The sequence below is a fragment of the Ahaetulla prasina genome, chromosome 1 (genome assembly GCF_028640845.1).
Source record: "Ahaetulla prasina isolate Xishuangbanna chromosome 1, ASM2864084v1, whole genome shotgun sequence".
Classification (NCBI taxonomy): Eukaryota; Metazoa; Chordata; class Lepidosauria; order Squamata; family Colubridae; genus Ahaetulla; species Ahaetulla prasina.
In genome coordinates this window covers 111,223,257-111,295,345 of record NC_080539.1, presented here as the reverse complement: position 1 = coordinate 111,295,345, position 72,089 = coordinate 111,223,257, and positions in this window count along the sequence as shown.

Here is a 72,089-nt window from a genome sequence, read left to right as displayed (position 1 = left end):
TAGTGCTCTCTAATCTTGGTGATTAGCTTGCAGATGTTTCGTTACACAATTAGGTGACATTGTCAGAGCAAGCAAATGTAGCATTGCTGCCTATTAATACATAATAGCTTGCTCTATTAATTTTGATGCAGAATGGATTGATTATTGATCCTTGATTATTGTTTTCTGTCTGATTGTTCGCCTGGTGTTGATCCCTACTTATCTGAGTATTCTAGTCTTTTTGTTTCCATCTAGTTTTTTTTATTGTCACCTTTGAATACTGTGTACATGTGGCTTATCTCTATCATGATTGATTTTCCTGAATGCAATTCTTCTAGGAATTCCCTAAAATTTTGGCTTTGACTTGGTCTAAAAAGCTAATAATTTTCTAGTTGAAACTATGGTTGAATCTGTCCATGTGTGGTGAATTTAAGGAGTTTTCATCATGTCTTCTTACTACTAGTTGGTGTTCATGGAGGTGCTCTGCTAGTCTCCTACCAATCTGCCCTCCATAGTGATTGTTACAACCCATGGAGAAGACTCCTGCTTTTTCTTCTTGAGCTATTGGGTCTTTTGGTTGGCTTAAGATGTTCTGGGTGACTTTACTTCTTTATATTATTGTGATGTTATAATATTTTGAAGAATGGGGAGTGCAGAGTTTCACCCATGTGCATAAATTGGATCTGGCCTGACCCATTTATCCAATCCTGTTTGTAAAGGATAGTTTTTTCTTTCACATTCAAAGCCAATGCTCTCTTACCCATCTTTTTTCTTCCTTGATTTCTTCTTTTTGCTTATTTCTGCAGAATTCCCAGGTAGCACAGCGAGTTCTAATTCCAAGCCATCTTGAGGTATCAGTTGGACTAGGCGTTTCTAGATCATCTGTGCCACTCAGCTGTGATTGTTTCATATCAATTTATAGGCAGCTATATGCATAACATTCTTGCAACAAGGTCACCAATGCATGTCGTCACAAGCTGCCTTGAAGAACATGTTGAGTAACACTGCCCATTCTTTCAAGTTCCCAAACAATTTTCAGTATAAATCATAGTCAGTGATGCCTGTGAACATCATACTTTAATTTAATTAAGTTGTGTTCGTATTTCACAATATATGAGCTTGCTTCCTTGGGAATTGTCTTTACGTCGCTTTTCAAAGTTTGCTTGCCAACTACCTGCTCTAGATCATTTATGCCAGTTTAGAAATATTTTTCTGAGCACAAGCTATAAAGAAAAATGGCAATATTTTGGAGCAATCATGCCATAGAGAGAAAGGTTTGTGTTTGTTTCATGAGTTTCCAAGACACCCAAAGAGGCTGGAGAAAGATGTCCCACAATATACTGTTTTCAGATTTTTTTCAGCTTGAGGGAGCAATTTACAAGTGTCTGGAGTTTCTTTATTAACTGATGACTTTGTATTGCCTAGTATTTCAACTTGAGTTTTGAATAAAATTCTTCTGCCTGTATGAAGTGGATGTTCTCTTCTAAATGAAAATACCAAGCAGCTGAGCAGCTAAGAGGTAGTCTTAAATAAGACCCAACCATATTGCAGACAGCTCAAAGAAAACAATATTCTCATACTTGGCTGGATGTATGAACTTCTCGGCTTTTACGTGCCTATTTCTCTGACTCCACAGGAAGAATGGGAAACAAAGTACAAATAACAAGAAATTGTATTTCATCATGAGATTCATCCTCTTCAATGGGACTTTTTCAGTTGAATATCATGTCACAACAAAATGTATCAGCTGTGATAGACGGTATTTTCTGTGTGATGTTAAATATACAAAACCTGACTTACATCCTTGAATTCAACATGTAAAGTCCACCATTTAGAATTATTTTTCCTTTGCTATTTCCATGAAAATACTACAAGATTGTCATATTTCCCATTTGGGAAACATGAAATATATCAGCTGTGGTGTTTTGTTGAGTGATAGCAATATCACTTAGACTTATATATCACTTTATAGTGCTTGACAACATAGTGTATGTTGTAACAAGACGTACTGTAGTGCTTGTCTAAGAAGTCTTCAAAGTCAGTATATTGCCCCCAATAATCTGGGTTGTCATTTTATTGACCTTGGAAAGATGGAAGGCTAGGTCAGCCTTGAGCCGGTCAGGACTGAACTGCTGGTAGTGGCCAGAGTTAGCTTGCAATACTGCATTCTATCAACTGTGCCACCACAACTCTATGATGCTAGGTTTTATTAATAAATAAAAGAATAAAAAAATGGAAAACCCTTCCTTAGGTACAAAACCAGCTGAATGACTTTGAACCAGTCATTCTCTCAGCCCTCATGACCTCTTCCCAAAATCTGGCCCAAGAAAACTGCAGAGATTAAACCAGACAATCTTCAGGAATTATGACTGACTTGAAAGTATTTTTTTTCTACAGATAGAAGTTGCTCATTCTATAACAACTTTCCATCAGGTATCTTGAATCATAGTAATGCTACCTGGGGATAATGAGAATTGTAGTCTAAAAATCTCACTGTGAAGGGTTGATCTATAGCAGGGGTCTCCAACCTTAGCAATGTTAAGACTTGTGGACTTCAACTCCCAAAAAAGCAAAGCTGGCTGAGGAAATCTGGGAGTTGAAGTCCACAAGTCTTAAGGTTGCCAAGGTTGGAGATCCCTGATCTATAGGAGATGCTTCAAAGCTTGAATGCTTCTGCTTCAGAGAAGTTGAACCTTTGCTTCCAACCCGGAATATTAAATTCTTTCAGCGTGACCCACTCAACATATCCATGGACAACTTTTTAAAAGTAATACCCAGTCTTTAACAACACACACACACACAATTCATAGGATTTGCAAACTTTCCCAATCCCCACGACCTCTTTCTTATGGCAGCAAGCCTGGACATTTTTGTCTCTGATCCATCATAAACATTCTGCTTTCCAGCTACCCACATTCTCAGTCTCTTTGAAGGCCAGTGGGTACTTTTGGGCAAAATGCCTACTTGAATTCTCCTGCCAAAATGTAGGCACACAGAGAGTATTATCCATTAGGGTGTTATTCTTAATTAACCACGATGAAGAGAAACATATTGTTTATTTTTATATCTATCATTCTATCTATCTATCTATCTATCATCTATATCCGCCTATGAACTAAACTTGTCTTCTATTGCTTGCCTGTGACGGTTCCTTACTCTTTCCTCAGTTGTTTCATCTACATCATGACCTTAGTGATGGCCATTCCCTTTTCTATTTAAATAGGAATTTAGAAATAGATATTTAAGAGAGCATCTTTCTGCATATATCATGGAGCTACAAAATAACAGGAAGGAAATTAGTAATATTCTTGCTAGGTTTTTTTTAAAAAACAGTAATTTGTTATTTAAATGTGCACCCTGTCCTTATATGAATAGGATAGTTTAGAATGATAGATTAACATTCTTGAACTTAGAGAGAGAAAATAATTTAAAGCATAAATATCTGTTACCAAGTAGACCCGCTCATGAGTTTTCATGGGACAAATTCTTATAAAGTCCTGTCAGAGGGAAAATACTGGAGCAACCTAACGATTCTTCCAGTGTTATGTACATGACAAGCTAAGAGCCTGAGTGCTACAATGATTATGAAACCATGCAGTTCGTTCTGTCCCAGAATCATCTTATTCACTTTGCCTAAATGACAGAAAATAGCAATGTTAGGCATATCTACCATAAGTTTAACTTGGTAGATATTGCTACTCTCTGCTATTTTTCATTCAAGTTAGGAAGTCCATATTCTACTAAATCCATATTCAACAAAGACTAAATGGGGGGGAAATGGTAAGTATTGAATGGGATTCCACAGTGGATATAAAATGTTTACACATGCCTATTAAAATGCCAGGGTTTTTTAATATAAAAAAATCAGATGAAGATAAATCACTTCAGGTTTTCTTTTCACCTTTAATGTAACATATAAGCCAGAGCTGACAAACTCCAGGCCTGTGGGCCGGATGCGTCATGCACTGGCCACACCCATAGATAGATGTCCAGTTTAGCGAAGGGGGAGGGGAAGTCCTGATATGTCATGTGACACTGCTGTGGCGACATGAGTTTGACACCCTCGATATAAGCTGAACTATTCAGTTGAAAAATCTTGAAATCTTTTAGTTAATAAGATAGTGTCAAATCAAGATATTCTGCAGGGGGAAAAGCCTGGATATCATCTTCATCACCATCACCACCATAAAGATGTCAACTAATGCTTTTTGAAAGATGCTTACTTGTAACAACAACTGAAAACCTGCAGGTAAAAAAAAATCACAGTGATATTCCACCTGCTTTTTATTAAATGACCTCACCCAATTCTGTAATACTGGACTTAAATATACGGCAATTGTATCATAGAATAAGAATCCAGTAAAATAACACCTTAAGCTTCCATTCATTAGGTTACACTTACTTATGTGCTAACTGGCTAGCCTAAACCATTAATCTGAAAAATGGTTGCGTATTGTTTTCATAGCATTATTTACCTGGATCAGAAATAAATCTGTTTTAACTCCATGTAAATAAGCTTTACACTGGGCAATTGTGTTGACTGGCCAAATTTTGTATTAATGTAGCAATGATTTCAGGACAGAAACAATGAACAGTTTGTTTAGCTAAATTGCTCGAGGAACACTTTCATGTTTAGCCATAAGCCTATTATAATGGAGGCAATAGAATCGCTTTTTGTTTAGTTTTAATGCATCCGGTAAATTACCTATTAGGAAAATTTCACAATTTCCCATTTTTGTGTCCCTAAAAGGGCCGTTCTTATATGTTTTCTTCTCAAACCTATTTTCCTTTGACCTTACAAGATAGACAGTGCCCCTGTGACTCTCTGCAACTCCTGTCACTTTGTTCTTGCCAGTCTTCTCCTTTCCTTTTGTCAGCATTCCTGTATGTTATTTATCAGGCAGATGATAAGAATTAGCTCAGAGCCAGTGGATATGATCCCTTCATCCTGAGCAAAGCCTCAGTATGGGTGGCAGCTTTGCACAATGGTGGGCCATCATCAGTGGATAAGTGGTATCTTCACCATAGCAAAGGCACCCAATGGGTGGCCAGCACTATATAATTATCTTGCTTTCTCTGGATCATTTATTATTTCTGAGGACTTTTTTGGAGATGAGGTGGGGGAGAGAGATGCATCTTTCAAATAGGCAAATAGCCTGCTTGTTTCTCAGAGAAACTGTTGGCATTGTCACTTTGGAGGGAATGACAATACACAAGTCAATCAGCTTCTGACATTTTCAGGTATTATCCAGAAATTTCCTTCTGTTGGGACCAAGATATTTATCTGGATTTTGAAAAGACCCAGACCTAGAATCTTGGATGCATTTTCAGTATACAGTACATTCATTTAACGGACTCCAGTATGTAAATTAGAAAAGAAAATAGTGAAAATCTCTTCTGTCCTTTCCTTTCCCTCTGAAAAAATAAAGTCAGGGATCTCCGGATGAAAACAATGATAAGTAAATGTAGAATCTCCATTATCATCTCATTCCCTATGGTATTTAAGCACATTACAGGAACAGAGAATCATCTGTTAGTTTCTGTACTTTGGATAGTAATTAGGAGTAAGTGATCATTTAGTGCTATTTTCAGACATCACAGTTCTATATATAATTTTCTGTACTAGCCCAATAGACACACCTTGTCCAGAACTACATCTCTGGCATGGGAAAAAAATATCCCTGTTTTTTCACTCTGTTTGACATTTGTTTACTGATGTGTTTTCTTTCTCAATTCTACAGATCTGGGAATGGCTGGTTCATTCCTGTTACACCTTCAAGAGCTGTCCATGTGCTACCCATTTGCTGGGTAGAACTATGTGTGTCCCTGCCCTCACACATCATATATACACTAGGTACAAAGGGATGGTTACAAAGTATTGTAGTCTTCCATTATTAGGAGGTGAACTTTGGAAGCCAGAAAAAAAAAAGTATTTCATACACTTTCTGTAATTATTACCCCATTTGCTCTGGTTGTTACATGATCCCTCAAAGCCTACCTGCCAATATTATAATTAATTTATTAAATGTGCATGCCACCCATCTCACTATTCAAAGTGTTTCTAGGCTTTGGACATCTATCATTGATTTAGAGATTCAAACATATCAATCAGGAGTTTCTATCTTGAAGACCTCTGGGAACGAGTGCCTTCGTGATATTCAATGGCCGTTCCTTACAGAACAAAGAAAAAAACATCTCTTGCTAGTTTAAGTTTATAATAACAAAGTGATTGCATTAAGAAAAAAATTACACAGGCAATATTTTTATTCAAGTACTGTGAAAGAAGAGCTTTGCTTCCATAATCCTTATATGAGCCAAAACATGGCTGATAACTGCCAAAATTTAATACATTTCTGTTCTGACAGTCAACCGGAACTTGGGCTTGTAAAAATTTGCCAGGACTGTGATGAATTTCAAATCAATACTATTTAGGAATTATTTTATTACAAAATAATAAAGGTGCTGTCTAAAGGCAAAACATTATCCTCAATCCAGATCCCTTTTCTTGCCATGTTTCCACTAACCAAAATACGGAGATGTTTCATTCATCTTTGTCAAGGGATATATTTTCATATTGTTGCTTTTGTCAAATCTCCTGCATGCAGAAATCCTAAATTCGCCTTCAGCTACTCTGCTAAAACAATTTTTCCCTTCTTCTATCTACTGTAGGCTTGCTCTACAAATTAGTAGAGATATCTCATGAATAATGTTGCTGAAAATATAGTCAGGGCTATAATCTTCCCACCAGCTATTACTCACCCAAGGCTGCTGTTGCAACAACCTCACTCCTACCCTTATCCCTCAGACTCTTAAGTATTCTCTCCACCCCACTTGGCTTTTTTGGCTTGGGCTTCTGGATCCCTGCCTTCCAGCACGGCATCTGCATTTTTCATTTCAAGGACATAATTACACAAAAGGGGAAGAAATAGTGTTTCTTAAGATTAGCTGGGACCCAGTCCTGCCTTGCATATACCAAACAGCACAACCAAGTAGCTGGCATTGGGTACATGAACATCTGCACAGAATATGGGCTAGACCTTCCTAGGTCCAGATGGGAGATCCCACAGAAGGTCATGGAGAATAAGAAAACTAAGATCCTGTTGGGACTTCCAGATCCAGATAGATAGACAGATAGGTACTAACCAGTGCCAAGTAATTTAACAACCGGTTCTCTGTCCTAATGATTTCTTCCAACAACCAGTTTGCCAGACTGCTCTGAAAGTTAACAACCGGTTCTCCCAGAGTGGTGCGAACTGGCTGAATCCCACCACTGGTACTAACCAATCAACCAGACATCATGGTGGTAGATAAGGTCCAAAAAAACAGCAGTGGTGGTAGATGTAGCAGTGCCCAGCAACATGAGGAAGAAGGAATGAAAAGCACCTGGGCCTGAAAGAGGAACTGGGAAAGATGTGGAAAGTAAAGGCCAAAGTGGTACCAGAGGTGGTAGGAGTACTTGGAGCTGTGATTCCTAAGCTTGGAGAGTGGCTCCAAGAGACCCCAGGAACAACATTAGAGCTCTCTGTTCAGAAGAGTGTGGTTCTAGGAACAGCTAAGATCTTGCACAGAACCCTCAAACCCTCAGGCCTCTGTTAGAGGACCTGAGATTGAGGAAGACAAATAACACCCATAAGGGCATGATTTTTATAAATTCAATTACATTAATATAATTTGGAATTTGGAACAAAGATGTTCACCTGCAGCAAAAGATACATTCAGTTACTTCATTGGTGCTTGAGGGAGCATTGTGATGCATCTGTGAATATAGAAATCCCTGCTTGTTTTCTTTCCACATCACGAGATCCTTCTGGCTGAAAAGAAAGACCTTGTTTAGTTTTGCCTCCAACCCTGCCAGCTAGTAATCTTTCGAGGCCATAATCATTGTGTTCCCCCCAATGCTGTTTCCCAAGGCCAGTATTTATGCTTATCAAGACCTTCCTGTTTAGTTCCTATAAATTAAACACTTGTCGGAATTTACAGTTAAGCTTAAAGAAACCCCAACACAGATTAATATATGCTTTCTGAAAGTCAAACTTGGGAGGTCCAAAATAAATAGTGTGGAGTTATAAGGGATTTTACTAAATCAGTAAAATGTGAAATGCTGTGGAATTAAGGATAATGACTCAAATAAGAGTTTGGGTTTTCCAGTTTCAGCGTAATTGGCACTTTCACAAAATTAATTATATAGTTCAATCAGAGCCCATCAATTTTGCTTCCCAACTCATATTTTAATGGATTTATCACATGGAGTAATTCTGACTGCAGTTTTTAAATTCGTAGAACTACAATAGATACAAGATTCATCTGAGCAAACTTCATACTTGGTCAGGTTCCGGGAACCAGCTTCTCCATGGAGGAAAATCTATAGTCCGCTTTTTACAAAGTTACTTATGTCTGGATTATTCTTTCATTAATGCACAGTAGTGTCTTGAGAAAAAGAAATTAGGAAATGTGATTTTTATGCCATTAACTAGAACATTGGCCTGGAACTGGAACGTGGAACTGGACTCTTTTGAGGTCTGGGCTATATGATATGAGCTCTTTCCATCTGATTTCATATCTAGATTTGAAAACATAGTAGATGTTCAATATTCTGCCCCACCATGATGCCCACCACCCCGAATGTGTTAGGATTATAACAACAAAAATTCCCAGTCCGTTTCCTAGGAAATCTAGCAATTGTCATTGAAGAGAATAGTAGGTTGGAGAAAGCTACATCATGACAGAGACTGCTATTTTTGTGTGTGGTTTTTTTTAAAACCTTCCTGGACTTCTCAGAGACTTTTAGTATTGTTGATCCTTCACCTTCTCGGGACTGAAAGTGTAGACACCATTTTGCAGTGATCCTTTCGAGAGGGAAAATTCTAAAGACAGCGCTAAGACAGCTTGTTTTCCCAATGGAACTTTCCTTCCAAAATTCCTCAAGATTCAGTTCTCCCTGTCTCTCTTTCTGCATAGCATTACCAACATATCATCGGAGAAGATTTTCCATGAGGTTGGTATCAAATATGTCTTGGCCTAGAAAGTTCTGGCAAAGCCGCTAACAATCCAAAGTCGTAAATTGACCATCATTCCAATACAGTCTACATTAAAGTTTTTTTTTCAACAAACAAAAGCCTGGCCAAGTTCAGAGGGCAAAACAGAAAATGTTTGTCAAATCCAGCTGCAAGATCAATTTTTCCAGGAACAAAACACTGAGTACAAGCAATTGAAAATTATGCCACACCATACTACATTCAGAGCCTTAAATGCAAGACGTTCTTAGCCCTTTGCCAAACAAAGCTGAAGCTAGTCAGTTCTGTTTACCAAAGCTTATCTTATCTGGAACAGAGCACCCTGCCCATGACACCAAATTTTCCTTCAACTCTCTGTCCTCTACATGGAGTGGAGACATGGAGTGGACACATGGACACATGGAGTGGACACATGGCCCAAATGGTGGCAACTAAGCAGAGTCAGGAACAGCAGGCAATATTATACCATATCAGCAGTGCTAGAGTCTGAATTAGTAAGACTCATCTGATCTAGCAAGACTCGTCCCATGTTTTTTTTTCTTCATTTGAAGATGATTTGTAAACATGGCAAAGTATGTGTTTCCCTTCAGTGATGTATATGAATACAGTTGGCTAGATTAGATAGAGCTGTGACAGCTGTAGGGGAACATTTGTTGTTGATGAGATCAGAGTCTCTGAAGAGGACCAAGTTTCTGGATTGTTCAAGAATACTCTTACTAGATTCAACAGTTCATTTTTAAGGATCATCATCTTTCCTATGAAGTCCTATAGAGTTTATCTTCTTATCCTTTGCATAATACTGTATACCCCATTATGGGGTATACAATGAATCATAATGAATCACCCATTAAAGACAGTTTGAAAACTTAAAACTGCACGCAAAGTGCTATACTCGATCACAGATGATTGAAGATGACTTTCTCATCACCTAATATAATAAATTCATTTTCTCTGGGTAAAGAGATGTTCCTCTTCTTGTAGAACAGGGGTGTCAAACTCACATCGTCATGGCAGCATCACGTGACGTATCTGGACTTTTCCCCCCTTCACTAAACCGGGCATGTACATGGCCAATGTATGATGCATCTGGCCTGCAGGCCAGGAGTTTGACAGCCCTGTTGTAGAATAAAATGGACAACTTCTTTTTTTTTCTCAGTCTTTGAGTAACATGCCAGAAGTGGCTCCCTCAAAGGTGGTCAGGGCTCACTAGTAATGGATGGATCTGGAGAGAAAAAATAGTTAGAATTAAAATTACCTAAGCACCCTGGAATGCATCCAATTTCTTTAGCTATTTTCCCTTTCCATCACATTCAAAACTACATTATGTATGTTTTGTTCAATTGTAGCTACCACCATATAGGCCAGAGGTGGATTTCAGCAGGTTCTGACCAGTTCTGGAGAACCAGTAGTGGAAATTTTGAATAGTTTGGAGAACCGGTAGTAAAAATTCTGACTGGCCCTACCCCCATCTATTCTCTGCCTCCCAAGTCCCACCTGATTGGGAGGAAATGGGGATTTTGCAGTAACCTTCCCCTGGATTGTGGAGGGAATGGAGATTTTACAATATCCTTCCCCTGTCACGCCCACTAAGCCATGCCATGCCATGCCCACCAAGCCACACCCACAGAACTGGTAGTAAAAAAATTTGAAACCCACCACTGATATAGGCTTTTCTATCCCGATACAATCTTACTTAGCAGAGAATGTAAAAGATCAGCTATCTGCATAGAAACAAAAAGATGTTATTGAAGGCATAATAAAAGCAGTCACTTAACACAATTATTTGTGTAACAGACTGGCTCAACTAACACTCACTGCCCCCCCCCCCCACAAAAAAACCCTTCTTCTACATACACATAACATACAGAAAACAGACTCTTTGCCTTTGGTCTTTTTGATTTAAATTGCATGATATTATTGTTGATTTTACAACGTCTGGTTTAATAGTATTTTTTTAAGTAAAGGTTTTTCTTTTTTAAAAAACATCTCTAAAAAAATAGCAGGAATAACCACACTAATTTAAAACATAATGCTAAAACAAACTTGTCTAATCTGGCTGACAGAAATATCTGCCATATAAATCCTATACCTCCCAGCTAGCATCTCATCAGGTTGTCTAAAAGCTGCCATGCAGGTTAGTGAGAATGTTTTGTCTAAAGCTCAAAGAGAAGCTGACAAAGACCAAAAAATGTGATGCCCATTATATGCTTTAATCCAAACAAAACAGGCTGATAACTACAATCTGTTGAATTATACCATAGGTCTACCCAATGGAGTAATGGCCATAGTTGGTCAGATACTTCTAGAAAGTTCAAAAAAAGGTAGCAGGACAACACACATTTTATTTATTTGTTTCTATTATCTGGTATTCAGTAGTATTTCATGTCTCATAAAGCACTTGGATGAGATTTAATTAAAGCAGGTGCACATACAATATTTCAAACTGTTACTTGGCCATTGATAACCCATCAGGTTAAGAAGGCAGGAACAGGTCAAAATAGGTAAGAAATTGGTAAAAGAACATCTATCTACATACAACCCAACCCAATGGATCAGGAATGTAGATGACACTTTTTCCATAATAAAGAAGGATAGAACACTCACAAAACCACCAACATCTTCAAAGGAATCTGATTCACAAAGGAAGAAGAAAACAACAACGTACTACCCTTCATGGATATCTTTATCAGCAAAGACTACAATAGCAAACTAGAAACACAAATGTACCACACAAAAAAAAACCCCACTCATATTAACCTAACTCACATTAATAAGAATACTATTTCAATGAGCACAAACTGCAGCAAATAGAAACAGATCATGTGTATAACATATTCCAACACAATGAATATTCACACAACTTCATCAATAAGTGCCCAATCACTCAACCCACTCCTCTGATTACAACAAAATACCTTATACCACCAGACTCGAAATCCTGGGATTAGAAAATTTAGAACTCCGCCGCCTTCGACATGACCTGAGTTTAACTCATAGAATCATCTGTTACAACGTCCTTCCAGTTGAAGACTATTTCAGCTTCAATCACAATAATACACAAGCACACAATAGATTTAAGCCTATTGTGAACTGCTCCAATCTCGATTGCAGAAAATATGACTTCAGCAACATAGTTGTTAATGCCTGGAATGCACTACCAGACTCTGTGATCTCTTCCCAAAATCCCCAAAGCTTTAACCAAAAACTATCTATTATTGACCTCACCCCATTCCTAAGAGGTCTGTAAGGGGCGTGCATAAGAGCACCAACGTGCCTACCATTCCTGTCTTAATGTTCCCTTTGATAGTATCCAATTTCATATAGTTATTACATACTTATGATTATATATACGCTTTATATAGTATGGTTTTTCATGCTTATGCTTATATATACTGTTGTGACAAACAAACAAACAAATAAATAAAATAAATAAAATACAGCACAACCAACCCAATCTATAAAACAATAACAATGCCATACATTAAAAACATCTCAGAAATCACCAACAAACTATTACAACCACATGGCACCAGTGTAGCATACAAACCAGCTAGACGAGCCTTCCAAAACCTTCTAAGTAAACCAAAAGAACCAACAATCCCAGAAGAAAAAAACAGGAGTAATTTACAAGAGGCAGTGGAAAGACTGCAACAGTTGCTACATAAGACAAACAGGCAACTGACTAGCAGAATGCATCCATGAACACCAACTAGCATTCAGAAGACATGATGAAAAATACTATATGCTGAAGAGATATTCAAGGAAACTTGATTGGATGAAGATGAGCATAGTTTTAAAATTGGAGGAAGAACCATCAATAAAATGCACTGTGCTGAATATGCTATTCTGCAAGCTAACAATAGAAATGATTTGCAAGTCCTGGTAATGTAAGTCCAGGAGAGCAGTGAAAATATGAGACTAAAATTAAAAAGAAAAAGAAAACCAACTTATGGAAATATGTACAGAGCCAGCCTTAGACAATGAAGATACTGAAGTATTGGGTAGTTTCTGGGTTTTAGGAACAACTATCTACACTAAAGGAACCAGTGTAAAAAAAAATGCCAAAAAACCATTTTGATGTTGAAGATGTCGGTGAAAACTATGGATAGCCAAAAAACAAAACAAGAAACAATGTATCATCAAACAAATAAACCTAAAATTTTCACTCAAGTCACAAATGACAACACTAAGATGAACCTACTTTGGACATATTATGTAAAGATCTAGCTCTCTAAAAAAAATGCTGGGAAAGGTGGAAGGAAGGAAAAGAGATAACTCACTGAAGGATTGATAGATTACATCAATTACATCAGCAATGGGTATACCATTGGCTGATCTAAAGGACCAGGTTGGGCACAGATCATCCTGGAGAAAAACTATCCATATTGTTGCTAAGAGTTGACATTGATTTGATAGCACACAATGAATCAATCAGGAAAATAAGAATATATTTGATGTTAAGGGCATCAATGCAATATACTGTACATTGCATATAAGCAAGTTGGATGTTGTAAAACATATTAAATCAGCACAGCTTGACCTTGTATGTGCATGATATCCTTGATAAGGTTATTTGTATCAAGAGAAAATCTTTCTTATTGAAAATAAGAAAATGTATTTACAAAACTTTGTTTCAGAAACATAAATTAAGTAGAAGTTACTTCTTTTCCTTCCCTTTTCAAATACTTTGGATTGCAATGTTATGTTTCCTAGATTCAAGTTCCATATTGAATGAAATTTGAATGAAAGTATAAAAGTAACTCAGAATGAAAGTAACTTTTGAGTAAACATTTAACTGGAACTTTAAGAACTGCAATATTCATTTTATTTAGGAATCAGTCCCTTTGAATTCAAAGAAACTTATTTTCAGTTCAATATGCAGAGGATCTACCTGCCAATGAATTCTATTAAAATATTTTAAAATGTGGAATTTGTATTAGTTGTTTCATGCAAGTCTATGACTGCAACTTCATAATGTTACATGAATCTAGAAGTTCATGAATTTTTTTAATCTTTATGAATATCCCCAATATGTGTTTGTACTTTTAGAAGAGTAGAAGAAATAGTACTTTTATTATTTTATATTCTTTGTGATGATTTTTAGGTATACAATTGCATGAAAATACCCCCAATACAATTTGGCAAACAGCTCTTTGATAGATAGAATTACATTAAAATAATGAAAACTGGAAATACTGAAAGCTTGCTCAGAAAAATCCTGATTATGGTGAAAATTCTTCAATAAACTAGCAAACCCCAAAAGCTTGGAAGTTTCAAAATGGCAACATATAATCATTGCTGGTTCTTCCTTTTTGTTGTTATTGTTAATAAATGAAAATGATGAGCATTTGAAACCTTATGGAGAAATTAGATCTTGGGGGAGCTCAACTGTTTTTTGCCATCCCATCATTATGTAGGAAGAAAAATACAGTCTGGTTCCATACTGAGAGAAAGATACTGGAAATAAAATGGAGGCTGGCTGGTTGGAAAGAAGGTCTTCGGTGACAGAAGAATGTTTCTGGGGTAGCTGACAAAATGGCTGAATAAATGAATGGATATTTATAGTGTTTTGGGGTCTGCTGATTGAAATGCTCCAGGGGGTTGTGCAATGTAGTGAGTCTTGTGTTTTTTAGTATTTTAATTAGTACTACTAGTATTTAGTATATTATTTTCAATATAATAATCCTATTATATCCTAAAGGTCATGTCCTGTCCTTAGTATTTGGGATGGGGAGGGGTGTAAATTCTTAATCCCATCAGCTCCAGCCTGGAGAAGCTGGGCTGAAGGCATTTTGTTATGAATAGGCTAGCCTGGATTTATTAATAGGCACAAAACATCCATCTCTTAAGAATTTCAGAGTTCTACTTGAGGCAGCTTGAGTTTTCCTATAACACACGGGTCTCAAACTTGCGACGTCACGTTGCTGTCACGTGATATATATTGACATTTTTTTTGTCTTTGTGGAGCTGGGGTGGCCTGCGCGTGACGCATCCGGCCTGTGGGCTGCCAGCTTGACAGCCCTGCTAGGAAGACTAGGGCTGCTGTCTGCCTTTTGGAGCATGTTTGTCCATTTCTGCTTTGGGGAAATATAATATTCTGCCTCTTTTAATATTCCCCAAAATATTTCATTCTCTGGGTAGGGGGATTCCCACAATCATTTATTATTTAGTTTTCCAAGGCCAGATATTCCTAATTTGAAAGAGCTGATCTCATAGACCAGACCAAACAAACAGGGAGGCAGAGAGAGGAGCTGAAGGTCAACTGTTACTATTCTAATACTGTTTTTAATAGTGTTTTTTTTAAAGTCATGCAGCTTATCAGGACCCACATAATTAGCACAAAGTCATCAGGGCAATACAAGTTCAGATTTGTGTGATATTACAGAGAGTCAAGACACAGTTAAAGGCAGTGATGTGAACAAAGCAACAGCCTTACTAACAGCTGGTGTTTATACTTTCACCCAATCTTGACAATGCAGTTCTGATTGGTTTATAAGGCCATGAGCTGAAATGATGAACATTTGGTTCTGATCCCAGCTTTCAATATCAGGCCACTGAATTATATAACCAAAACTTGGGAGAACAATAAAGTGGTTGCCCTCCAGTTAAAAGAGTAAGAATAAATATGAACCGGGTTTCCATGTAATTAGAGGACCTAATGATGAAGAGATACAATTGTTCCTTTATCTCAGAAGTGAAATATTGCAGATCCAGAAACAAGCACTTGAATGTTTAATGTGTGATTAAATTTAAATCATATAAATATTTTATGGGATGAAATAAATCTTTTTCTAGTCTACTATTATGTTTTTAAGACCAAGAACAAGGTTTGGGGAAACCAAACATGAGAATAATTGCTATCTCCAGTATTTATACCCAACACGTGGAGTGATCCCTTTTGGGGGAAGATTATTAAATCTCATGGGACCTGACCAATAATAGACTCATCTTTATGAATAGGTTGTGTGTGTTTTTTTAAAAAAAATCCATCTAAATATTGGTTTCTCTTAATAATAATGACAACAATTACTTCTGCAACATCATATCATACATTTATAATTGGCCAATTGCAAATTCATGCTGTTACAAAAGCTGATATCTCTGTGCTTTAAAATAAAGAATGTGTGGACCTTTTGTTAAATTTCTGTCATGTGTTACAAAGTCTATGATTCAGTTAATGAAATCAGCTAAAGGAAATTATCATGAAATTTTAACAACATGGCTAAACATTTGTGCTTAAAACTCTAAGGGTTTTGAAGTTTTCCTGTTTTCAAATAAAACACAAGCTTGGAATTAAATACACATATATATGCTTGTATGCCCATGTGTGCGCAAACACACACACACATACACACACACACAGAGAGAGAGAGCTCTCCTCAGAGAGTAGGGAGATAATTTATCAGTAGATGAATGCTAGCAAAACTCAGTGTTGCTCCATCCACATCTGTTCACCAAATGTAAATATGGCATGTTTTACAGCACCTTGATCATACAAATATCTAAAAATGAATCTGCAGCTGATTTATTTCTAAGTAGTTCATTTCCTGCTGACATTTAAAGATTCTCTACAAAAGTCCATGTAAAAATTCAAAGTTCATCATTCCAGCCTTTTAGTTTATCACCCAACCAGACAGACTACAGAGCTTGGGTGACTTGTAAAAACTTAAAGGAATACTCAGAAAGGGAAATATTCTGTATCTATGTACATATAGATATTGGTATGTGTCAGCACATGCATACTGCTATTGGAAATATTAAGATCAGAAAAATATGTGATTTCATAACAATTAACAGATGCACTGAATTCCTTTTCTCCCAGACTCCTCCAAAACTTCTCCACAACCATTATTTGCTGTTCTCAAAACATGCAAAATCCTACCCAGATGAGAAATTTTACAGACTGCTTTTACAAGAGACTTTGCTTTCCTCTTTGCATTTCCTGGGAGTCTGCAAGGTTACTGTTTTAACAAATATAATCCATATGCATTTCTATCTTGCACACTCTTCTATCATAAAGAAAACAATAGTAGAAAGGATGATCAGTATCAGATAAACTATAAAAGCCAAGTACATTAGTTGGGTATCATAATGTGTAGCCTCATGGTTATTAGGTTTTCCCTACTAAGGTTTGTCCTTTTAACTGATAACAGTCTTTCCCCATTATTCTGGTATTTAACTATAAAATCCAAATATATCTTCATCAGAGGTGGGTTTCAGCAGGTTCTGACCAGTTCTGGAAAATCGATAGCAGAAATTTTGAGTAGTTCAGAGAACTGGTAGTAAAAATTCTGACTGGCTCCACCCCCATCTATTCTCTGCCTCCCAAGTCCCAGCTGATTGGGAGGAAATGGGGATTTTGCAGTATCGTTCCCCTGGAGTGGGGTGGGAATGGAGATTTTACAGTATCCTTCCCCTGCCACACCCACCAAGCCATGCCATGCCCACCAAGCCATGCCCACAGAACTGGTAGTAAAAAATTTTGAAACCCACCACTGATCTTCACGTTAAAAAGTTTGAAGTTTTAAAGTTATACAAATGTTAAATCAAGTCTGGAAAAGCACAAGCCACTCAGAGGAAGTAGCAAAAATAAAATGGTGAAGAGCTAGAAGAGTGACATCAGCAGCATAGGGAAGCTGGCAATCCTCTTCATGGTCACTTACAAATACAATAATATCACTGAACGAGTTATTTTCAAATACCAGTACATAGGAATGGGCTGAATTTTCTCATGCCTGTTTTTTCAGACCCATGAGATTAAATGAAACAAAGTGTTCCTTGAGTTAAGCTTAACTGCTAACTTCTGTTAATTATACAGAAACATCCATATAATTTTCTTGGCAGTGATATAAACATGGTTTCCACTGGCTTCTTCCAGAATTTTATTTTACAGTATTGTTTTACTTTTCTGTCCCGTCTGCAGTTCTGGAATTTCCTGGTGATTTCTCATCTAAGAATTAATTAAGTCCAACCCTGCCTACATTGTTTAAGATCTGTCAGCTTCAGCAAGGTGTTGCCACCTCTGTGGCATTAATGCTATGGGGGATTAAAAGAGATCAATACAAGACTGCTGATTTCTGAGGATTATAAAACCCTGGATAGAAGTTTCCCAACCAGAAGGAAAAAGCAGATGATTCTGTCTTCCTTGGAAGATAATAGCTATTGCCCTAATTCAGTCTCAACCATTGTTGGCAGCCTAGCATACCAAATCAAACAGAGCTGGATAAGCAAGATTTCAAGGTCAAACTTGGGGGGGGAAATAGTGGAAATCACTTCTGCCTTATTGTTGCAAAAAAAGCTAAGATTAGTCTGGAGTTAACTACTTGCATATCAAGTAAAGCTTCACATTTATTTTGCCCATAAATTGCTATTCCCAAACTGGATTTGCTGATGTGCAGACATCAAGCCTCTCAACTCTCACAATGTCATCAGCAAGGATTTCTTATCTAGGGAACAGATAATTAAACAAAGATAATTTAAACTACAGTAGTACCTAAGGAATAAAATAAGCAAATGAATACTACAACATACTTCTGATGTTTTGTTGTTGTTAGTTGGGAAGCGACCCATCATGACCCCATGGACAACATTCCTCCAGGACTTTCTGTCCTCAACCATTCCCCGGGGTCCATTTAAGCTCACTTTGACTGCTTCAGTGACTCCATCCAGCCACCTTGTTCTCTGTCGTCTCCTTTTTCTTTTGCCCTCAATCATTCCCAGCATTAGGCTCTTTTCCAGTGGTCCTTCCTTCTCATTAGGTGGCCAAAGTATTTGAATTTCATCTTCAGGATCTGGCCTTCTAAAGAGCAGTCAGGGTTGATCTCCTCCAGGACTGACCGGTTTGATTGCCTTGCAGTCCGAGGGACTCACAGGAGTCTTCTCCAGCACCATAGATCAAAGGCCTCAATTATTTTTATTAATTAATTTATTTTATTTTATTTATTTATTTTATTAATATATTTATTAACTATTATTAACAGCAACTGCTTGCAATATTGCAGGTTCAAGTCCCACCAGGCCCAAGGTTGACTCAGCCTTCCATCCTTTATAAGGTAGGTAAAATGAGGACCCAGATTGTTGGGGGGCAATAAGTTGACTTTGTATATAATATACAACTGGATGAAGACTATTGCTTGACATAGTGTAAGCCGCCCTGAGTCTTCAGAGAAGGGCGGGATATAAATGCAAAAAAAAAAAAATTCTTTGGCACTCAGCCTTCCTTATCGTACTTCAGACATAGCCAACATTAATAGATGTTACTACTTAACCAAAAGTCGTAACATATATTAATTTATCTGAGCCAAAGAAGAGGGAGAGAAAAAATGGCATTTCTCAATAAAGCAGTTTTGCTATCAAAAGAAGTAAGATGCATAGCAGAGGCTTGATGTTAAGCACTTGAGAGAGAAGCTGTTCATCTTAATACAAGTCTGGTTTGGCTGAATGTATAGTATCTCAGATCACTAAGCCATGACTTAAATAAACCTTGTGAACACCCTAACCCTAACCCTCTTCTAGATTCTAGACAAGATGAGCAGCACAAACATGTAATAAATATGAAAGTGAATTAACTATCTGAACATGGAATAGTAAGTTACTAATTTGGAACAAGGCAAGATATTAAGCCAACTTCTAGTAAGACTTAATATCCTGGCATATTTTGAAGACTTTAACCTTATAGTTTACATGGTAAGTTTTTGTAAAGTATTTGTTTTGTTTCATGTAAAGAAAACAAGTGTTCACATCTTGTTTGGTATACATTTTCTTAATTTTGAGCTGTGTAAAACCGTAGGAACATACCTTATTACATCTAATAGACATTCATAGACAGCCACCGTGTTTCTGAAATAAAGAAAGCATTTTATCTTTTTCATAAAAACTGGTATAACTAGCCACTCTGTGGAATTTCAGGCAATGTTTTTCAGTTATGCATTGAATATAGTTTGTCAATCAACTTCCAAGTGTCCAGAGACCTTCTGTTACAGGATCCTGTCCATAGAAGCAATAGGGCTGAATATCTTTTTGCCATTTTATGGATTTGTGGGAAGTCTAAAGGTTGGAATTAGAGTACTTAGCATTCCATACACCTTATACTGCCACTTTCACTCTTATTTTTCATTAGCTTTTGCAGCTGAAATTTGTCCGTCTGAAAATCAACAATTTTGCTGGTAAATGTTGGTAAATCACTGGATTCTTTGTGAGGTATAAAAGAAGTGTGGGTGTGACAAACAGCTCCCATTGTCCTAGAGTCTCTGTCACAATATATAAAATTGAACTAAATGGATGAAAGGTCTGTCTATCTAGCTGGTTCACACTTCAAATTTAGCTATGGTTTGCTTAACCATGATTTATTGAAGAAGCCATTGATAGGGCTTCTTCAATAATGCTATAATGCTAAATTATAAATCATGGTAAAGCAAGCACAATAGCTGGGTTTACACATCAGGCTAAGTTGGACCCAGATAAATTGTATTGTGGTTAACTGTGATATGTTTTTTTTGGGGGGGGGGACGACTTATTCAACAATTTTTAAAGCACATTGTGATGGCAGCTGAGAACACTCATAAACACTTAAAAATAGTCCCATGCTATCAGTACCCAGGCTTAATAGTAAAGCCAGTTTTTAGTGCCTTGCAAAAGGTCAGTTGTTAATGCCTGGAATGCACTACCAGACTCTGTGGTCTCATCCCAAAACCCCAAAAACTTTAACCTAAGACTGTCTACCGTTGACTTCACTCCATTCTTAAGAGGTCTGTAAGGGCCGTGCATAAGAGCACCAGTATGCTGTCCCTGTCCAAATGTTCTCTTTAATTGTATTCATTTTATGTATTCAGTTCATGCTTATACTTATATATATTATCTAATATGTACTGAAAGAAAGAAAGAAAGAAAGAAAGAAAGAAAGAAAGAAAGAAAGAAAGAAAGAAAGAAAGAAAGAAAGAAAGAAAGAAAGATCGGAGACATGTCTCATTTCTGGGAGGGATGATGTTCCAGAAGGCGAGCGCCAAAGCAGCAAAGGATCTCCTTCTGGGTCCTGACAGGTGATGCTCTCTCATAGATGGGACCCTCAGGATGCCTCTCCTGCCAGATCTAACAGGACAGATAGACACCACCAAGAAGAGGCAGTGTACCCTAAGTAACACATAAGGTTATTTAAAAAGAAAGTTGCACTGCAGCTGCAGAGGACTCTGGAAGAAGCAGATTATCTGTCCCCCTTTCAGTCCCAGGTCAGACCACAATAAGGAATTGAAATAGTATTGATTGCAATGGCCTTTAATGGCGCTGAAAGGTAGATGGAGCATCTACCCTTGCTCTTCTTGATCTTTGAATGGTTTTCAATCGTGCTATCCTTCAGTCTGTGAATTTGGGTTGTACTTATTCTCTTCCTTCCTTCAGGGTCAGTTCCAACCATGGTTAATGGAGGGAGGGAGAAATCTAATCCATGCCCCCTACTTAGTGAGGTGCTGCAGGGCTCAGTCCTTTCTCCTCCCTTGTTTAACATCTACATAAAGCCACTGGATCTGTTAGTTTGGGGTGAGGTGTTACCCAGGTTTATATCTCCATCCCAGGTCATCTGATTGATACCATGGAAGTCTTTCTCAGTGCCTTGAGTCTGTGTGGTTTTAAATGGAACACAATGTGTTTCAACTCAGTCCTAGGATAATCTATTCCTCTGGGCTTCTGGTGGCTCAGACTGCTAAGACAGTCTGTTATTAACACAGCTGTTTGCAATTACTGCAGGTTCAAGTCCCACCAGGCCCAAGGTTGACTCAGCCTTCCATCCTTTATAAGGTAGGTAAAATGAGGACCCAGATTGTTGGGGGCAATAAGTTGACTTTGTATATAATATACAAATGGATGAAGACTATTGCTTAACATAGTGTAAGCCGCCATGAGTCTTCGGAGAAGGGCGGGATATAAATGCAAATAAAAAAAATATTCATTTCCAAAATATAATTCTAACAGTAAAATCAAATGTGCTATCCTTCCAACGGTTCACCTCCACCCCATAAAGAAATGTCCGTGTCTTCATATTATCTTACATAAATGTCAGTAGTGTACTATTTACGATATTCAATTTATTAAAGGATCATCAGACGCTAGAATTGTATTATTAAACTGCTCTACTGATGGAGAATATTTGTAGCCCAGAGTTGAAATGAGGGGCTCTTGGTGCTCTCTGAGCTTGGTTGTTTTCTTACAGATGATTGCCCAGACTAGCACATTGAGCATTGATGATGTGATTATTCTAGTTTGAGTAATGAAAGATCTGCAAGAAACAACAACCAAGCTCTGAGAGCAGCAAGGACCCCTCCAATTGCTCTACTTTATGAAGGTCAAATAAACAATCAAACAAACAAATATCCTGGATTTGCTTTCTAATGTCCTGTTACTAGAAATCTTGCTACTTTACAGGGGGATGTTTCTGAGACTTTGGTCAATTATTTATTAAAAAGTTAGACTTACTTTTAATAGAGAAACAAATAGCACCATCTACTGATGCATCAACTGTATTATTAAAATCAACAGGAAAAATATGTAACAATGTATTCAAGAAGATTACCTTCAATATCTTGAAGTTAAACTCCAGAAATAACAGAAAATGTAAAAAAATCTATTTCACTGAATTGCCCAATTTGCATCCTATGGAATATAATGAGCAAAAAACCCCGAATCCATATGGTCAGACAACTGATTGGCTGACAGAATCCAAAATCAAATCAGATGACAACAATACACCTGACCAGCAAATAGCCAAACAACCTTTGCTGGCTTCTACTGGTTTTCCAGCTTTTTGTAGACTGGATAGATTATCCCTAGAAAATGTCTTAAAGTCAACAAACTCAGGATGTCATGCACCAATAACAAATAGAATGCCAGGAAAATCTCAATGGACACACTTCTTTTTCTGAAACACTTGATATTTATTTATAGATATTTTCTAGCCCTCTGGGACAGTGGTGAAATTCAATTTTTTTTACTACCAGTTCTGTGGGTGGGCTTGGTGGGCGTGGCAGGGGAAGAATGCTGCAAAATCTCCATTCCCACCCCACTCCAGGGGAAGGATACTGCAAAATCTCCATTCTCACCCCACTCCAGGGGAAGGATACTGCAAAATCCCCATTCCCTTCCCACTTCTGGGGGAAGGATATTGCAAAAACTCCATTCCCATCCCACTCTGGGGCCAGCCAGAGGTGGCATTTGTCAGTTCTCCGAACTACTCAAAATTTCCGCTACCAGTTCTCCAGAACCTGTCAGGACCTGCTGGATTTTACCCCTGCTCTGGGGTAGAAAAATCCAAATAAAATAGTGAGATGAGGATATTATGAATAGGGATTTCTTGATATTTTGCTTTTTAAGCCATTGGGGGAAAATGACTATGTTCCTTTAAGAAGTGTACCTTATGAGACTGAGTGAACATTAAAGATGAGTCCAAGCCTTCCATATTCAGGCTGATATGAACCATAATGCCCAGGACAGGAATTGTGGCAGGGAAGTATGCACTGAAAAATCAATGAAATCTGACAAGAAACTCCTTTGTGGCACTGTGGTTTGCTCATTATTGAACAAGCAAAGCAAAGCTATTTCTTACCACATGTGTTTTCCATATTCATGACAGCATTTCCATCTCCTTCAGCTCTGTTCCTCCAAAGCCATTTATTTTTATTTTTTTTAAAAACTACCACTTTATTCCACTTACCTCTATTTCCTTCTAAAAAATCTCCAACCCCATTTTACTCATCAGTTTCCAATGCTCCCATTTTATTTATTTATTTGGAAATTTATATTATATATTTGCACATGGCAACTCAAGGTGGCTTATAAGAATATAAGACTTCATTTAAAGACAATAAAACTAATAAAAGGATTACATAATAATATAATAAAATAACACACATACCCCGCCCCAGTGACAACACATCCCACGAACCATTTAATGGGTTCCATCCCGGTCTGTGTTCCCCTGGCCTTCTGGCAGAACCAGGTCTTCAGCGCCTTCCGGAAGAGTATTAGAGTGGGGGCCATTCTAATCTCTGGGGGAATGATGTTCCAGAGAGAGGGAGCCACCATGGAGAAGGCCCTTCTTCTGGGTCCCACCAGGTGTATCTCCCTAGGGGATGGGACCCACAACATTCCTTGCCTTCCTGCTCTGGTGGATCAGGTAAATGTGAGAGAACAAGAGACAGCCCCTCAGATAACCTGGTCCCAAGCCATGAAGGGGCTTTAAAGGTGACAACCAGCACCTTGAATTGCATCCGGAAGCAAATCAGCAAAACCTATGCAGCTCCCACAGGAGAGGTGATACATGTGCACACCATGGTCTGCACAAAATCATGTGGGCCGCTGCATTTTGTACCAGCTGGAGCATCCAGGTGCTCTTCAAGGGCAGCCCTATGCAGAGCGCATTGTAAGACACTCTCATGTGTCTTCTTTCTTTCAATTTAAGGTTGTTGAAGTATGTGGAACGATCCATTGTGGCAGCTGTCCCTTTAAAAAATGTTTACAAGCACATGCTGAGTCGTAAGTGTTGATATGAGGCTAAACATTGGTGATCTGATGCAGGAAGTATCTTTTAAACATCTAGCAACTGCAAATTAATCCACCTAAACTAACAGAGACAGATCTAGTTAGTACTTGATGAAAATCATCAGGAAATCCCAGGGCCATAATAGTATTAGATTAGAAAGAAAGAAAGAAACTTCACAAGAGGTGGCACTGGCACGACAAACTTGCAGTGGGATTAAAATGGCATGAATAAAATGTCCAGTCCTTATAAGCAAACCATGAACCTACATTGCTGAAAACAAGATATTAGAAAGAAAACTAATGGAGAAAAGTTTTGTTATTATTGTTTGTTCATGTTGCAATCAATTTTTGGTGATGAGAATAGGCTTGGGCAGAAAGAAGTAATAGCTTACTAATAATAACATTAGTAATAACATTCTGTTGAAAGCAGAAAAAGCTTAAGTTTATACAAGCAATAGCACATATACTGCTTCACAGGTGCTTTGCAGCTCTCTCTGCACAGTTTACAGAGTCAGCATATTGCTCTCAGCAATCTGGGTCCTCATTTTGCTGACCTCAGAAGGATAGGAGGCCGAAGTCCACTTTGAGCCAGTCAGGATTGAACTGTTGGCAGTCAGCAGTATTAGCTTGCAATACTGCATTCTAACCACTGCGCCACCACATCTACACTAGAGAGTATAACATGTAAATGGCAGTGGGTTCATGGACAGTGAATCCAAGGAGTTTACTGAATAATTAAGACCTTCAGCTCTGTTGCTCTAATTTAACTGTGTTCTGATGAATCCCATTCAATGGGGAAACTGTAAGAGAACATATGACATTGTAGCAAGGTCAGGGGTGGGATTCAGCCAGTTTGTACCTGTTTGAGCAAACAGGTAGTCGCAACCTGTGGGTGGGGCCTGCCCAACCACCCAACTGCCCCAGCGCTATGCCATCCTATTTGGCTGCATGTTTAAGCCGTGTGCATGCGTGTAAGCGCACATGTGAGCAAAGGGCATGCGCAGAAGGCTGCACGCAAATGATGTGAGCGTGCGCACATGCCCACTCACGTTTTCAGTGCTGGGGCAAACCAGTTGTTAAATTATGTGAAGTTCACCTCTGAGCAAAGTGTCCAGATAAGATACAGAAGGGTGCTCCTTGACAGAAAAAGCACTGCAAACACTGCTTCCAGTCAAAGCTGAGGAACAAGTAAAGGACTCGGGACATCTGTTCGGATTATCCACTCATCCTGAAGAGAATTATACCAATCCTTCAGTTTGTTTTATCAATTTCAGTCATGGAAAATTCTTTTCTGTTGTTGCTGGAGTCATTAATGTGTCTCTTTGCTCATAACATCTTCTTCTCCACCTCTCCAAAACTGAAACACATTTCTGGACAATCAGATAACAATATGAAAAATAAACAGGCGTTCTGTTCACTGTTAGTCGTTTTGAATGATGATCTGAGGATGGCATTCTTCCCCACTGACAATACAAGGGATATGCAGGAGGTGCTTTTTTAAAACTCTCCCCACCCCCCAGCTTTGCATTTAAAAGCCAATCAAAATGACTTGTCTTCCAGCTTAAATAATAGTGAGAAATACACCTCAAAGTACATGTGTATGTTTTAAATACAAATGCTCGGGAATCTGGATAGCTTATTTCCTCATCTTAGAGCAGCCATTTTCCTAGTGCAAGAATGTCTGTCACATCTTGAAAATCACACTATTTATTTATTGTTCAAATTTTTATACCATCCTTCTCCAAAGACTCAGGGCGGTGTACAGCATAGATAAAACCCAGATACAAAAAATTTAAAATACAATATATAATTAAAAATCTAATTCCATGAGCTGAATATTTAAAATACATAGATAAAATTATAAAATAGAATAACCCCACTAAAAAACCCCACTAAAAACCCTCATTTAAAGTTTATCATTAGGCCAGCCCTGCTTGATGAAAAAAGAAAGTCTTAAGCTCGCGCTTAAAGATCCTAAGATCAGGGAGTAGGCGTAGCCCCACGGATAGTTCATTCCACAGGGCAGGGGCTCCCACAGAGAACGCTCTTCCCCTGGGGGCCGCCATCCAACATTGTTTGGCCGACGGCACCCTAAGGAGGCCCTTCCTGTGCAAGTGTACAGTGTACATCCAGATGACAAGGACCACCTATGCAGACAAATGGATTGGGTTTCTTTCAACAAATAAAGATGTGTGAACAGCATCAACAGATTCACATAATCTGATGATTTATGCGAATCAACAGAAATAGATGCTTCTCCACAGCTCTATCAGTAAGATGAGGGACAGACTGGTCCATCACTGACTTTTAGGTTTATCAATGCTAATTTTGAGAATCATCTGGTTATTCAGGTTATTTAAACTAAGATATTGAAGCCTATCATTCACTGTCAAAACTTGCCCAGATAGATTCCGAATGGAAGAAGACTTGGATAGATTTCAGGTTGGGTTTAACTGCAATGATCAGTTTCAATATAAGAGAATATCTTTAACTCAGGGTTAAACTATGGGATCCTTGTTTATGTCTGAGCTTGGTCATTTGCTTGCATACATCTCATTGCTTGACTAGGCAGCATCATCAGTATTGTATTGTACTATATTGATGTTACAAATGAACAACTAAACTAAGACAGCATCAAGGATTCCACAGAGCAATTATTGGTATTTGCAAATTGTTTAAATTGTTGAAAAGGCTTTGAAATGGCTGAAGAGATGTTATATCCACCCATGTTTAGTTGGTAGGTTTTTCATTGCATCCTTTTAATTTATTCTATTTTATACTGAAGTGAAGGCAAGATTATTTTCATTAACACATTAAGCATAAACTACCCATCCACATTTTATGTTGAGCAAACTCATACCCTGTGAGATTAGTTTATGAGCCAATGTGTCATGAAAACCAGAAAGTCAGGTTGCATATAAGCTTAGTTAACTATGGGCAAGCATATCATGTAAATGGCCTAAATTATTAAAATTCCACATGTTCTCAGTGTAATAACGCCATGCTTAATCCTGTAAGCAAGTCAAACCATTAGCTGTGCTCAAATGAGCAAATCTTGGCTTAATAACAAACAAGTCAGACAAGCGTCACTTAATTATAGTATCCTGCTATAGCCAGGATACCATTTAAAATGTTACTGTTGCTGTATTTTATGCAATAGTTAATTCTAGCAGTCTGAAGACAGGTTGTTTTCTTGAGTTTCTCAAAGAAAGTGACAAAATTATTATTTTGTCTAGTTTATTTAAAATAAACTTGTTTACTAGTTTATTTTAACCTAGTGTCACCTGGTTTGCATCTAGCAAGAGGTAATGAACAATGGTTGACAAACCCCACAATGGGCCACACAGTTTTATTTGTTCTGGTCTAAGACTGTAATAATAAATTGTATTAAAACTCCTGATAAAAAGCTCATTCATATCATAAGGCAAAATATCATTTTCCTAATGCAATATTGTCTTTGTCTGCAACATCATTCCATAAGTTACTCAAACACTAAGCCTTAGGCAAACAATGTCTTTCATTATGTAAGATCAGTCCATCCATTTGAGCAGATTCTTTAATGGACAAAAAAAGTGTCCATTAACACATTAGATTCTTCCAATGACCTTTTGGCATTCATTGCCTCAATATTTTAATTCCCATGTGATTTAGCCACACAACTGAACCCTGCTTAATTGTGACTTAATAATACACTCTAACATATTGTGCCCAATTAGAACTGAGAAAGAAGCCAATATTTACATAATTGCTGTGCCTTCCAACTTGTTTTTAAGGCTATAATCCAGCCTGCGTGCTTAAGCCACTGAGGCTACAGTGTAGTGCAACTTTATCAGTTGCATAATAGGCAAACATTAGAGGAAAAAAAAATCTCTTCGGCTGCAGACATCAAGGGAATTAGTCTAGAAACTCTAACACTTTCTCCCAAGAAAAATGCACAGCTTCTAGTTGCAAGGTGGACTTTTGCTTGTGACACATTTTATTAGCATCTGTAACTGTTTTCAAATGTAGCACTGGCTTTTCATTAGCTAAGTTTTAGGTGTGATGGCAGTCCATTTGGAAATATTTTTTTGAATTATTTTGAAAGCATTTTAGCTACTTTTTTATTTTATATATCGAATCCCACTGTCTTGCTGAAAATTAAAAATGTAAAGAGGATTTAATCACTTTAGGCATTTAACCACATTTAAACAATAACTGCAAACAGAATTGTCAAGAAAATTGTGTTGTTATCATTACTATTATTTGTTAGATTTTATATAGCCACCTGCTCCATTGGACTCTCCATATATTTTTAAGATAAAATTTAATTCAATATAAAATCAAAACTATTAAAAACATAAAATTGAACAAGACCGTCCAGATTAAAAGTATCCATGAACACAAAGCACAACAGCCCATCCCCACCCTGTAAACAACACATTAACCACACACACACACAAACACTTTTTGTGAACCAAACCAGAAGATTAAAATCACCCTCAAACAAAAATAAACAAACATAAAAGTTTATGGTGCCTTTAGAATTCAAACCAAGATTCCAAACTGCATACTTGGGACGTCCTCTGGGACTCCTGGTTTCTGCCCAAGCGTCAGGTGGAACCTGTGGTTGGGAGAGCCATTGGCCAGTTTCAGCAATTACACTCATTTCTGGCAATTGTCACTATTGCCCTCATCACATGATTAGTGCACTGTAATGCACTTTACTTGAATCTTCCCAGTTTATTCAGAAACTATACTTGGTCCCAAAAGCAGCAGCCTGGCTACAATGCCGCCCAGAATCTATTGGAGCTGGGCAACTAATGTTGTTGTTAGTTGCGAAGTCGTGTCCGACCCATTGCGACCCCATGGACAATGTTCCTCCAGGTCTTCCTGTCCTCTACCATCCCCTGGAGTCCCTTTAAGCTCACGTCTACAGCTTCAGTGACTCTATCCAGCCACATCATTCTCTGTCGTCCCATTCTTCTTTTACCCTCAGTCTTTCCCAGCATTAAGCTCTTCTCCAGTGAATCCTTCCTTCTCATTAGGTGGCCAAAGTATCTGAGTTTCATCTTCAGCAACTGGCCTTCTAAAGAGCAGTCAGGGTTGATCTCCTCTAGGACTGACCGGTTTGATCACCTTGCAGTCCAAGTGACTCGCAACTAATACATTCAAACAAATAATATCCATACAATCCTGTTTGGTTTAATGCTTAAGGCATTAAACTAGAAACCAGGAAACCAGGAATTCTTATCCTACTTTAAGAACAAGCCAACGGGGTGACTTTGGGCCACTCACTCTTCCTTGGACCAAAAAAACAAGACACCCACTTCTGAAATCTTGCCAAGAAAACTGCAAAAACCTGTCCAGGCGGTCACCAGAAGTCAACATTGACTTAATAACAAGTACAACAATGAAGAGAAGAGAATACAAAAATAGAGAAATAGAAATCAAATAATAGAAATAGAAAGACTGTGACAAAAGACAGCAAAGATAGCACCAATAGTAATAGGTACCTTGGGTGCAATTTCAAAACATCCGAAGCACCATTTGAACATCACCGGCATTGACAAAATCACCATCAGCTAATTGTAAAAGGCAGCTTTATTTGGGACAGTTTACATTCTGCAACAATACCTTTAATATTATTAAACAACAACATCTACCTATTCCAGGTCCTTGAGAAAGATTTGATAGGTGGACAAAAATACCAAATCCAGTCTAAACATATGGCTGACTACAACCAGCCATAATAATAAATGTTAACAAGTATGAGCCTTTTTAACAACATAACACTAACACTATGGTTGGTTCAGTGGTTACAAAAGTTTCCAAGTCCAAAGTGCTAGTTTTAACCTCTTCTGTATAGAGCTTTATGGTTTGGTTCATAAATAACTTTGAAGTGCTTTCCTTCAAACTGATTTTACTCAACCTCCTTCGAGAAAGAGGATGTTGAAAGGTCTGACCCTGTGAGAATTAAGAGGCTCAGGCATCTGAAGAGCAATCTTGTCTACGTTGCTCAGATATGATGGAATCCTTTATCCACTGAAGTGATGGATTCCGATTTATTAGACTTTTAGAAATCCAAATTAGACATTTTTCTTAGATGAGCATCTGGACAAAAATGGTGAAGATGGGTTTTAATGGACTTTTCATTCTTGCTGGCTTTAATGTTTATGTATTGTTCATGGTTAGTGAGCTTTGAGAGTTTACATTTTGTTTGTTTTACTATTGTCAGTCGTCTTAAGCAAAATATAAGCAGAGCCAGAATCAGACAAAAATCTTCTTTCTTCAGTTCCTGAGTTCTACAAACTAGCTACAGGTTTGAGCTGCTAGAACAGGAGTGTAAAACTCAATCTCATTGTTGGCTACGTTAGAGTTGTGTTTGACCTCGGGGGTGGAGGTGGGGGTGTAGCCAGGGGTCATGGCCAACCCAACGTCACTCATGTTGGGGGCACCTGTGGTGGCCTAAGCAGTCTGCCAGCAAAAATGGGCTTCCAAGCTCTGTTTTCGCCTGTGATGGCTTGCAACCCTCTGCCAGCAAAAATGGAGCTTGCGAGTGCCACCCGCTGCCCTCGTGAGGTCCATTTTTGGTTGCAATGTCCTCCTGCAACCCTCTGCCAGCTAAAAGAGAGCTCAGGGGGGCTGCCTCTGACCCTCATAAGCTCCCTTTTCACTGGCATAGGCACTACAGGCCATTCCTTCTCTGTTTCCAGGGCGACCCCGCAGGCCATATCTAAGCACCCCATGGGCCAGATCCGGCCCCCGGGCCTTATATTTGACACCCCTGTGCTAGAATATGTCCAAGAAATACCAGACATGAATGGACATTAATGTCCATGCCACTAATAATAGTTTAGCAGGTAGTAATCCTTAAAGAATCTTTGCTAGGTTCAGAATGTAAGCAGAGTTGTACTTAGTTGGTGGATGGATGGGAATTTTCCAGGGAAAATACTAGCTAAACTGAGAATTTTTTAAAAAATGCCAGAAGACCACAGTTAACTACTTCTGTCCTATTGTCAAGAAAACTGCATGGGTTGTGTCCATGAAGTCACCAGAAGGATTTATATTTAACTATTCACTGCATTTAAGTAATAAACTACCGTAAGCCAGTCTTAAACCGAAATGGCTGGGGTAACATTTCATGCAAAGTCCCAAGTGGGAGAACCTGTCCCTGAAACCTGGCTCCAGCAATTACTTTCAGTAATAAAAGGAACTGTTTGCTGCACTCACTGTTGTTACTTTCAGGAAAAATCTGTATTTTATTTTATTTTTTTGAATAACCAATTTGAACTTTCTACTGGCAATTAAATGAAGTTTGCAGTCTGATGACTTTTTTTTTTAATGAACAGTTTACTTCTTTATTAAGTTAATGGCACAGTTGGCTCCATCGTGGCTCTCTCCTTTTCAGTTCAGAAAATGCTTCATTTTCCATTCAAAGGGCTGCACAAGTTTCTGCTTCTGGAGGAATAGTATTCCTTTGTTGTTGCTATTTAAAGAACAATTTCTCCATTTTTGTGCCATTTGTAAATTTGCATCTAGTTAAAAGAATAATGTTTTTGTGATTGAGCATTGCAGTTTAAGTAGTTCCATATGTGCAATATTTAATTTTTTTTCCAAGTCATCTGTGTTGACTTTCATTGTCCAGACTGTGTGCAAAAAGCCTTTCTTTCAGGGGGAAAATGTCTGTGTATAAGAAACTAGGCAGAAAATTATCATGCTGTGGTATATGCCTGTATTAATTCATCTTTATGTTTATAATTAAAAATAACTCTGCATGCAAGTTGCAAACTCTGTTAAGAATGCAAGTGAAACATTACAAGAACATTCAAGGCATTTAGATGCGAATAGCCATTTCAATATTTAGAGTATAACAGCCAACACAAAACAGTCAATGTTCAGATAGTCACACTGACATTCCATAGCTTGGGGATAGCAAAATGTATTTTAAATTAGAATTTTATTGCAGATTTCATTGGATCTGTCAGCTAATGGCAACACCAAACCAACCTTGACTGCTGTTAAAAGCTAAGATACCCCCCAAAAATCAGAGGATTATAGAATAGAATAGAATAGAATAGAATAGAATAGAATAGAATAGAATAGAATAGAATAGAATAGAATTCTTTATTGGCCAAGTGTGATTGGACACACAAGGAATTTGTCTTTGGTGCATATGCTCCCAGTGAACATAAAAAGACAAGATACACTTGTCAAGAATTACAGGGCACAACACCCAGTGACAGTCATACAGTACAATAAGACTAAACTGAGAATTGGGAGGGAGTTTTGGACTGTTTCCAAGAAAATTACAAGCCTATGTCTATGAAGTAACCAGGAATCAATCCTGACCCAAAGAAGATTTTACTTTGTGTTGGTGCTAAGGGTTTGGAAACTATTTGCAAGTCCTGCTATGTTTTACTGACAGAAGTATTATCTACTACTTCCACCAACTATTTCAAGACCAAACAATTCTTATAGTAAAGATGCCAGAACAAAGAGAATAAGTTTCCAATTTCAGGGAGAGTGAAGTTAGAAAAATATGTCTCCTTTGTAACATGAGGCGATTTTATAGAATCAAAGAAAAACAAACACTGACGCCCATAAGGATATTTTTTTTCTTTATAGAAATGGCAATTTTACTAATGCAAACATTTATCACCAAGCTATGAAAATAAATATCTTCTTGGCTCTTGAAGCCTATCCTATGATACATACTGTTACTAGTCTATTGAATATAGAAGAAAAAGTATGAGAAGGTACAATGTGTTTAAGCTTAATAATAAAATTGATATTCCTGATATAAAGAATTAATTCAAACATTCCCTTTCTTCTATAAAGAACATAGAAAGTTCTTCCCCAGTGTCTTTTTTACTCTGAAGGCAGAGTAATGCCTGTCTAATATAGGCCATTAGAGGTATCCATATTAAAGAGTCCTGATTGCCTAACAAAAAATGCTGCCACACATCTAGTGACAGGGGGCGCATCATCTCTCTAGGTCAGGGGTGTCCAAACTTGGAAACTTTAAGACTTGTGGACTTCAACTCTTTGCTGGCTGAGGAATTCTGGGAGCTGAAGTCCACAAGTCTTAAAGTTGCCAGGTTTGGACACCCCTGCTCTAGGAAATTAGTTTTTATTGTTGTTGTTCTTAATCAGTACTTACTGTTTAGGACTATCACCCAGTGGTGGGATTCAGCCAGTTCGCACCACTCCGGGAGAACCGGTTGTTAACTTTCTGAGCAATTTGACAAACTGGTTGTTGGAAGAAATCAATAGGGCAGAGAACCGGTTGTTAAATTACTTGAATCCCACCACTGCTATCACCCCATCCCCGCTCCACATATTTAAATAATTCGGAATAAAATTCGGAATAAAATCAGAATTTTCTGACTATAATTCTTTTTTTCTTTAAATCCTTTGTTTCATGTCTTCCACTCTGGAATCAATCCACCCCCTACAACCTCATACAGTTATTCCATTCCAATTTGATAAAGAACAGCTTGTAGGGAAATTTTGGGTATAATTTTTGAACCATTCATTTATCGCCTTAACTCCTTCACCAGCTCCAACTATCTCTTTTCCTTAAATATTCATGTGATGCTTAATCAAATGCTTGCTGAAATCCCATACTGTAATGAAGGATGTTCTCTAATCTATCAGTATTCTTATAATCTACCAAGGAAATCACCTAATCAGAAAATGAGATAAGATTTTTTAGGCAAGACTTGTTTTTGACAATTCTAATAATTGACTTCTAATAATTTCCAGATATAAGGTGACTACAAATGAATTAATGATCTGCTCTAGTATCTTCCAAAGTACCAATGTTAATGCTTGGAACTCACTACCTGACTCTGTGGTCTCTTCTCAAAATCCCAAAATCTTCAACCAAAAACTGTCTACTATTGAGCTCACCCCATTCCTAAAAGGACTATAAGGGGTGTGCATAAGAGCACAAAAGTGCCTACCGTTCCTGTCATATTGTTCCCTTTAATTATATCAAATTAATACTTTTGCTTATATATATATACATATTTTAGCCTATATTTTATACATATTTTAGCCTATATATATGTTTATATGATGTGTTGTTGTTTTTATGTCAATGTTTGCATATACTGTTGTGACAAAATAAAAAAAAATGTCAGAATAACTGGTCAGGATCCTCCTTATTCCATTTCCTGAAGGCAATGGTAATAGTTGTCTGGCATTGCTCCAGAAGTGCTCAAAGTCAAGTTGCCCTGCATGTTTAAGCTCATTTAAAGTAAATAGGTATTATTTGATGTGCTTTAAACAATCACAAGCTTGACTTACTCAGTGAACGTACAGTATGTCCTCTTCTTAGAGAAGAAGAAACCAAAGTGTAAACTGATTATCCTGCCTTTTCTTTGATAAGTATGGTGATCTTTACAGAACATGTGTTAGTTCTTCTTTAATCTGGTACACCCCTAAATAAGCTCATTATGTTTTTTCTAGCATCCCTCACCAAGTCATCTTATTCTGAGCTTTAATTTTGTTGATGTTATATCTACCATTTGTTTTTAGCAAGTTTTTTTTTAAAAGGAACTCCTGTGACATGCTAAGCTGCTTTTTTGGTTAGCTTTTCCTACCATCAAATCTTAGGGGTTTTTTTGCTCAGAATTATTATATTCACTTTTTTTAACTACAAGGTATGTGTTCATCTCTATTTAAAAATGCTAGCATAACAAGAGTCTTTTTTCCCTGCTACTGCACCTGCTACTTGATTTGTTCACTAACTTTTTCATATGGGATCAAATTTGTGCCATCTTATACCTGCGGATGGAGTCAAGCAAGTCATAAATTCTTAGAAAGACCATACTTGGAAGACGTGGCTTTTGGTAATGAAATTATCCATGCCTCTTTGAACAGTTTGCTCTTCAAAAGCATAATCCATAATCCATACCATATTTGGGGTGACTGGATTGATTATAGTAGATATCACTATATAACAGTACTGTTTTTATTTATTTATTTTCTCCACCTATTTGAAAATGCTTTCTATCACTAGATTCATTTATCTGACATTTTTAACAGTGAGGATATTTTATATATATATATATATATAGTGCAACCTGCTCTTCCCTTTGGGGCATCACACCTGATTTTGGCAGTAAATCACAAGTCTCTAGGCATTTAATCCTACATTCACTTTTTTTTTGCTAGACTTGGCAGAAGGCTCCCAGACATGATTCAGCTAGATTAATATCTTTATTGCAGACATAAATGAAATATCAAAACTAGCAGTTGATTGCCCATTGAAGTAGAAGGAAACCAGAGATGTTACAGTGCCATCTATTTTTATTGCTTTATGATGATTTTATCAGTGGTTTGATTTGGGGGAAGGGGTGTCCCCCAAATTGTATTGTATTGATACCATGGACATTTTATTGTGATTGTAACCTGCCAAGAATTTTTCAAATTACAAGAGAGGGAGGGAGGGAGGGAGGGAGGGAGGGAGGGAGGAGATTCTGTTCTAGAGTTTAAACTCTAGGTCCCTTTCTTCTAACCTTCTAAATTAACTGGTGCATAGAGGTTTACTGAGACGTGTTTATATAACAATACTCTTTTGCTCACCTCAGCAACCTCAGTCCTTACTTTCTATTAGTTCTACTTAAAAAAACAAAGTAGTATTCTTCAATTGCTCTATTACAATCCTGAGAACCTCCCACCATTTTATGTCTATTTGGCCATTTGTACCGAGAGCCCAAAGTCATCTTGCCCATTTCTTGCACAGTATATACAGTATTACTATATATATATTATACCCTTTTAAAGTATCTAATAAAAATCTGGAAGATTAATTCTTAGTCTTTGTTTACACTACATGCTACACACACATACATACACACACACACACACACGTGTGTGTGTGTGTGTGTGTGTAGTATGTAGCATGTGTATATTTTAAAAAAAAAGACCAAGAATTTATCTTCCTGATTTTTATTAGATACTTTAAAAGGGCTCATTACAGAAACATTCTCATTACTACACTGCATAAATCTTTATTTAGGTCTTTCAGGATTTTCCACAGAGAAGTCAGTTTTATTATCTCCTGTTTTCATATGCTTTGACCAAACACACTGCTACCAATTTTCATAAGGGCCAGCCCATCTTGTGCCTGCAATATATTATTCAGTTAACTTATACCAAGACCCCAGAAAACAAATCTCTCCCTTCAGTACTATTTGCAGGAATTATATATTGCAATAGATGATTTCCAAATTGCTAACAACCCACTTTCCATATACAGTACATTTGCTAACCAATAGAATAGAATAGAATAGAATTTTTATTGGCCAAGTGTGATTGGACACACAAGGAATTTGTCTTGGTGCATATGCTCTCAGTGTACATAAAAGAAAAGATACGTTCATAAAGGTACAACATTTACAACACAATTGATGATCAATATATCAATATAAATCATAAGGATTGCCAGCAACAAGTTATAGTCATACAGTCATAAGTGGAAAGAGATTGGTGATGGGAACTATGAAACGATTAATAGTAGTGCAGATTCAGTAAATAGTCTGACAGTGTTGAGGGAATTATTTGTTTAGCAGAGTGATGGCCTTCGGGAAAAAACTGTTCTTGTGTCTAGTTGTTCTGGTGTGCAGTGCTCTATAGCGTCGTTTTGAGGGTAGGAGTTGAAACAGTTTATGTCCAGGATGCGAGGGATCTGCAAATATTTTCACGGCCCTCTTCTTGATTCGTGCAGTATACAGGTCCTCAATGGAAGGCAAGTTGGTAGCAATTATTTTTTCTGCAGTTCTAATTATCCTCTGAAGTCTGTGTTTTTCTTGTTGGGTTGCAGAACCGAACCAGACAGTTATAGAGGTGCAAATGACAGACTCAATAATTCCTCTGTAGAACTGGATCAGCAGCTCCTTGGGCAGTTTGAGCTTACTGAGTTGGCGCAGAAAGAACATTCTTTGTTGTCCTTTTTTAATGATGTTTTTGATGTTAGCTGTCCATTTGAGATCTAGTTTAACCATGGTTTGTTAATAAGCCGCAGTTGCTGAGTTTTCATAGTAAACTGAAAACCTAACAAATCACATGATAGCTTTGTATGAGAATATTTATTTTATGTCCTTGCTTGTTTTATTTATCTAATTTCTATACTGGCCATCCCACTTGCGTGACTCTGTGAACTTATCATGATCATTGCTAGGATTTTTGGGACCATAGAAGATTTATCATTTATTTCATTTTTTATTTTATTTATTTTGTCACAACAATATATATAAGTATCATAAAAAAAGATTATATAGTGTATAAACATATATATGAGTAAATATTAGGAGGAATAAGCATATATATATACATGTATATGTATATATATATATATATATATATATATATATATATATATATATATTTGTTTTCTGAGGTTTTCACGGTGTTTGTATATAGGTCTTTGGTTGTTGGGTTTTCTCCCGTGTAAAATTGGAAGTGTCTTGGCGACGTTTCGACGAAGTCTCATTCGTCATCTTCAGGCTTCAGCTTCGTGCTTTTGGGAGCACGAATATATATATATATATATATATATATAATTTGTTTTCTGAGGTTTTCAGGGGTGTTTGTATGTAGGTCTTTGGTTGTTCGGGTTTTCTCCCGTGTAAAATTAGAAGTGTCTTGGCAACGTTTCAACGGAGTCTCATTTGTCATCTTCAGGCTTCAGCTTCGTGCTTGCTCCCAGAAGCACGAAGCTGAAGCCTGAAGATGACGAATGAGACTTCGTCGAAATGTTGCCAAGACACTTCTAATTTTACACGGGAGAAAACCCGAACAACCAAAGACATATATATATATATATAAAACAATAGGACAGGAATGGTAGGCACATTTGTGCGCTTATGCACACCCCTTATGGTCCTCTTAGGAATGGGGTAAGGTCAATATTAGAAAGTTTTTGGTGCTTTGCCCCATGGAGATGTAGCATATTGCCTTAATGAAGAGTTGATATGTGACAAATCTCCCCCTCCACGGAATAGAGGGGGAGCACATTGTTGCATCACAGAGGTGATTCAAAGGAGGCCTTTATTTAGATACCCGACACATTTCAGTGAATGGTACAGGCCTAGCTATCATAGCAGCTGGACAAACGGCAGATGCAGACTACATACTGAAGCCTCCCAGTGCACAATGGCCAGAGAGAAGTGCTTTTCTTCAACAGCCCATGGGTGGCATGTAGCCTTTAAATCAGGGGTCTCCAACCTTGTCAACTTTAAGACTTGTGGACTTCAACTCCCAGAATTCCTCAGCCAGCTTTGCTTAAAGTTGACAAGATTGGAGAACCCTGATTTAAATAAGCAACATTGATATAAATGTCCCGTTGAAATAAATGGGATGTAATCATTTTGTAACCTAGATGTGAGCAAGCAGCCTAACTGTAAGATGGAAATAATTACTTTGAAAGTAAATATAATTTCTTCATTCGAAGAATGAAAAGATGCATCTAGAGCAGTGGTGTCAAACTCGCGACCCGCAGGCCAGATGTGTCACACCCACTCCTGTTTTAGCAAAGGAGAAAAAATTGCGATACATCATGTGACGAAAATGTGATGCCACACATGGGACACCCCTGATCTAGAGACATTGACTAACTCAGTCCAGATTCTTCTCTATTTTGAGAACATTCATTCAGATACAATAATTAAATATTCTGATTTGATACCTACTTGGAGCCAGACATGTAAGTGATGATCCGATAGTAAACACTTTTACCTGCATATTTTTCATACATTTTGACTAGCAAATGACATGGGATCTACCTGAGATAAGGCAGAGAGAGAAACAGTTGTTGTTGTTTTTTATTTCAACCTCAAAATTATTTCTCTTCATGTCTTTAGTTTGATAACCTGAGTAAGTGTTATCTAAGAATTGAAAACCAGCACATGCCAAAAAGATAAATTTCCCTCCTGCTGCTTAAAAAAACACAAATCCAAAGGAGATGCATTTGCTAAAGCTATTTTGAGCTATAAAACTAGAATATCTTAAGATCCCTTTTTGCTTTTGATCTGAACAAAGCTCTAAATTTCCAATCTTCTAAAATTTCACTTTTTTCCACTGAAACTAAAAACTGATCCCTTAAACTGGCTCATGCCTGCTGTTCTTTGTCTTCATGAAAAAACACTGGGAGAGAATGATGAATGTAATTTTCTGGGTTATCGCCAAAATATCCCTTCTCCTATTTTTTCAGCAAACACAGCTGCCCTTGTTCATATAGAAATGATTGTAGGACTGGATTGAGGTGAGCTGACTTATAAAAGCAAAGAGATTCCTCTGCTTTTCATCAGCTTTGCCCAATGCAGCTGGGCAAAAATCAAGCTTTTTTTCCCCCTCTTCCCTCTGTCAGCAAACAGATCAGGTAGATTAACTGCCTTTGAGCTAATCTCTGCTGGAAAAAGAAAAAGAATGGTTTTGTTTACAAAACGTGCTTATCCATGGTCAACTGAAATCTCATTTAGCCAATTAACTCAATTTTCTAGGTCAATGTTTGTCAAATTTGGCAACTTCAGGTATATGGACTTCAACTCCCAAAATTATCAGAGTTGAAGTTCACACATCTTGAAGTTGCCAAGTTTGACAAACAATGCTCTGGATTAACTAAAAAGCTAGGTCGCACATCTTTCAAAGCTAAAAATATGTCTGTGATGTGGTTTTAATATGTTATGCAAATTGCAGCCAACGTGATGGATATATAAGTCATTTTATAACTCACCTAATGCAATATGCCAGTCAATCCAATTTGTTACAAATCACAACCCAGATTTCATAAAAGAAATTGCATTATATAATACAAAGGACAATGTAGCAGGCATGAGATATGAGTATTTGTATTTGTATTTATTAGTTTGTCAAACATGTATAAGATAGCAGATATAAATATAAACGGATAAGATAGCAGATATAAATATAAAGTGGATAGGAAGGAAAAAAATGAATACAAATAAATGGGGACAGTAGGACAGGGATGGTAGGCATGCTAGTGCACTTATGCACGCCCCCTGTACGGACCTTTTAGGAATGGGGTGAGGTCCATGGTAGACAGTTTAAGGTTGAAGCTGTGAGAGTTAGAGGATGGAATAATGGACTCGGGAAGAGCATTCCAGGCGTTGAACACTCTGTTGCTGAAGTCGTATTTTCTGCAATCAAGTTTGGAATGGTTTACCTTGCGTTTGTACCAATTGTTTGCCCGTGTATTATTGAGGTTGAAGCTGAAGTTGTTGCTGACAGGTAAGACGTTGTAGCAGATAATTTTGTGTACTGTGCTTAGATCATACCGCAGGCGGCGCAGTTCCAGATTCTTCAAGCCCAAAATTTCAAGTCTGGTGGCATAGGAAATTCTATTGTGAGTAGAGGAGTGGAGTACTCTTCTTGTGAAGTACCTCTGGACCCGCTCAATCATATTAATGTCTGATATACAGTGTGGATTCCAGGCAGATGAGCTGTATTTGAGAACTGGTCTGGCAAAGGTTTTGTATGCCCTTATTAGCAGTGGTGGGATTCAGCCAGTTCGCACCACTTCGGAGAACCGGTTGTTAACTTTCTGAGCAGTTTGGTGAACTGGTTGTTGGAAGAAATCATTAGGGCACAGAACTGGTTGTTAAATTATTTGAATCCTACCACTGCTTATTAGCAGTACAACGTTACCGGAGAAGAAGCTTCGCAAAATTAGGTTTGCGTGTTGCTTCTCTGAATAACACAGTACAAACTCCAAGTACAGGTAGTTCTCAATGTACAACAGCCATTTGCATTTATAATCTTTTTACAGGACTAGATTCAGAAGTCTTAATGTTTAGGTGCAGTTTCATCAGGTGGATTTGCAATTATTTCAGACAGGTCTCTTTTAGATGAGTAGCATTCAAAAGCCTTTTTAAGGCTATGCTTGCCCTAGTCAATCATCTTATGCTGCCTGAGCAAAGAACTGTCCCTAGATCCATTAGGCAAGAGATATCTACTACTGTTACACAGTGTTCTGAATAGCCTCACTTATCAAGCATTCCCTCTCTGTTGCTTCTTCAAGCATCTGTTAAAGTTCCTTCTACTTGCTTTCAATCAATTGTTAACAAATAACAATGGCCTGGCATCCCAAAGGAGCTAATTTTGCACAGCTGGAGGATTTTAGGATGGGATTACAAATACATGCCATAGAGTGGAACTCCTTTCTCCATGTCCTTAAAGCACTAGATAGTACAGCAGCAAATTATGAGGGGCCGGATTTTTTTACATTACAAAGTTTATTGAAAAAGAACATTCACCACACACATCCAATCCTGCTTTCATACACCTGGCTTAATCCAAGAGCATAGGGTCCTCTATTCAAATAGAAAAGCCCTGATGGATTCTTTTATTTCAGGTGTTTTATAGTCTTGTCAGCTGCTGGACTAGTTGTCTTGCACAACTTGATTTACATGTTGTCACTTGAAATATTTACCTCTCCAACCAACATGCTGGCTCTTCCAAGATCATCTTTTTAACCTCCTAGAATTTGTTTTCATATTCCCAGGGGTTTGGTATTTAAGAAGCCACCGGGCATCCCAAAAAATTAAATAAATAAATAAACTATTTAATAACATGCAGGCATACCTCACCCAGCTAATGGGTTCTTGATCTCTTTTTCATAAATGTGGCTCAAACTCTTTAGTGGTCTTTTTTCCAAATGTTGTCAAACTAGCTCCATTTTGTTATCTAAATGAAGAGACAAAGACAGAGGTAGATTCTGGAACATCAACTACTGTAAAGTCTTTTCGAGATTTCAAAAGTCTTCAACAGAGGACCATGTGCTTTTGAGCTGGGGTAAAACATGAGATCCTCTAGTTGCCTGATCTATTTCCAGAGGCAGCTTCATTTGAAGTGTGAAAATCCCATTTATTGATGTATTGTATCAAGTAAAACTCTGCAAAATTACATTTTCTGTCTTCAGATTGGCACTGGCTCACTGGTGGCTGTGGACAATTTTCTGGAGGATAGTTATGTGACCTAATCTTGAATCGAATCTCCTCCTAGCATGGGACAATAGCAAGGGACATAGCATGGGACATAGCAAGGGGGCGTGCATAAGAGCACAAGCGTGCCTACCGTTCCTGTCCTATTGTTTCCTTTCATTATATCCAATTAATATAGTTATTACATACTCATACTTATATTGTGGGTTTTTTTAATATTTGGCTGTGCACCGCCCTGAGTCCTTCGGGAGAAGGGCGGTATAAAAATCTAATAAAATAAAATAAATAAAATAATATATATGCTTATATATTGTATAGTTATTTCATGCTTATGCTTATATGTACTGTGTGACAAAATAAATAAAATAAATAAATAAATAAAATGATCAGTCCTTCTGTATTGTTTGTTACCTAATCAAACATAATCTTCTACACCTTGCTATGTTTCTTTACACTGAGACTGTGCCTTTGCAGCATAGAAATACACATTTATCTACAAAAGGGAATAGTGCTATAGTTTAATTAGACTAATATGACCATATTCCTAAATGTGTCAAGCTTGCTATTTATTTATATTCTGCCTTTATTGTTTTTATTAATAACTTAAGGTGGCAAACATATCAAACACATCTCCCTCTTCCTATTTTCCCAACAACAACAAGCTTGTGAGGTGAGCTGTCCTTTAAATTAGGAGGAATATAACACAATATGTAAATAAGATTATTTATGGGTCAAAGTGAGTTCCAGTGAAATTAATTTTAATATTTACATCTTAATCCAGTTTCTTATCCACTACATGGAATTGTTGGTTGTGGGTATTATCCTGGGGTAGACCTAGAGGGACAACAGCAGTGGTGAAGTTCAATTTTTTTTACTACCGGTTCTGTGGGCATAGCTTGGGCGTGGTGTAGCTTGGTGGGGTGGCAGGGAAAGGATACTGCAAAATCTCCATTCCCTCCCTACTCCTGGGGGAAGGATATTGCAAAATCTCCATTCCCTCCCAACTCTGGGTCCAGCCAAAGGTGGTATTTGTCGGTTCTCTGAACTACTCAAAATTTCCGCTACCGGTTCTCCAGAACCTGTCAGAACCTGCTGGATTTCACCCTGGGCAACAGGCTTTTCCTGACTATTGCAAGAATGGAAGACTCCTATTATTGATCAAGAGACCACTACATAGCACTCATTCTGTCAGTCTAACATTGGAAAGAAGCATTTAAAAAGAGCAGGCATGTCTGACTGGAAGAAGGAATACTTGTTCATAGCGTAACCTAAAAGCACCTTAAATTGTTTCCGTTATGAACTTGAAGGCTCTCTCGACATCGCATGGTTTGCAATTCAAACAAATATGGCTACAATAAAGCTTTCAGAGCACATAATCTGGGAAATGGCTTTAATACTTGCTTAAGATAAGAAGGCTGAAAATACTGAAGAAATGTTTTCCATACTGTAAGTTTGAGTCACTATTTCTGGTGAGGATCATGACCTGTTTTTTTAAGATTATTATAGCAATACTTCTGCAGGGGAATTAAATGTTGCCCAGGAATATTGTTGGGAACAGAAGAACAAATTGTTCATTTAAAGTACATTTTCTGCACATCATAAAACACATAAAGGGAAAAGAAAAATCAAACATTTGGAAAGGAATGGGCAAACCTCTTACAATATGCTTCAGAGCAAAGCTCAGAAGTTTGGAAGCTGGGAGGCTGTTCTTGAGGCTACGCTGCTAACTTCATGGAAACAGACTTTGGCCATGAATTTCTACTGCTGTTTTGTTTCCACTTCCAAATGAAATTGAATGCTGGAATCTTTAACCTGCTTAATCCAGCATTCTCTCCAGTGAAATCCATGCAAGACTTCCAGTGAGAGAAGTTAAAAGTCTTATACACTCTTAAATATGTAGAGATTTTTTTTCCAGAAAAGCATCAGTTTCCCTCTTCTCCCTATCAGTTTGTAGTAGGAACAGCATAATAATACAGGCAGTCCTCGACTTATGACCATAATTGAGCCCAGAATTTCTGTTGCTAAGTGAGATATTTGTTAAGTGAGTTTTACCCATTTTTCTTGCCACAGCTGTTAAGTGAATTATTTATTTATTTATTTTATTTATTTATTTTGTCACAACAATATATATAAGTATCATACAGAAAAGATTATATAGTGTATAAACATATGTAAGAGTAAATATTAGGAGGAATAAGCATATATATATATTACTGCAGTTTTAAGTTAGTAACACAGTTGTTAAGTGAATCTGACTTCCCCATTGACTTTGCTTGTCAGTGTTGTGGTCCATCAGCAGCCTACGGAGCTGGCAACGGAGTCGGACAGTGATGACGCTGAGGTGAGGCCAGGGCCATCGGGAAGTGAGGTGCGGACTCCAGAGCCTCCAGAGACTGATAGTAGTGAGGCAGAAGAACAGGAGGAGCCTGTTCCTAATGCAGGCATCAGAAGAGTTGCCAGAAGGCAAGAGCAGTTCAAGCAGAGAGGACAACTCAGGATATGGCCAAGAGATGATTGGCCCCTCCCATAAGGCTTAAAACAGACCAGCACCAGTGTCTCAACTTTGTCGGAAAACAACGTTGTAGCTGCGTCTTCTGCTTCATCTTCTGCTTCGTCTTCTGCTTCGTCTTCGTCTTCTGCTTCGTATACATTTTTGTTTTTGTGGCTTCTGGATGTTTGCCAGGAAGGGCCTTTGGCAGTTTGCCTAATTGGACTAAGGTTTGTGAGATAACTGAGGAATTTGTGTTGGGAATCATTTGTTTTACTTTGAGTTGAACGATGCTGGGAATGAAGTAATTCCCAGCTGTTCGAATAAAGTTTGTTTGTTTTTCCACGAACTAAGTTTATTACTACCTACTTGGGCCTGGGTCACAACAGTCAGAAGGTTGCAAAAGGAGATCACATGACCCTGGGACCGAGCAACCATCATAAATACGAATCAGTTGCCAGGTGTCTGAATTTTGATCACATGACCATGGGGAAGCTGCAACAGCTGGAAGTGTGAAAAATTTCACAAGTCACTTTTTTCACTGCTGTTGTAACTTTGACCAGTCACTAAAAAGACTGCTGTAAGTCGAGGACTACCTGTAATGACTTTTGTAGTGTATATCTGACCATTGATCCAACGTTTATTGACATCAGGGCACTGGTGGTGGTGGTAGTACTGAAAATGTCATCTGAAGTGTTGGCCAAACACTTTTCTACAATATAAAATTTCTGCAGGAGTGCTGTTAAATTGGCTGTTAAACTGAGATGAATGTCTCTGCATTTAGATAGACATTTTAATGAACATTCAACCAGCCACAGATACTTCCCTTAAACATAAACTCTGAGTTTTCAAAATGCATTTTCTAATATTTTCAAACATTTGCCCTATGAGCATTATAAAAAACATGGCAGTTAGAAGCTGGTTTAATGAGCCTATCATGGTATTCATATTTCAGTAGACATTTAATGAAGGTCAAGCTTAGAGCTGTTTAGACTCCTAAAACCACCACAACATTTTAAAATAGATTTATTAGTTCTTCATAGATTTCTATGGCTTGTTCTCAAAATGGGAGCAGTAAATTCTGTTTCCTAATAATTTCTTTTTTTATCAACTTTTTCCACTACTGAACTTATTTACTGGGTAGTTTGAAAGACTCTGTGAGTGCTTAATTTTTTTTTTTACCTATAGGTCTTGGGACCCACATGGGATGGATCATGGTATTAATATGCCCAGGGCATAATTCTAGGGAGACTGTAGAAGTTGCCTGCCTTGAATTAATTTGTGTCTCAGAGAAAATTGCCATCCACCTCTAACCCCCAATCCACACTGAATAATCAGAAGCAGGCTACTCTGTCAGGGTTTTTAAAGGGTTTGTGATTCAAGGCATGCTTTCCATAATGTTCACCCATTCAAGTGAATGTCATTTGACTCCGCTGATGTTAGGCTTGTTTTAATCACATGCACACCTTCAGTTTCTGTATCTGATATAACAATTTTAGATTATTTTGTTGTTCTAGACAAGGGCTGTCAAACTCCCAGCCCGTGGGCCAGATACGTCACCTGCTGGCCATGCCCACGCCCGGTTTAGTGAAGGGGAAAAAAGTCCTGATACATCATGTGATGCCGCCATGATGATGTCAGTTTGACACCCCTGTTCTAGACCAAGACATTAAAAAAAAAAGTTAAAACTTTTAAAAGACCAGAAGACAAAAAGCCCAACTTTGTGGTTTCCCATAATGGCCGTATTTTTCGGAGTATAAGACACACTATTTTCCCCCAAAAAAGAGGGTGAAAATCTGGGTGCATCTTATACTCCGAATGTAGCCCCGCCCAGCTTCTCAAATGGAGGTTTCAGAGGCTGGAAAAAGCATCAGAAATGAAACTTCAGAAAAGAAGCCCCCTAACAGAGCTTCAGAGGCTTTTTTTCTGAAGCTCTGTTTCAGAGGCTTTCAGAGGCAGAAAAAAAAACAAAAAAAAGCAAGACACAGAGCTCACAACCAAGGAACCTGTTGCTAAAATTCACCTCTGGGAACAGCTGATTGGGGGGGTATTCCAGGAGGCCGATCCACCTGCCAATCAGCTTTTTTCTTATTTTCCTCCCCAAAAACTTGTACTCCGGTGTGTCTTATACTCCGAAAAATACAGTAATTATCAGTGACAATTGTACACTAATCCTTCTTCCAAATGGTGTAATGTGAATTTACCAATGTACCTAAATCCAGCCACTGGTTCTATCTTCATATATACAAACTTATCAGGCAAGATCAAGAATATAGAAATGGGTGGTTAATTCTGAATTCCAGAACAATACGATGAAGTCTAATGCAACATTTTCATCCAACTGAGCCTCAGCTCATCTTTCTTTGATGATGATAATGTTGCTTAGACAGAAGGTCTTTGATCTTTGAATTTGTGACAAATGCGAATGTGAAATTTCCAACAATTCTCAAATTCAGTCTTGGGCAATTTACACCCCTCAGCCCCCATCCGGCTCTTTGGCTTTCCCGGTCCAGCCTACATGGGAAATTAGAAATCAAATGTAAATAAGCACACCACAGGGGGCAGGAGAATAATCCAAGTTGTATCTAGTGTTGCACAGTTGCTATGCACTCCTTCTGTCAACTGGCAGCTGCAGGAGGACTTTCTGCACCTGCATAGCAATCACCCCTTGCCTAGAGCAGTTGAGGTGATGGACTTTGAAGATATCAAATCAGGTTACATTGGTATGGTCCTCCACAGCAGTCCCTATTTCTCATGTGACCTGTTGGGGAAATTAATCACTCATCCCTGTTCTGATCCAAAGACAACCAGGTATTCTCCACACCTCTTCTTAGATTTAGATTTTTAAAAGTTTTTTTAATCCCACTTTTATTAATTTTATAAATAACATAGCAAACATACCTAGTACTCTTTCATAAGGACTAGGACTCATAGTGTCTTGGTTTTTAGTCTTAACCACTAGACCACCTTTGGTTTGAAGGATGGTACCAGATAGTCTGTAATGATATTATTTGTGTGATATTCAGATCAATTACCGTATATACTCGAGTATAAGCCGAGTTTTTCAGCACGTTTTTTGTGCTGAAAAACGTCCCTCGGCTTATACTCGAGTCCCCAGTTTACCCCAGTTTTTGGGGTAAAATTGGGGACCTCGGCTTATACTCGAGTTTTTTTTTTTCTTCTTTTTTTCACATTATACCGGATGGCGCAAACTTGGCGGGCTTTTGCATTAGCGCGGGGAACCCTGCTGGTGCAGTGAGAGGGCGGGGCGGGGGAGCCGCCAGCCTTCTCGGCTGAGGGAGGGAGGGTTTCCCCGACCGGTAGCTGCCTCATTTCCCACCCTCGGCTTATACTCGAGTCCCCAGTTTACCCCAGTTTTTTGGGGTAAAATTGGGGACCTCGGCTTATACTCGGATCAGCTTATATTCGAGTATATACGGTACAAATGTCATGATCACTTAATCATTGATTATATCAGGACTATTCAAATATGGATTTAACTTTTTCTAACTAATTCTTATTAGAATTAGTTTTTATCCCAATGCATTTGGACCATGTTTAAACATTCTGAATTTGCTGTATGTATTTTTGACGGGATGTTTTTAATGTTTTATTGTTTTTAATTGTTTTAACTGTTTTATAGTTTTAGAATTGTTTGCTGTCCAGATTCATTTGGTTGAGATGGGCAGCTATAGAAATTGAATAAATAAAATAAATAAATGTTCTAAATCTTTGAATTGTACAGAAATTTGCATTCGGTGAATCATGCTTCTTACATTTCTCTATGTTTCAAAAATATGTAATATAAAAATATGAGTTAAAATATTTCACATTTTAATCTTGAATTATCCCTTTTCTATCAAATGTTCTGTCTTTGTTGTACCTTTTTCTACCTCAAACAATCAATATTTGTTTAAAATCCAGTCAAGAGCAAACATTTTTCACTTAAATTCATTAAGAAAACATATGTAGCACATATAAGAGTTTTGAAATGATGATATTTTAAACTTATGAGCTAAGAAGGTAAAATGGGGATTAAATATTTGAAGTAATTCAAAACAGGTGAGTTCTAAAGAAAATAGAGATTGAAGAAAGAAAAGAATTCAGTCAAATATTTTGTCTTTAATTTTGAAAAGAAATCTATTATTTACAATAGCTCAGCTCACAGACCACAGCTGATATGTTAACAGCTGAAAATGGTAGTTAAATTGATAGTGGCTTTTTATTGATTAAATGTTGTCTGCTAACTCACCAGGAATAATCTCACAGTAGGAACACCAGCCATTCTCTTGGCTTCTTGTCTTCTTTCGGACTCATTTAGAATGACATTGATAAAATATTTGATCTAGTTTTTGTGAAATAAATACTATATACCTTTGAAAGTTTGGCTGATTTTGAAAACTATGTTGTTTAGAACAGGAGTCCCCATACCCCAGTCTGCTGACCAGAGTACTGGTCTGGGGCCCATTGGTAACCAGGCCATGCAAGCGGGAAGCAAGCATGTGAAGCTCCATTTGCACAAGCGGTAGGTGCATGTGTGAAAACATCTCCTCACCCCTGCTGTCACTACCACTGCCGGTCTGCAGATCCAAAAAAGTTGGCGACTGCTAGCTTAGAGTATGCTCTCATGCCCTATTTTAAACCAATATTGATATTCTGAAGCAATTATTATTGGCTGGGTGACTGAATTTGCAAAACAATTGAATCAGAAGGAAAATCAGAGTCCTCAGAGAACTAGTGCAATGTCGTGGTTAAAGTATTAGACCAGAAATCTGGAGACACTACCTTGAGTTGTATAAAATAAAGGCATACAGTATAAATCCATTAAATAAGACAAAACTTTCTTGGCAGTAATTTATTATCTACAACAGGGCTGTCAAACTCACGGCCTACAGGCCAGATGCATCATGCACTGGCCACTCCCACACCTAGTTTAGCAAAGGGGGAAAAATTATGATAGTCACATGATGACACCATGACGATGCAAGTTTGACACCCCTGTCCTACAGTATAATACCTACATCAGTAAATTCTACCCATCTGAATTTATATATATTTGGTTTAGATACTGGTATATATTGAAATGGAGGTGCTTTGAAGAAACAATATGACCCAGCATATGGATATGATAGGTTTGAATCATGAATTGGTGTTTGTGGATAAAGTTTTGTAAAAAAAACAGAACAAATGGATGCATCGGAGTAGAATTGTATTAAAGATTGGGAAATGGATTGGGAAACGTCAGATACACCAATCTGCTAGAAAAGTGGTGGGTACTATGTGCTCTGTTGAAGGAATTCATGCTGAAAAACAGATAAAATTGTTGTAGAGGAGAATGTGCTACCGGTCACTTTGTTATTTGACAGGAGAAAAATGAATAGCAAGGTGAACACAGAAGAAATGGGATAATTAAGAAGCATGAGTGGTAAAACAAGGAAAGATAGAGTCAAGGTTGAATAGCGATGAGTGGATCACAAAAAGAAGTTAATATTCAGTATAAAAGAAATATGCTGAGCTGGGAGTATCATAGAGAGAGAATGAATGAGGACTAACTTGCAAAAGAAATACACAAAGGAAGTGTGAAGGGCTTGAGAGGAAAGAAATGATTGAAAAAGTAATGGTTGGATAGAATTGATGAGATCTTCTAAAGAGATGTGAAGATATTTTTACTTTTCTTTTTTTAATCTCATGCTGTAATTTATTTCACTGAACCTTTTCTACTACTTTGCTATGCTTTGCATAACTTTGCTGACACTGAAAAAACATAGCATAATGGATAGGTATATTTGCAGCTATATTTAGATGTAAATGAACACTTAATTCATTACATGTAATCAGATTTACTTATTTCGCTATGCCACTAATCTTCTTGAAGCTATGAACTATTGAACAATTCAACAAATTGTCACTATATTGCCAATATGCTACAAAGAGTTGATATAAAAATATGTGAATTTAAAAACTGGGAGGGAGAGATAAAAGAAGAGAAACTTGCACAAAAACTGGATGAAGTTTTATATGATTTTATTAGGCACTTAAAAGGTATCATGGGAGGCATTATTTTTTGTAATATGTATATATTCTATGTAAAATAAATGCATCAAATGCTAACACTTGATGTTAGCAACTTTAATCATTTTAATGTTTAACCACATTAATGATATCTTTTGGAAAGAAAGTGTTCTAAAAATGAATCTAAAAAGGGATCTTAAAATACATCTACTTCCTTAAAACAAGGTGGTCATAATCAAGCTATAATGAACCAACCATTTACTCCCTCAAGAACAGCAGATGAAAGAAGAATTGTGTCGTGGAAAAAAAATGTTAAGAGCAATTTTCCATTGCATGCAGCAGATTTTGATATTTCAAAAATAGAAACCACCTGTAACAGATCCCCTTAGGGATTAGCAGTAGTACAGACTGGCCATTAATGTCTCAATCCTCCTCCTGCTTCCAGGATATCTCAGGTAATTTTTTTTCTTCTATGAACAGTTCATGATCTCCTGCAATAATTATCTGGAATATGTTTATAATAAATGCCTTATGTTTTTTATAAAAAGCATGAACACTGATTTTGTTCAGAATTGTTCAATTGTTAAAGTAACAGAAACTCTAAGAACCTTTGTATGAGGAAACAGTGTATATTTTAGCTTGGGCTGGAAAATAAGAAATGTTTATTATGCAAAGTCATTAGGGATTATTCATTTCATCTTTTCCTTTGCAAAATAGAGAAATTAAAAAAAATGCTCTTGGAGAGCTCAAAATTATCCTTGGATAAAGTCTTCAGAAAGTTAAATACTCAAAGCAAAAAAATGTTTATTAATATTAAGATGCCTTTTGCATCAACAGAACTATTATTTCTGAGCTGCGCTTTAGGTATAACCATGATAATTAAGACCAAGTATAATCTGATTGTTGAAAACATCTGACAGTCATTTAATCACTGCCTTGCAAAGAACATGAAATGTCTTTCAGCCTCCAAGCAGGAAACAATAATAGCAACAGCAATCTAGAAATCCATGAAGAGACCTTCAAAAATATAACGATCAGCTTTTCATAAATTGTGACCTCAATGTTCTATCACTTGCAATTCCCTTTTGAAATATCAGCTATCCACCTCCATGATCCTCTATGTTAAGCAGCTGTTCATTTCTCATCAGCCTGGTACTTTATCTGTTTAATGTATATTTCATATACATTCCATATACATATGGAAAATTTGTTTAATATATATTGTTATGCTATAATAACTAAAGTTATTTTTATAATAACACACACAATACTCTTTCCTCCTCCTCTTTTCCCCACAACAACAACCCTGTGAGATGAGTTGGCTGATAGTGATCAGCCCAAGGTTACTCAGCTGGCTTTCATGGCTAATACAGGGCTGGGATTCATAGACTCTTGACTTCTGGCCTGATGCCTTAACCACTAGGCAAAACTGGCTCTTTCCTGATTGTAGGGCTGCAATTCGCAGAAATCCAAGCCAAGCCAACATAGTTCCCGGAAGGGAATGTTAGAAGTTAGGGAAGACTGAATTAGGGAAAACAGAAAGTGTGTAAATTCCCTAATTGCTTTACTTTAATAACATGTTTGTGTAGAATCATTGATGTATCTAAAAAATGTATCCCACATTTTTCTCACCATGGACTCAGGATAGATCACAAAAGAATACCTTAAATATAAGACCATCAACATGATTCAGATCATTTTTTTAATAATTTAAGACAAATATAAACAATAGCTATTCTGAGGATCAACATTCAGACGAAAGTCTCTGTGGATAGTCATGTTTGAGTCATGAGCTTAAGGGATCTGACTTGGAAGTACATTCTGTAAGGCTGTATTGCTGTTGAGGCAGCCAAGACATCTAGAACAAAGTCTTGGATGCTGAATGGATCACGTATGTAACTTCCTACACTATATAAACAAAATAGGCATAATTCATTCATAGTATCATAGGCAGTCAATTGTCCAGCTGTGCCATTTTACAGCATTTAAAATACCATTTCTCAAGGGGAGCCTTAGGTAAAACATATTGCAATACTCTCATGTGGGGCTTCCTAAAATACCAATAAGATTCACTTTCATCTCAATAGTTATTTATTTTTTTGGTAAAATAAATTCTCTGAAACGTATTTAAATTTTTAGCAACGATATCAGATCTTGTTATTTGCTGCAAGTATTGCTCTTTTCAGTTAAGTTCCATGTCAATGTTTGAGTTTTATTCTTATTAATCTGATACTCTGACAGAAAATTATACTGCTCCATATATTTCACTTTCACTTCTAAAGAGTCCTTTGTCTAACTATAAGTACATCAACATCATATAGTTTCAGTTTATGTTCTTGAATTGTTAATTTAACTCCTGAAATTTTGTGGGATTTTTTTCTTCTTCTATATCTTCTTTGCCAATAGTTCTGATGCCAATAAAAATAAGAAAAAAAAGGGGGCAGCTTGTCTTGTCCTCCTCATTATGGAACAGTTTTATGATTAAAAAAACATTTATTATTATCTTGGCTTTTTGTCTTTATAAATATGTGATATTCATCTGAGAAAGTTTGAGTCACAATTAATTTTCTTCAGATTTGTAAGCATGAAGGAACATTCCAAATGATCAAAAGCTTTCTTTCCATCAAGATAACTCATAGCTACCTTATTTTTCTAATTTACATTGTTAATAACATTCGACTCTGAAATACTGAAATAAATAAGGAAACACTAACAATGCAAGAGTCAATGAACAGAGTCTATATTCTGATTTAAATAGTAGTGATTTTTTTTAACAATCAAGTAACTGAAGTCATTCATATTACCCAGTCTTACATAAACATTTAATTTGGGACCTCATGTACCATATTTCATGTACCATATTTCCCTAACCAGATAACCTTTCAGATGATCAGATGGATGTGTTTCAGATGTCAGCAAGATTCTTTCTAGTTTTATCCATGAAGTTGGACTTTAAAAATAAAGAATCATAAACAAATGTCCAGAATAAAATATTGGTAGCAAATAAGCATCTATCTTCCTCATTTATTTGCAGTTCATAATAAGTAAATTTAAGAATAGCACATAAATAACTTTATAATCTTTACCTAACTTGCAATGCAATTCTATTCATTATTTTCCAGAAGAAGTTCCTTTAAATTTAATGCATCTTATTCTATAGCAGGCCTATACAAAATGGGAAGTGAATTATCTTCATGATTAATTTAAAAGAATTAGCACAACTATTTTCCAGAGTATTATGATGCACTCAGTAAAATAGGTGGAACTGATGGAGTTTAGTTTATATTAAACATTTCTTATCTGAACATTTTATGTACAAGAAAAATCTATAAAAATCAAGCAAGTTTATTTTTTAAAAAAGGTATATATTTCAAAGCCCAAATTTGCAGCACTAGGAAAAATGAAAAATACTAAAAAAGGTGACTGGTTATATGGCAGATCTGGATAATTAACTGGCTTAATAGTTTTATTAATTTTAATTGGGGTTTTATTGTGTTAGGGTTTTTAAATTTTTTAAATTTTTTAAATTTTTAAATTTTTAATGTCGGCCTTTTTCTAATATGCTCTGTTTTAAATTTTTTGTTTTAATTGTATATATTCTGAGTTTTTATCTTTTTGGCTGTACACCGCCCTGAGTCCTTTGGGAGAAGGGTGGTATAAAAATCTAATAAATAAAAAAATAAAAAAATAATAATTATTATTTAACTACTGATTCTCCTGCCAAGAAAACAGCAGAACTGATCTGAATTATATACATTTGCACACTAACCATTTATTCTAAGAATTTTAGTGTCATTTCAGCATCTGTAAGTACAGAATACCAGCCAATATTGAGGCAGAAATTAAAATTACATAGCTCTCTGCAAAATATTGATCTAAACAATAATATGTTTCTTAAATAATAAATGAGAGATAAGAGGAAAAAAGCCACAACTTTATTCTTATGGTAGGAATGAAAATTTGTCCTTTTTAACTATAGGAAGGAAGGAAGGAAGGAAGGAAGGAAGGAAGGAAGGAAGGAAGGAAGGAAGGAAGGAAGGAAGGAAATCCAGTATTTCTTGTTTGTGGTTGTATAGGTACAGGAAATGTAAATAAAGAATGGGAAGTTGGCATCAGTACACTGTAGATATTGCATAGACTCTATATATAGACTATGCATAGACTATATATATATACATAGACTATATATATAGTCCCATATATATGTGGGACTCTCTCTATCAAATATGATATGCTATAGGAAAGAGCAATCTTACTGTTCAAATGGAGGTCTTCACAGTTAGAATACTTTAACAAACCAAAAGCCATGCTCTAGTCATAGACAACTAATCTGGAAACACAGTAAGGGATAGCATTTATTTTTCTTCATACCAGTTTGCTATTTCCACTGTTCTTCCCCTCCCATCGGGAGAACTACCTACATTAGCAAATGATCACAGGTCATTAAACCAATTAAGTTATGAACCACCTGGCACACCTCCTACTCAATTCATTCAGGCAGAGAGAGATAGAGAAAGAGAGAAAGAGAGAGATCTATCCAGTGGTAAAATATGAACCGGTTTACTACCGGTTCACTGGCTGTACAAGCGCACCATGCACCAAATGCAAGGTGCACGTGCACACAGTGCGCACCAAAAGGAAGCACAGGGTAGGTAGAATAGCACACAGGGAGGTGATCAGCTGTGGTGCACGATCTTTTTTTTTTTTTATTTTTAAAGGCATTTTAAAAGTAAAAGGCAGCTCAGCTGTAATCGTCAGAACCTTTTTTACCTTTTAAAAGCATTTTTTACAACCTAGTCGCTGAATAGGTTGTAAAAAATGCTTTTAAAAGTAAAAAAAGGCTCTGATGATCGCGCAGCTCAGCTGTGATCATCAGAGCCTTTTTTTTTACCTTTTAAAAGCATTTTTAAAAGAAGCTGCAAGCAGGCAAGTGGGCCATTAGGTGGGCTTGGGGGGGGGCAGGGATTTTTGCTACCAGGTCTCTGAACCACCCACCACCATTGCTACCGGATCAGCTGATCCTGTCCAAACCAGGAGCATTTCACCCCTGCATCTATCTTTGCCTTTCATCTCTGAAATTGGAAATATTCAATCTTAGCAGCCAGCAGGAAAGCTGACCTTGGAGCCCTCACTCTAATTTAAGAGAACACCATCCAATTATCTCCTAGGATTCTAATCTTATCTATACATTCATACATTCTTTCATACTGAAATAAAAATATTTGGTGAATTTTATTGAGAATTCATAGCTTGTATGAACATAGATATTGTACATACATAATGTACCTTCTACTTCAGAGTAATCAGCATTATGCAAAGCACAGAAAATAAGAAAACATCGCTAAAACAAGTTTGTACAAGATCCTTCTCCTGTACCTCATCAAACTCTTCTATCATTAGGAACTATTCATGCTTCCACTATGGTTATCCATTGCTTTATCCCTTGCCTTTTGTTTTTCAAACTAGTCATCTCTCTCCTTTTAAGATCTCATTAACTCCATCCAACCTTTTCCGTTTTCTATTGTCTCATTCCATTTACTCCTTATCAGGCATCCACAGGTTCCAGTTTCAATCAAAGTGAGGAAAACAGAGTTGTTTGTGAGTTTTATTCCTTTCACACATGTGGGTCATGTCGCAACAAATAGAGGTAGAGTTTGTATTATGTTTGCACAATTGTACTGGTTGATTGCTTTTGTGGGAAGCCACCCCCCTCCTTCCTAGAGGAATGAAATGTTTTGAGAAATATTTTAAATATTAAATATTTAAATATTTTAAAAGGCTCTGATGATCGCGCAGCTCAGCTGTGATCATCAGAGCCTTTTTTTTTACCTTTTAAAAGCATTTTTAAAAGAAGCTGCAAGCAGGCAAGTGGGCCATTAGGTGGGCTTGGGGGGGGGCAGGGATTTTTGCTACCAGGTCTCTGAACCACCCACCACCATTGCTACCGGATCAGCTGATCCTGTCCAAACCAGGAGCATTTCACCCCTGCATCTATCTTTGCCTTTCATCTCTGAAATTGGAAATATTCAATCTTAGCAGCCAGCAGGAAAGCTGACCTTGGAGCCCTCACTCTAATTTAAGAGAACACCATCCAATTATCTCCTAGGATTCTAATCTTATCTATACATTCATACATTCTTTCATACTGAAATAAAAATATTTGGTGAATTTTATTGAGAATTCATAGCTTGTATGAACATAGATATTGTACATACATAATGTACCTTCTACTTCAGAGTAATCAGCATTATGCAAAGCACAGAAAATAAGAAAACATCGCTAAAACAAGTTTGTACAAGATCCTTCTCCTGTACCTCATCAAACTCTTCTATCATTAGGAACTATTCATGCTTCCACTATGGTTATCCATTGCTTTATCCCTTGCCTTTTGTTTTTCAAACTAGTCATCTCTCTCCTTTTAAGATCTCATTAACTCCATCCAACCTTTTCCGTTTTCTATTGTCTCATTCCATTTACTCCTTATCAGGCATCCACAGGTTCCAGTTTCAATCAAAGTGAGGAAAACAGAGTTGTTTGTGAGTTTTATTCCTTTCACACATGTGGGTCATGTCGCAACAAATAGAGGTAGAGTTTGTATTATGTTTGCACAATTGTACTGGTTGATTGCTTTTGTGGGAAGCCACCCCCCTCCTTCCTAGAGGAATGAAATGTTTTGAGAAATATTTTAAATATTAAATATTTAAATATTTTAAAAAGGCAGGATAAAAGAGAAATAAAAAATCTTAAGGGAGACAGCTTCCTGCTACCATTAAGAAAGACTGGGCCAGCCTATCTACAAAACAAAAGACCTTCAGCTCCCGGGTGAAGGGATTAAAACATGATCCTTCAGGACATAATGGGATTAACTCACTAAGACACAGAGCTCACTATATTGCACAGTCTCCTAAGGACATTGCACCACCCTCAGAAACTTCAACCAAACTTCTTAGACAACCTGCGGAGCCAGCTATGACCCCCTACATAACCCCTACATGGCCCCATGGGAGTCTGACAAGAGCCAATATAATACATGTTTATTTATTTATTTATTTATTTATTATTTAGATTTTTATACCGCCCTTCTCCCGAAGGACTCAGGGCGGTGTACAGCCAGATTTAAAACAATACAATATACAGATTAAAACAACAGTTAAAATAACATATTCTATTAGTGGCTGAAAATTTAAAACCGTCAAATTTGACCCATAAATAAAATACCCTAATTAAAATTATTAAAATTCAAAAAATTTAAAAAATTAAGCCAGTCCCGCTTGGATAAACAAGTGCGTTTTCAATTCACGGCGAAAGGTCCGAAGGTCAGGTAATTGACGCAAACCAGGGGGAAGTTCGTTCCAGAGGATAGGTGCTCCAACAGAGAAGGGCCTTCCCCTGGGGGCCGCCAGCCGACATTGCTTGGCGGACGGCACCCTGAAAAGACCCTCTCTGTGTGAGCATATGGGTCGGTGGGAGGCATAAGGTAACAGCAGGCAGTCCCGTAAGTACCCAGGCCCTAAGCCATGGAGCGCTTTAAAGGTGGTAACCAACACCTTGAAGTGCACCCGAAAGACCACAGGTAGCCAGTGCAGACTGCGCAGGAGCAGTGTTACACGGGAGCAACGTGTAGCTCCCTCAATCACCCGCGCAGCTGCATTCTGGACTAACTGAAGCCTCCGAGTGCACTTCAGGGGTAGCCGCATGTAGAGAGCATTGCAATAATCCAGGCAGGAAGTGACAAGAGTGTGAGTGACCGTCCATAAGGCATCCCGGTCAAGAAAGGAGCGCAACTGGCGAACCAGGCGGACCTGGTAAAAAGCTCTCCTGGAGACGGCCGCTAAATGGTCTTCAAATAACAGCCGTCCATCCAGGAGAACACCCAAGTTGCGCACCCTTTCTGTTAGGGCCAATGACTCGCCCCCAACAGTCAGCTGCGGTTGCAGCTGACTGTACCGGGGTGCCGGCATCCACAGCCACTCTGTCTTGGATGGATTGAGCTTGAGTCTGTTTCTCCCCATCCAGACCTGTACGGCTTCCAGGCACCGGGACAGCACTTCGACAGCTTCGTTGGGGTGGCCCGGGATGGAAAAGTACAGCTGAGTATCATCAGCGTACAGCTGGTAACTCACCCCAAAGCCACTGATGACCTCACCCAACGGCTTCATATAGGTGTTGAACAGGAGAGGCGAGAGAATCGACCCCTGAGGCACCCCACAAGCAAGGCGCCTCGCGGTCGATCTCTGCCCCCGTCAACACCGTCTGCGACTGGTCAGAGAGATAGGAGGAGAACCACCAATAAACGGTGCCTCCCACTCCCAAACTCTCCAACCAGTGCATCAGGATACCATGGTCGATGGTATCAAAAGCCGCTGAGAGTTCTAACAGGACCAGGGCAGAGGAACAACCCCTATCCCTGGCCCTCCAGAGGTCATCCACCAATGCGACCAAAGCTGTCTCCGTGCTAAAAAAGCCAGACTGGAACGGGTCTAGATAGACGTCTTCATCCAGGTACCGGGGAAGCTGCCATGCCACCACACTCTCTACAACCTTCGCCACATAGATGTTCTTACACAGGAACAGGAAGCTCAAGTGCAAAGCCCAAGAGAAGGTATAGAAACACCTCACTCTCAACTCCATGTAGCCATCTACCCAGAATCACACAGGACTTGGTGGTCCTGTTCATCATTCCAGACTCCATTTTGTCTCCATTGCCTTTCTCCCAGCTTGGAACTGAACCAGATGGATATTTTTTCCAACACTTTGATCCATGCTCATTCATTACTTGCTCATTCATTTTTGACTGATCTCTTCTTAATTTACCCAAAGCACTTCCTTTGCCTTCCATTTCCACTACATTCAGTTTTATGTTTCTCCCGGCATACTAAACTCTCACTTAATACAACAAATTAAGCAGAAGCGTGCTCTGATGTCCAGACATTTTTTATTTCTTACAACAAATTTTCATGCAAAAGGTCCAAATTCTATGCAGCAGATCACATAAAACTGCTTATTTTTTTAACCAGCGTTTGCACATAAAAAAAAATTTAATGAAAAAATTACATTATTTTGTATGATAGAGGTCAATATAACTTCTAAGAATTTATTGAATAACCTCTCCTACTTTTGTGCATTAATTTGAAACACAGTTATTATTTTGGTACCTGACTATTTTGAGACTTTCAATTAAAAAAATCATAAATCATTCTAATGAATTAATAAGGATAAAAGCCTATGAATGCATGCGTAAGCCATATTGAACAGTTTGTCATTTACTTCTGACTTAATGCATAGAATTGCATGCAAAAGCATGTATAGAATTGCAGTCTCAAAAATAATGTTTAGCCAACACAAAATTACATTTAGAATGTCTAGAAAAATGGCAAATATCTTTCATTTATTCATACAGTAAATGTTTATACTTACTGTTTGTTTACTTCTTCATCCCAACAGCCCTAAGAACTCTTATGAATGAAAATACAGAATCACTAGGCAAAGTCTAATTTTAATATCCTCCCATCCTCTAAATTCTGATCTTTATGGTATTATGAAGCCATCAAATCACCCTTCTTTTCTTGTTTCTATGCCAATCTCTGCACTGGGGAAAACCCATTGGCTATGCAGAAGCTCTCCACCCTAATTCAACTCATTTTATTTTATTGGTACTGTGACATTTTACTAAATGTGGTATTTCATTGCTAGAAGAATAAGATAATGCACATTGTCAACCCATTTCTATTCAGATTAAAGTGATTACAGTTAATCAAATATACATCCTTCATGCATTCCTAGGACAATACATGATGGATAGAAATCTCAATAAAAGCAGTTTCAATGCACATCCAGAGGATACGTTGAGAAAAGCTATCTTAGAGGATACAGCTTTCCTAGAATACTACTTTTGCACTCAGCATTTGTTTCAGAAGTAATGCCTATTAGAGATTTTTTTTCCCAAAAAGGAAAAAAAAAAAAAACAACCACTTTTGAGAAATAGTGTAGTTAAAGCTCCACTTAGAAGGATTTTAATCATAGTTGCATTGCTACATTTTTTTTGTGGTAATGGTTTCCAGCGGCCGGGCCTTTTCCAACAGCGGCAGCGGCCTGGCTGGGCGGCAGTGGCCGGGCTTTTCCAGCGGCCGGGCCTTTTCCAACAGCGGCAGCGGCCTGGCTGGGCGGCAGTGGCCGGGCTTTTCCAGCGGCCGGGCCTTTTCCAGCGGCCGGGCCTTTTCCAACAGCGGCAGCGGCCTGGCTGGGCGGCAGTGGCCGGGCTTTTCCAGCGGCCGGGCCTTTTCCAACAGCGGCAGCGGCCTGGCTGGGCGGCAGTGGCCGGGCTTTTCCAGCGGCCGGGCCTTTTCCAGCGGCCGGGCCTTTTCCAACAGCGGCAGCGGCCTGGCTGGGCGGCAGTGGCCGGGCTTTTCCAGCGGCCGGGCCTTTTCCAACAGCGGCAGCGGCCTGGCTGGGCGGCAGTGGCCGGGCTTTTCCAGCGGCCGGGCCTTTTCCAGCGGCCGGGCCTTTTCCAGCGGCCGGGCCTTTTCCAACAGCGGCAGCGGCAGCGGCAGCGGCAGCGGCCTGGCTGGGCGGCAGTGGCCGGGCTTTTCCAGCGGCCGGGCCTTTTCCAACAGCGGCAGCGGCAGCGGCAGCGGCAGCGGCCTGGCTGGGCGGCAGTGGCCGGGCTTTTCCAGCGGCCGGGCCTTTTCCAACAGCGGCAGCGGCCTGGCTGGGCGGCAGTGGCCGGGCTTTTCCAGCGGCCGGGCCTTTTCCAGCGGCCGGGCCTTTTCCAACAGCGGCAGCGGCCTGGCTGGGCGGCAGTGGCCGGGCTTTTCCAGCGGCCGGGCCTTTTCCAACAGCGGCAGCGGCAGCGGCCTGGCTGGGCGGCAGTGGCCGGGCTTTTCCAGCGGCCGGGCCTTTTCCAACAGCGGCAGCGGCCTGGCTGGGCGGCAGTGGCCGGGCTTTTCCAGCGGCCGGGCCTTTTCCAGCGGCCGGGCCTTTTCCAACAGCGGCAGCGGCCTGGCTGGGCGGCAGTGGCCGGGCTTTTCCAGCGGCCGGGCCTTTTCCAGCGGCCGGGCCTTTTCCAGCGGCCGGGCCTTTTCCAACAGCGGCAGCGGCCTGGCTGGGCGGCAGTGGCCGGGCTTTTCCAGCGGCCGGGCCTTTTCCAGCGGCCGGGCCTTTTCCAGCGGCCGGGCCTTTTCCAGCGGCCGGGCCTTTTCCAGCGGCCGGGCCTTTTCCAACAGCGGCAGCGGCCTGGCTGGGCGGCAGTGGCCGGGCTTTTCCAGCGGCCGGGCCTTTTCCAGCGGCCGGGCCTTTTCCAGCGGCCGGGCCTTTTCCAGCGGCCGGGCCTTTTCCAGCGGCCGGGCCTTTTCCAGCGGCCGGGCCTTTTCCAACAGCGGCAGCGGCCTGGCTGGGCGGCAGTGGCCGGGCTTTTCCAGCGGCCGGGCCTTTTCCAACAGCGGCAGCGGCCTGGCTGGGCGGCAGTGGCCGGGCTTTTCCAGCGGCCGGGCCTTTTCCAACAGCGGCAGCGGCAGCGGCAGCGGCAGCGGCAGCGGCAGCGGCAGCGGCCTGGCTGGGCGGCAGTGGCCGGGCTTTTCCAGCGGCCGGGCCTTTTCCAACAGCGGCAGCGGCCTGGCTGGGCGGCAGTGGCCGGGCTTTTCCAGCGGCCGGGCCTTTTCCAGCGGCCGGGCCTTTTCCAGCGGCCGGGCCTTTTCCAACAGCGGCAGCGGCAGCGGCAGCGGCCTGGCTGGGCGGCAGTGGCCGGGCTTTTCCAGCGGCCGGGCCTTTTCCAGCGGCCGGGCCTTTTCCAACAGCGGCAGCGGCCTGGCTGGGCGGCAGTGGCCGGGCTTTTCCAGCGGCCGGGCCTTTTCCAACAGCGGCAGCGGCCTGGCTGGGCGGCAGTGGCCGGGCTTTTCCAGCGGCCGGGCCTTTTCCAACAGCGGCAGCGGCCTGGCTGGGCGGCAGTGGCCGGGCTTTTCCAGCGGCCGGGCCTTTTCCAACAGCGGCAGCGGCAGCGGCCTGGCTGGGCGGCAGTGGCCGGGCTTTTCCAGCGGCCGGGCCTTTTCCAGCGGCCGGGCCTTTTCCAGCGGCCGGGCCTTTTCCAGCGGCCGGGCCTTTTCCAGCGGCCGGGCCTTTTCCAACAGCGGCAGCGGCCTGGCTGGGCGGCAGTGGCCGGGCTTTTCCAGCGGCCGGGCCTTTTCCAGCGGCCGGGCCTTTTCCAACAGCGGCAGCGGCCTGGCTGGGCGGCAGTGGCCGGGCTTTTCCAGCGGCGGCGGCCTGGCTGGGCGGCAGTGGCCGGGCTTTTCCAGCGGCGGCGGCCTGGCTGGGCGGCAGTGGCCGGGCTTTTCCAGCGGCCGGGCCTTTTCCAGCGGCCGGGCCTTTTCCAGCGGCCGGGCCTTTTCCAACAGCGGCAGCGGCAGCGGCAGCGGCAGCGGCCTGGCTGGGCGGCAGTGGCCGGGCTTTTCCAGCGGCCGGGCCTTTTCCAGCGGCCGGGCCTTTTCCAGCGGCCGGGCCTTTTCCAGCGGCGGCGGCGGCCTGGCTGGGCGGCAGTGGCCGGGCTTTTCCAGCGGCCGGGCCTTTTCCAGCGGCCGGGCCTTTTCCAGCGGCCGGGCCTTTTCCAGCGGCCGGGCCTTTTCCAGCGGCGGCGGCGGTGGTCGGCGGCCTGGCTGGGCGGCAGTGGCCGGGCTTTTCCAGCGGCCGGGCCTTTTCCAGCGGCGGCGGCGGCGGCGGCGGCCTGGCTGGGCGGCAGTGGCCGGGCTTTTCCAGCGGCCGGGCCTTTTCCAGCGGCGGCGGCGGCGGCGGCGGCGGCGGCGGCGGCGGCCTGGCTGGGCGGCAGTGGCCGGGCTTTTCCAGCGGCCGGGCCTTTTCCAGCGGCCGGGCCTTTTCCAGCGGCGGGCCTTTTCCAACAGCGGCAGCGGCCTGGCTGGGCGGCAGTGGCCGGGCTTTTCCAGCGGCCGGGCCTTTTCCAACAGCGGCAGCGGCAGCGGCCTGGCTGGGCGGCAGTGGCCGGGCTTTTCCAGCGGCCGGGCCTTTTCCAGCGGCGGCGGCGGCCTGGCTGGGCGGCAGTGGCCGGGCTTTTCCAGCGGCCGGGCCTTTTCCAGCGGCGGCGGCGGCGGCGGCGGCCTGGCTGGGCGGCAGTGGCCGGGCTTTTCCAGCGGCCGGGCCTTTTCCAGCGGCGGCGGCGGCGGCGGCGGCGGCGGCGGCGGCGGCCTGGCTGGGCGGCAGTGGCCGGGCTTTTCCAGCGGCGGGCCTTTTCCAGCGGCCGGGCCTTTTCCAGCGGCGGGCCTTTTCCAACAGCGGCAGCGGCCTGGCTGGGCGGCAGTGGCCGGGCTTTTCCAGCGGCCGGGCCTTTTCCAACAGCGGCAGCGGCAGCGGCCTGGCTGGGCGGCAGTGGCCGGGCTTTTCCAGCGGCCGGGCCTTTTCCAACAGCGGCAGCGGCCTGGCTGGGCGGCAGTGGCCGGGCTTTTCCAGCGGCGGTGGTCGGCGGCCTGGCTTGGCCCTGCTTTGGGAGGGGCCTAGAGCCTCTCTCCCCTTTGTCCCCCCTCGTCTGCGGTGCCGGTGTGGGAGCAGCCTGGCCCTTATCCAACGGTGGCGGCGGCGGCCGAGTCTTTCGGTGGCGGCGGCGGCCTGGCCTGGAGGCTCTCTCCCCCCGGCAGCGGAAGAGTCGGTGTCGGTGTCGGTGACGGCGGTGGCGGTGGCGGCGGCCTGGCTGGACCGGCTTGGCCAGGGCCTAGCCTGTTGGTGGTTGACTGGGTTCGGCGATTCGTGGCATGACCCAGCAAACCTGGCGGGTGAGTGGCCTATTCCAGCTGGAGGCCAGGCTTAGCGGCCACAAAGAGGCCCGATGGTCGCCTTCTTTGTCATCTTGAAGGCTGTCCACGGGTCCAGGGGACGCCCTCGCTACCACCTGGAGGACGTCTATAGACCGTCAGTGGGGGCTTTTTGAGTCCTTTGCCCCCCCCCGGACTTTTTGGGGAGAGATGCCTCGTCGGTGGAGCAGCTTGGCCCACTAGGCGCGTGTTTCGTCCTCTTTGTCAACTTGAAGGACGATCACGGGCCATGTAGGCACCTTTTTTACCATCTTTGAGGATGCCCATGGGCTGGCTGCAAGGGGATCGTTTGAAGACCTTTGGTCCCCAGTGGGGGAATTGAGGATGGTCCTGGACAATCCTAGCTTGACTATTGTAGGACTATATCCTCTCCCCCCCCCTTTGTGCCCATAGACCACCCCTCGGGACTGGAGAAGAGGGGTTGGAGCTCTGACTTAATCATGGCGGTTTGTTCATCTACCGCCCAAGACCTATATCCCGTCTGTCTTCTACTCCGGACTCCTGGTGTCAACTTCCATCTTGACAGGTCCAGGATGGGTCCGTTGCTGGACTTTTATCATGCGGACATTTACAGCGGCTGACCTTCTTGCCCTGCGAGATTCCCCTCTCTCGCGGGTCTGGCCCTCCACATTATCGAGGGTCCATCTTGAGGACGGGTTTTGGAACCCCGAGAGATGGCATGCCAAAAATAGGAGACTCAGGGGATTTTTAATTAATTATTTTAATAGGGTTTTTAAAGGGAATTTTAATGGGAATTTTAAGGGGGTAGGAACTGACGGGTCTGGGTTGGAGGGAGGTAGTGTTGGGTGGGGTGGGAGGGTTAGGGTGGGTGAGGGGTAGCCCGTCGGGAGGAAACCAGTTCCAGCGCATGCTCGTGGCGACTATCAAATGGGTTCGGAGGTTATGGGGGAGTGTGTTCCTTTGTGTGAGGGTGAGTCTATTTGCACGGTAAGTGGGAGGGGCAGATATGGCGGAAGGGGATCGTTTGAAGACCTTTGGTCCCCAGTGGGGAATTGAGGATGGTCCTGGACAATCCTAGCTTGACTATTGTAGGACTATATCCTCTCCCCTTTGTGCCCATAGACCACCCTCGGGACTGGAGAAGAGGGTTGGAGCTCTGACTTAATCATGGCGGTTTGTTCATCTACCGCCCAAGACCTATATCCCGCCTGTCTTCTACTCGGAACTCCTGGTGTCAACTTCCATCTTGACAGGTCCAGGATGGGTCCGTTGCGGACTTTATCATGCGGACATTTACAGCGGCTGACCTTCTTGCCCTCGAGATTCCCTCTCTCGCGGGTCTGGCCTCCACATTATCGAGGGTCCATCTTGAGGACGGGTTTTGGAACCCCGAGAGATGGCATGCCAAAAATAGGAGACTCAGGGATTTTAATTAATTATTTTAATAGGGTTTTAAAGGAATTTTAATGGGAATTTTAAGGGGGTAGGAACTGACGGGTCTGGGTTGGAGGGAGGTAGTGTTGGGTGGGGTGGAGGGTTAGGGTGGGTGAGGGGTAGCCCGTCGGGAGGAAACCAGTTCCAGCGCATGCTCGTGGCGACTATCAAATGGGTTCGGAGGTTATGGGGGAGTGTGTTCCTTTGTGTGAGGTGAGTCTATTTGCACGGTAAGTGGGAGGGGCAGATATGGCGGAAGGGGATCGTATCAACATAGGGGTCACGCGTTCGATGTTTACAGGCGATCGCGTGCCCCGATCCCCCTGACTTTTCCCGTTCCCCGGATGGTCAAGACCCTCAGAGCCTGGGCCTGCGTCTGATGTTATGCAACGCACGGTCCGTGGCCAATAAGGCCCCCCTAATACATGATCTGATTCAGGGGGGTGCCGCGGATATTATAGGCGTTACGGAGACCTGGTTGGGCACTGAAGGGGGTGTGCCCCTGGTCGAGATGTGCCCACCGGGTTTCCGTGCATTCCATCAGCCGAGGGCCCAGGGTAGGGGTGGAGGGGTGGCGGTTGCTATTAAAGAGAGTCTAGAGCCATAGGAGACCACTGTACCTCAGATCGCCGGGTGTGAATCCCTCTTTGTGAGGTGGGGTCATAGATGTCAGATGGGCTTGCTGGTCGCGTACCTGGCTCCTTGCTGCGTGACAGCTGCCCTGCCCGAGCTCCTGGAGGTGCTTGCCGGGTGGCAGTGGAGACCCCAGACTGTTAGTCATGGGGACTTTAACTTGCCATCTGCCGCTCGTCATCGACGGTAGCTCGGGAGTTCTTGGCCTCCATGACGGCCTTGGACCTGACTCAAGTAGTGGATGGCCCCACTCACATCGGGGAGGCACACTGGACCTGATTTTGTCTCTGGTCAGTGGTCGAGATCTGGACTTAAAGGAAATAGTCATTGAACCTTTGTCATGGTCAGATCACTCTCTCCTTCGCCTGGACTTTCTGACCGCTACCCAACACCGCAGGGAGACGGAACCATTACGATGGTACCGTCCCAGGCGCCTGATGGACCCAGAGAGGTTTCGGACGGAGCTTGGGCCACTTCCTGAGGGTCTGGCTCACGGCACGGCAGAGGAACTAGCTGCAGCCTGGGAACGGGCTGCGGCCGGGGCCTTAGACCGTGTCGTGCCTTTGCGGCCTCTGACCCGGCGCAGATCCCAACCGGCTCCTTGGTTCTCCGAGGAGCTGAGGGGGATGAAACGCCGGAGAAGACGCCTAGAGAGTTCCTGGAGGTCCAGCCGTTCAGAGGCTGATCGGACACTAGTTAGATCCTATACTAGGACCTACCTAGTGGCACTGAGGGAAGCGAGGCGTTCCTACGCCTCCTCCCTCATTGCGTCGGCAGATAACCGCCCAGCTGCCCTGTTTCGGGTGACCCGCTCCCTCCTTCACCAGGGGGAGCGGGATGACCCGTTGTGGGGACGTGCTGAGGAGTTTAACGGTTATCTATACGATAAAATCGTTCAGCTTAGGGACGGTCTGGACCAAAATTGTGGCGATTCAGACGGGGTATCTGAGGGCGGTCTTGGTGATGTTGTTTGGGATGAGTTTGACCCTGTGACTCCCGAGGACATGGACAGGTTGCTGGGTAGATTGAATGCCACCACGTGTTTACTGGACCCGTGCCCCTCCTGGCTGGTGCTGGCCACTCAGGAGGTGACACGAGGCTGGCTCCAGGGGCTTACGAGTGCTTCCTTGTTGGAGGGAGTCTTTCCGGCCGCCTTGAAAGAGGCGGTGGTGAGGCCCCTCCTCAAGAAGCCTTCCCTGGACCCGGCTGTTTTGGGTAACTATCGTCCGGTCTCCAACCTTCGCTTCGCGGCGAAGGTTGTAGAGAGTATGGTGGCATATCAGTTTCCCCTGCACCTGGAGGAAACTGTCTATCTGGACCCGTTCCAGTCCGGCTTCCGACCCGGTTACAGCACTGAGACGGCTTTGGTCGCGTTGGTGGATGATCTCTGGAGGGCCAGGGATAGGGGTTATTCCTCTGCCCTGGTCCTATTAGACCTCTCAGCGGCTTTCGATACCATCGACCATGGTATCCTGCTGCGCCGGTTGGAGGGATTGGGAGTGAGGGGCACCGTTTATCGGTGGTTCTCCTCCTATCTCTCCGACCGGTTGCAGACGGTGTTGACGGGGGGGCAGAGGTCGACCCCGCGGCACCTCACTTGTGGGGTGCCGCAGGGGTCGATTCTCTCGCCCCTTCTGTTCAACATCTATATGAAGCCGCTGGGTGAGATCATCAGTGGCTTCGGTGTGAGGTACCAGCTGTACGCTGATGACACCCAGCTGTACTTTTCCACACCGGGCCACCCCAATGAAGCTATCGAAGTGCTGTCCCGGTGTTTAGAAGCCGTACGGGTCTGGATGGGGAGAAACAGGCTCAAGCTCAATCCCTCCAAGACGGAGTGGCTGTGGATGCCGGCATCCCGGTACAGTCAGCTGAGTCCGCGGCTGACTGTCGGGAGCGAGTCATTGGCCCGATGGAGAGGGTGCGCAATTTGGGCGTTCTCCTGGATGCACGGCTGTCTTTTGAAGATCATTTGACGGCCGTCTCCAGGAGAGCTTTCCACCAGGTTCGCCTGGTGCGCCAGTTGCGCCCCTTTCTAGACCGGGATGCCTTGTGCACAGTCACTCACGCCCTTGTGACGCCTCGCCTGGACTACTGCAATGCTCTCTACATGGGGCTCCCCTTGAAGGGCATCCGAGGCTGCAGTTGGTCCAGAATGCAGCTGCGCGGGTGATAGAGGAGCCCTCGTGGCTCCCGAGTGACACCTATCCTGCGCAGGCTGCACTGGCTACCTGTGGCCTTCCGGGTGCGCTTCAAGGTATTGGTGAACATCTTTAAAGCGCTCCATGGCATAGGGCCGGGTTACTTACGGGACCGCCTGCTGCTACCGAATACCTCTCACCGACCCGTGCGCTCTCACAGAGAGGGACTCCTCGGGGTGCCGTCGGCGCGACCGTGGCGCCTGGCGACACCCAGGAAGGGCCTTCTCTGTGGGGCTCCGCCCTCTGGAACGAACTCCCCCCAGGACTTCGTCAACTTCCGGACCTCCGAACCTTTCGCCGCGAGCTTAAAACTCACTTATTTATTTGCGCTGGACTGGGTTAGCTTTTTATGGATTTTTAATTGGGTTTTATTGATGGGTTTTTAATGGGTTTTTAATGGGTTTTATTATTTGCTAAATTTTAATTGCGGCCAAATTGAATAAGTTTTTTAGTGGTATTTTAATAGTATTTATTTTGTAATAGGAATGTTTATTTTATCTGGCTGTAAACCGCCCTGAGTCCTTCGGGAGAAGGGCGGTATAAAAATTTAAATAATAAATAAAAAAATAAAAAAAATAAATGCCTGACAGAGTTATTATGAAGATAAAACAGTGGGGCAAACTTCCTTGAATTTACTGGAGGGAAGTCAAAGCAGGAGCGAAATGCTACCAGTTCAGGTCAGTTCGCTACTTGTTCACTGAAGTGGTAGTAAAAAATGTAAAAAAAAAAGTTCCAACGATTGCGTGTCGCTCAGCTGATTGTCGGAACTTTTTTTTTTTACTTTTTAGGCATTTATTTACTACTGGTTTGGGCAAATAGGTAGTAAAAAATGCCCTTAAAAAGTTTTTTAAAAGGTTCCCACGCGTGCCACAACTGATCACCACCACCCCCCATGATGCTCTATTTACCTTTCCAAGCCTTCTTTTTGGCGCGCACTGCATGTGCGCATGGGCAGCTTGTGTATGGTGTGCATTGCGCATGCATATGTGCAGCGTTCATTTGCATGGTGCATATGCGCTCACACAGCACGCGTTTGCCATATGGCGTGCATGCCTGGCCAGCAAACCAGCAGTAAATCGATTCAGATTTCACCACTGAGTCAAAGTAAATATGCTGTACCTATCAGATTTTTTTTCTGAAATAGTTTGTATGATTACTTTTCACTCCTCCTTCTTTCTCTCTCCTCTCCTCTCTTCTTCTCTCCTCTCTTCCCCATGATTAGGGTCACTATGGTTGTGATGCTTCCTTAAGGGCAAAGGTTCTAACTGGTATGCCTGACTCCTATCATTCATGCATGCACTTTACATTATTGATATGTGTGGGTCTCCATTTCTTTCTGCACTGGTTGAAAGAGGTGGCAATGAAAAACAGCCATTTAATGGAATGGAACTGAACTGCCTGAGTGATGAAATCTCAGAGAAAGGATTCTGGAAAACCCCACGTTCCACTTTATCTATTAAGCATACATCCAAAACCAGGATAAGCATTTCTCTGCTACTGTAATATCTAACAATCTGTTGCATTAAAAAGAGACAATTATTATATATTGGGATGGCAACTTTCAGAGTTACCCAGCCATTATGTTCAGCACTTGGTGCAGAATTCTCAAAGCTCTAACCATAAATCATTTGAAAATGGCAAGATTAGAGAAAAAAACTATTGGGATATGAATGGGAAACCCATTTTCATAAAAGAGTATGGAGTAAATTGAAAGAAAGCATAGCTTGATAGCAAATGGCATGTGAACAAGTGCATTTAATGCTATCATAGTTGTTTTGATTATCAGTATATTATAAGGAAATTGGAATTACTGCTGCTGTTTTGTGAGGCAAAAAATATCAATTTAATTTGTATTACAAAACTAAGATAGAATTTTATATATCTATCATATGTGTTTGTATTATATAGAATTATATTATATATAAAACACACACACATACACACACACATACACATGTATGCATATGATTTTACTGGAAAAAAATCTTTTTTGATAATGTAACCAAAGCATTTCAATTGAATATGACTGAATGGAAGGAAGGAAATGCAAGGCCTAAAGGATATTTTAAAAAGTATGCATTATAATTACCCTGTTTCCACCAAAATAAGACATCCCCTGATAATAACCCCAATCAGACTTTTGAGCGCATGGCAATAAGGCCAAACGCTTATTTTGAAGGTTCAAAAAAAATATAAGACAGGGTCTTATTTTTGGGGAAACACCGTATATATTTCATTATTCTTATTTTGGAATCATCAAAAAATGTATCAATAGGGAAAATATCTATTTTACCTAAGTAAATAGGGAGAGAAAAAAAGAAAAAGAGAAAAAATATAAAGAGTTGCAAATGCAGACATTGTAAAAGATATTTACGTGTGCATGTGTCTGTATGAATGTTTCTGTGTGTGCATGTAAACACGAACACATAATGTGTATATATATGTTAAGTTCTGGAAGTAACGAGGCTGGAGACCAGGGTAGTGACAACAGCTCTTTAATATAGGGTGAACCCAGCAACAGGCTGGGGGAAAAACCTCTCCTTTTATACAGTTCTACTGGAGGCTTCGTCCAATCAGCAACGTGCTGATTTCCCGCTCAAATATTTAAAGGTACAAACATGAATACATAACACTCCTCCCCTCCCAGAAAACACTTTGCCTCTATTTACATATTTATTTACATGTTATTTTTCGACGTAGTCACGCAAATAACCTGGGCGTCTCCTAGTTCTTTCTGACCTGCGCGGTTCAGTTCTGGGTGGTGTTTTGAGCTGGTCGGAGGGGCTGTTTTCTCCTCCCAGCTCTTTCTCTGAGCCAACGGGCTCCGGATTATTGGCCGACTCTTTTTCTTGGCCATCCGGCCTTGGATTACTTTTGAAACTTTCCCTGCTGTTTCCCTCGGGAACCTGATGGCGTCGCTGGAACTCTGGGACCTCAGCTAAGTCTTGCGCCTCCCCCGGGTCATTGTCAGCTGTGAATTCAAATTGGTATTGGTCATGATCTGTTTCATTTGGTTCGGTTTGGTCAGTTATTCGTTTCCTTAACTGATCTATGTGGCGCCTCCACACTCGGTTGTCTGGTAGCTC